At 42.9% G+C, this 67,808-nt stretch overlaps 1 long non-coding RNA gene across 4 annotated transcripts; it reads left to right on the forward strand.

Annotated features, from left to right (window-relative positions):
* The first annotated feature begins 31,683 nt into the window (after positions 1-31,683).
* On the forward strand, positions 31,684-53,218 carry LOC115346234. Of its 4 annotated transcripts, none has more exons than XR_003925061.1 (4): positions 31,684-31,908; positions 46,726-46,891; positions 50,315-51,843; positions 52,433-53,218. It is a non-coding gene; the product is annotated as an uncharacterized LOC115346234 (long non-coding RNA). The 4 variants fall into 4 exon arrangements; XR_003925063.1 differs by lacking the exon at positions 31,684-31,908 and having other exon boundaries at positions 45,086-46,891; positions 50,315-51,308; positions 51,715-51,843; XR_003925062.1 differs by lacking the exon at positions 31,684-31,908 and having other exon boundaries at positions 45,086-46,891; positions 50,315-50,433; positions 51,715-51,843; positions 52,433-53,212.
* The last annotated feature ends 14,590 nt before the right edge of the window (positions 53,219-67,808 follow it).

Below are 67,808 nucleotides of genomic sequence, written 5' to 3' on the forward strand. Positions count from 1 at the left end.
TCTCCCACCATTGATCAGTATTTCCCTCCCACGAAAGTCAAGAGTTATTTTGGCTTTACTTCAATTTTTTTGGAAGGACTCCTCTCTCAGAAAGATGAGTAGATGATAAAATATGTGAGGGGATGACTAAAGCATTGGATGAAAAAATAGATTGTGGGCACAGGGTGTAATACCTGGTAATGCTGGACAGTATGGATGCCTAGGAAAGAAAAAGACAGGCTGGCCATTTTACTCAAGAGCAAAGAGAAGGATGGAAATCTGGATGCTGTAAGTGAGGCTTGGTCCAGGAATCAAAATCCATAAAACACATTAGTTCTAGGGTGAATGTAGTAAAGAGTCTAGTCCAGGTTAGCCAAATATCTGTGGCTTCAATAGAAGCCTTTAGGAAAATATGCAGCCACTAAACCATTTTTATTCAGTGTCCTCCAAACATAAAATACTCTTTTAGCTGTTTAAGGCTAGTTTTTTACTCCCACTCCTCCTGACCTGCCTTACAGGGCTGAGTCAGGAGCAAAATAGAGAGTAATGAAAATCGCCATCTGCTTTTGTAGCCCCCGTGACCCTGGTACCAGTTGTTACTCACTGGCCACATTTCTTCCAGCTTGTCCATATAGGTTAGAAAACCTGTAACACTGAATTTACTCTGTGCTAAAAAAAAGAAGAAGAAGAAGAAGAAAAAAAAAAAGAGTGGTTTGCATGGAGCTTTTTGCATGGAGAATCCTAGAGTGAAGTGTTTGTTGTCTCTTTGAAGGAAGATACTTCACTAAGTCACTGTAACTAATAATCGTGTGATATTGAAAGAGCGCAGAATTTACTGGTGCAGTGGGATTACTTTTGTTAAAGCAATAATGCCTCATTTGTTCTTATGACAGAGCTTTACAACAGTTACACAGGCAAGTCTTTAACATCCATCAACATTACTGTCTGGATTGTATTATCTAGGAAATCCCAGAGTCACTAGCCTACAGGTTGAATTAGCTGCAAATTCATTTCAGATTAGAATGCCTTTTGTAAATGCTGCAGTCACTCAGGCAATACCTCGGAGAAAGCAGGGGGATGTTATTGAATTTTGTGTTAATAATTCTTTCCCAGCTTTTTTTTTTTTTTTGGCTAACCACTGCTTCTTGAAAGGCATTAAGGCATTAAGCTGACTTTAAAATAACAGCAGCAAACACTTTTCCAAAAAAACCTTCCTTTGTGTCCTCCCTGCAGGAATGAAAACCTTTCAAATACAGTTTAGAGCGTATCTGTCCCTCATTTCAGATGTTTCAAAAATATATCAGCATATAGACCCAGAGCAAATCACCTAAAGACTCCTTTCCATTTTTTGGCCATGCTTCTGCACTGGGTTTCTCAAGCAAGCTTTGCCCGGGTACCTTCTCTAAACCTGCCCTTACCCAGTACACCTTGGCTAGATCTCATCTTGCCGTGCATGGAGCAACTCAACTCTTCTTTCCTCTGCAGGGTGGAAAGATCTCAGGAGGGATGAGATGGTCTTTTGCCTTCTGACATGGTTCTTTGCACTGTGAAAGCCTGCTTTTGGGGGACCTGGTTTTTTTTTTAGACATTGCTGCAGTGCACATGAGAATTAAATGAAGAATACAGGTCTTTTTTGCAGATTTTCTTGTGTAAATGTAGAACAGTATTGCTGATCAGATCTGGATTTCGCCTGGGTTGCATTTGGGTCTCTCTTGATTTTGCTTGCAAGTGGTATTCCAGCAAAGAAGCCTGCAGGCAGGAAAGAGTGTATTTGACTCAAGCGTTAGAGAATGTTTGAAGAAAATGAAGTTTGAACTCCAAACCACAAATATTCACAACAGAATCCTGATTTGGAGGATTACACCGAGCCAACCGCAGGGCAGAGCCACCACCACATGACTGCTCAAATGTCACCTACAACATTTGGATTTTGAATCGTCGCTGCCGAACTCCTCCCAGGCAATCCTCAGGCCGACGTATTTTTGGCTAATAATTCCAAACAAAGGCTGTATCTGAAAATTCACTTGTTGTCCACGTTACTCATGCGAATCTTTTCTTATTATAGAAAGAACGGAGAAATCCAAATTAAGGAGCAGGTCACTACCTTTGAGGTTCTTCTCAAAGGACCCCTTCTGTGCAAGAGAGCTAGAGCTTGGTTTAAATGCTCCACTGAAGTCTAGGTGGATAAACCCCAGGATATTGCCATTTCGATTCTTTAAATTTCTAACCTGCTATGTTAACATTTTTTATGTAACATATACTGCTGCCCTCAGAGCAAAAAAAGGAAAAAACCTCCTCTCTGCCCTTTTTATAAATTAGTTTAAAGCTTTAACAAGACAATTTTATGTTCCAATTGAAGAAATAGGTGTTATTGTGCAATAAACTATTGAAGCACATGTTTAACTTGAAACCTGTGCTGAAGCTCCAGTCTGTTCTCTCCAGGGTTGTAGACATCATGAATATCTACAGGCAAATGTGGGTCTCATCACCATTTTTCCTACCAAAAATTAATTAATTCTATCAATCCTCAGAGCAGGTTTTAGCCTGTAATTGAAGACAAAGCTGGAGATCTCCTTCCCCAAAGAGCAAGTGTTCCCTGATTCGGTAAACGCATGTTTTAGGTGAAGCACCCTGTTTTCTGGGGACCGTAAATCCCCAATTCCTACCCAAGACGGAGGTCTCTGCAACTGCCACCCCCTCCTGAGACACACACACTTGCAGACACAGAAATAATGGCTATTTTAGCCTGTCATTCTCTGCAGCCAAAACCTCACCTCTGTTCACTGGGGTCTTTACATAACCTGACCTCCAGAAGCCAATTACATCTGTTTTCTTTGTGCTCATGTGTTTCTAGTATTGACACCAACTTCGCTTTCAACAAAGGGTGGGTTCCCATGAACTCCGTCCTTTATTACCAGCTGGTTCTTATTAGAGATTAACCAATAAAAAATGAGTAATACAGTCAGCAGTGTGTTCCTACATGTAGCACTTTTCCATGTGTTTCAATTTACCAATCAACCAATAAAGCCCTGCCCTCCAATGAACTGCATTCCATACCTCACATTTTTTGCTTATTTTGATAAATGTAGCTTTTCATAGATAAAAAGGGCAAGAATCTGGCTAACACTGTCTACTGTTAGCTGGAACATTGATGTTGGTTAGATGAATTAGAGAATGCTACTTGATCTTTTCTCTGACAGCTTATTATGCCTTGGTTCCTGGGCTTCTAAAATTTCTCTTGCAAAGCTCCCTGTCACTGTGCTTAGTTAAAACTTGTCAAAAAATTAACGAACCCAATTTCAGGCTTGTTTTTCTTATTTCCTTCAGCACCGAGCAGGCAAGGGAGATTTTGAAAGGATACACTCTCCTTGCTGCTGTTGCAGAGGTTTCTGCAAGCTAAAATTCCTTATCCAGCATTATGTGTGGTATTAAAGGGTTCAAACCTGAAAACGGCAGTTCATAAAATGGGTCATTTCTAGTACAAACTTTTGGAAGGGAAAGTACAAAAAGCAAATGGCAACTTAATGGATTCCTCAATGAGAGAATCTGGGAACACGCTTGTAAAGTTATTCTTTGCCACCGTATCTTCTCTCCCGAAAACCCTTACACACATACTTTATGTCAAGCATTTAAGCAGTTGCACTCAAGCCAGTAAATAGCTCACGTGCTTAAAAATAAGCACATGCATAACTGCTCATTAATTTTCATCATTTAACAGGAGGAGCTGAAGCCCTGGTTGAGTCTCTGGTGTCAGCAGAGAAAGATCATGATCCTCACTGGGACCAGGCATGCAAGCACTATTGGCAGGACTGTGTTGCCCTTCCCAGGCAGGAGAAGAGCCTTTGATATAGCGATGCTGAAGTGCTAAGCTTACAAAGTTTTATCTAGCCTCCTTTGGTATGTTATGAAATATTAATTTTAGCAAGTTATTTTTGTCATTGGCACAATTTTAATAAAAATGTGCCCTACTTGTACAAAACTGTGGTCCATGAAGGACTACCCATGTCTCCCACCCCTAAAGCAATCCAGGTGACATGAATATTAGTAGACCCTTTAATTCTCCTAAATAGACCTTCCCTTTGACACTGAATTCTGAACTTGGCTTCATTATCACTTTTCAGCAGGAGAATGAAAATACAGTAAATCTTTCCATTAAACCAAGCTGCTGAAAAGGGAACTTTATTGTTTTAAGGTAGTTCAAAGTAGGCTGAAAAACTCCCTGTAAAAACAGGCATGAACTCCTTAAACCCCCCTAAGGTATAAATGTGTTAACTCAATGCCTTGGTGCCTCTGACTCCTTCGCTACCATTTTCCCATTCCAGGCGGGGAAGGTTCAGCCCATAGGGGCACACGATCCAGAAAGGCACTGAAAGTTCACCACGTAAGATATGGAAACCTGACCTTGATACCACCCAGCTATCAGCAAACCTGGGATTTCCCCGGGTGTCTCAAAGACATCTTAATTCTGTTAGACCTTCATCATTCAAGGCACTAAAAAGAACCCGACATCTACTTTAAGGTGACAATCAAACTAACAGCTACAAACCCTCACCAAGTCCTAAAGATGTGAGGGCTTTGCACCTGAATATACTCTAGAACAGTTACTACAACTTCGGAAAGCAGTCATCGTAAAATACCAACTAGGAATAAATGAAAATACATTCAATGATGCCTTGCGCTTTTCCTTTGGGTATTTTCAGGAGAAACTCCAGTCCTGTTCGAGTTAAGGACAAAACTTTTACTTCCAAGGAAGCCCCAGCAAACCAGGGAAAGGTGTGGGTTTATGTCCCTACAGTTATCCTGTATAAATCACTGCGTAGACACTCCTTCCAGAGTTTTGGCTCTGCCTAAAGCACTCCCCTGAACTATCAGCCTTGAAGATGAGATTCCCTTGTTGGTTCCTCTTCCGTTGCCTTCTCCTAATGCACAAAATGCTCTATCTAGGTGTTTTTCTCAAGGAAGCACAGCCTGTTTCCCAGCTGTTGGTATGACAAATAACCGAGGCCAAGATCCTAGAAGGATATAGCAGATGACAAACCAGTGAGTTCCCCTGCTGCTGATGGGGTCAAGCAAGCGAGACTGGTCCATCTCCCGGTGCTTTTCAGAGGGAGGTGATATGTTCGTGGAACCAAATTCTTCATTTCTAGTTGCAATGAAGGGAAAAGGTCAGGAACGAGCTATTTCTCATCCGATACTCCTTCCAATGCAATCCTCGACGGTGAATTTGCATCCTGTGCCCAAGATCCCGGAGTGTTGCTGCAGCTTTCCATGAACCACGTGCTTCCAGCTCCCCAGCAAGCGTGCTGAAGCCCTCTGCCATGGCTTCCTCCAACACACAAGAGTAGTTTCACTTAAGCGCAACAGTTATGTGGCAAATACATTCCATTTAATAATTGATTAAGTCTTATGTGAAAAATAGAGAGTACTGCAGAAGATTCATTTCCAGAAAGGGATTTTTTTTTAATAATTGGAATTAGATTCTGGGCTGGAGAGAAAGCTGGGGATGGCTGATAACATTTTGACAATGATGAGTGAGGTTTTAGGAAATAAATACAGCCAGGATTATTGAAGTCTTTTCAGCAGCAGAGCCTCCAATTCAGTGGAAGCATATGAAAAAATATTTGCCTTTTTCAAGTCACCTAATCACTCTAGAAAGCTGGCAGCAATTCAAGTGATGTACACTTAAAATGTCAGGCTAAATTATAGATTTCAACCTTCAGAATGTGCTGTTAAGAATAATTCATTTGTGTTTTTCCATTGAAAAAATTTTGAACCTTAAGTTTCTTTCTGTGTTAGTTGTGGTGTTTTGTTTTTTACATCAAGGAAATACTGAAATAAATAAATAAATAAGTGAAAACCAGGCAAAACGGAGGAGAACATGAAGTGACCAGTACATTTTCTGGAGATCAGCAAATATGAAGGAAGGAGAAGGAAATTATGAGGAAAGAAGGGCCAAGTTCTGCCCACAGCATTAAAGACGTGAAATAAGTCCCACATAAAGCCACAGCACAGCAAAGTACTTGAGAATACCCTCAACTTTCAGCAAAAATCTTTTCCATTTCAGTCCATGAGACTTAAGTATCTTGCTGAACTGGACTGGGAGAGGGCAGTCAGTTTAATAAACTCTTATCACTGTGCACAGAATAACATTATTATTACAACGGGATGATTCATGTCCTAAGGGATGTTAGCACCATCTCTTTGATCAGAACTGAACATTTAAAATCACTGTTTAAATCACTAGGCAATTCTGAATTGGTGTGAGCTGTTACTCGGGAGTGGTGCGGGAAGATATTGATAATACACCATCACATGTATGCTCAGAGCTGCACAGAGACTTTGTTTTTGGTACCATTTTTCGATACCTCCTGTGAGTGGAGATTGGTACCTCCCTTCTTTTGCTGATCACTTCGCTCACTCCAGCCCTTGTTCCGATTTCTTCCAGTTGCTGCCACCAGGAATACGCACCCCTCTTCTTGTCCTGCAGCACCCAGCACAGCTGAGGCACACGCATCTCTATCTGAGGTCCCCTCCATGTGGCACCCTCTTCTTCCTCCCCTGCTACAGTCCAATCTGTATCACTACCTGAATTAAAAATAAATCAAAGTCCCATCCTACAGTGACCAGGAAGGTCTGCCAAATACCAGTTTGCTGTTTAACAAACACAAGGCCACTACCAAGAAGGGCTTTGTTCCAATATACAACTTATTAATTATTGCTGATTCTGCAAAGGCACGATGATGTACTCCCTCTGCCGGCTTCACATCTGCAGCTGGTTAGGAAACAACCACGGGTCTCTGCACTGATCGTGAGTCGGGGAAAGATGTGTTAGGCTGTGACACACAACAGCTCTGATTGATTAAAATGTATTTGCTAGGATTATTCCTCCTGAAGAGAAGGAGAGGGCAGAGTCTGACCACAGTCAGATGTTTTCGGTGCAGAATTGAATGTGGGGCTTGAAAAGGGGCAAAACCCAGGCAAGCCCTGCTTGTGTGCTTGGCAGCATTGGCTGAAGTCGTGTGTCTTCCACAGAAAGAGTCTAAACTGTAGTCTTCTAACAACATAATTCCCCCAACACTGTTGATGGTCCTCTCCACCTTAGCCTAATGTCTGTGAGGATAACTGTCCTCACAGGAGAGAAGAGTTGGTCTAGTTGTTGGCTTCTGCAGAGATACCTAATGACAGGGCCGCTCCATTCCTGTCTCTGCTTGGTTTGCATAAATCCAGCTCTGTGTTTTATATGCCCAGAATTCCCATTTCTGCTCTACAGACCTAATTGCTACAGACTGAACTTGTACCTGGCAGAAGAAACTCCCCTCACTGTGGCAGTGACCTAAAGGTCTTTGCAGTGAAGTGCAGAAGAGAGCGAAGAGGGTCTTGCAAAACACCTCTATATCAGAGGGAAGGGTCATATGCCTGGGATATTGAATAAATCGTGCCAGGCCTGGGGGGGAATTGCAGGTGGAGGGAGCTGGGTGTGATACCTGGTCCTGGGAGGTGACCATCTCAGACCCCCTTGTTTCTTGGCCATGGGGTTGGCTGAGGCTCGTCCCCGTCAAGCTACAGTGCCACCAGTTGAGGTGGGCTCTGGTATCAGTGCTACCTCGCTTTTTTTGGCTTCCTGCTCCAGTTGTTGCTTCACATCCACTCTTTGTATTTTCCCCACAATCCCTGGCCCTGATGAGCCACGTCACCCAGAAAGGCCTTCGTTCCCGATCACTTCCATTACACACCCTTGGTTGTGGTAATTGTTTGTTGTCATTGTTATCCAACCTTGTTCTTCCCCACAAAGGGAACAGAATTAAATGAAATGCTTCATTTCCAATTTCAATTTCTTTGGCTTTTTCTTCCAGCCGTTGGAATTCAGCTGTCCTCTCTCAGCTAGATTAAAGAAACCTTTAATATATGTTATTTTTCCTCGGTGAAAATACTTACGTGCTGTAATCAAGCCTCTGTTTGATCTTTTTAATAGGCTAAACAGACCAATTTCGTTAAGTTTATTCCTATCAGACCCCTCCTACATTTTAAACAAATGCTTTTGCAAAGGAAAACGTTTTTTTGCAAAGCAGCCTGCTCTACTTTCAACACCCATTCAAGACTCTCAATACATTCTCTCCCAAATAATACCCCAAAGAGGCATTTTGAGGCTTGACTGCCTCAACTGCTCTCCAACCCTTCTGCCTTCAGGCTGAAGAGATGCCATCAGGCAACGGAGTTTTGGGCAACGAAGTAACGTAGTTTTGCACGTCCTTTTGGAAGTCGTTTGTGAGATGGGATTGACTGTAGTTGTTGGGTGCACGCTTTGAGTTTGCATCCGCCCCGATGCCCGTGGTGGCCACGGCTTCCCCAGCTGCCCCGCTGGATCTCAACACCCTGTGCATCCCCATCCTGGGGGCCACCAGCATCCACGGTCCACGGTCCCATAAGGAAGGAAGACCCCCCCCCTGCGGACAAAACTGACACAACGAGGACCCCGTGGCCCTGAAAACGGTGTTGCTCCATTGCACTGGTCAACAGCAGAGCACCGAGACAGCTGTAAAAAAAGAGAGAAGGAAAAGCCCCGGTGCCGCCGGGGTTTGTGCAGGGTCACCCCACAGCTGTGTGCCCGAGGTGCTGGTGGTGTCCCCCGTCCCAGGTCCGGGGGTGGGAGGGCTGTGGGGGCCGCGGGGGCAGGCTGGGGAAGAAGCGCGGGGGAAGTGGTGGGCTAGCAGAAAATAAATCACAGCGCCTTGGTGCTGTCACTCTCTGCCCCAACTGGTTTCGACAAACAAAACTTCACTGTCCACTGACAAGAACAAATAAACCGAGTCGGGAGAGACTGAAATTCACAGGGGATCTGAAATATTTACCTTGATACCTTATAAGGCTAATAACCACTTTGCTGCTTTGCAGCCACTGACAGAATAAAAAACCCCCCAAAACAAACAAAAAACCTACCTAAAATGTTTGGAGCTTTTGACTAGTCCAACCTGTCCTGGCAAAAGCATCAAAGCAGGATTAGAACAAGGTTTTAATTATACATGCTTTCCTCCACCCCCCTTCCCGTTCTCCCCTCCACATCTCTTGCGTTTGATTATGGAGATCAGTGGAGTCAGCCAGATATTGCAGCTAATATAAATGATTTCATTCAAGCTCCTCCACCAAAGACACAACGAGCATTTAAAAGGCTGTAGGTAAACCTTTTGCTCTCGGCTGTGCGTGTTCACCAAGCTATGCTGCTTGCTTTCATATTCTTGCAAACCACGTTTTTCAAAATTACCTGTAAGAGTCAGAAACCCGTGCATGCCAACAGCTCCAGACAAATAAATAACCCACCCTGGGAGGAAATATTCATCATCTGCTGGACATCAAATGAATCTTGCTCCCCAGCATTTAGCTGGGTTCTGTACTGGTTTTGGCCAATGCTCCTCAGCAATAAAGTAGTGGTAAATAAAAATACGGGTACATTGACTTATTTAGTAAGTATAAAACACGGCAAATGCTATGGTAGGGAATAACTTCATTTCTCTGTAATTTTTCCTTGACTGCACAATTGCATCAAGGCTTTAAGTAGACAGTTGAAATAGCTTGAATTAAAGTTCCTGAAGCAGCGCTGTGATAGATTTGCGTCATCTGGAATTGGACACAGTGGTTTAATTGTAGCACTGACACACCGGGGATTACTTACTTGTGTTGATCAAAGGAAACTCATCCAAATTGGGTGAGGCTGGAAAGGATTTAAATCGTGGATGGGTCTGACAGTTCAGACTGATCTCAGCGGAAGAAGTTGGGTGTTTCACTGTTCTGTGCATTAGGAAAACATTCAAATATGGAGCCTTATGCTGAACTCCTGATCTTTACAGTTGGGGACATATTCTCCATTGAAAGGAGGTCAAAAATTTTGATTTACTGGGGCTTTAGATTGGATTACAAACTTGAAACTAGCTTTCCCCAAATGCCATTTTTTAAACACAATCTCCCTCCACTTCTGAACCAAACTAGTTTGGTATCACGTTCCTAAGGATGAGGAAAGGGAAAAATCCTGTCTGAATACTTCTGTCAGTGTCAGGGTGACCCTGTTTTCTACAGCCACAAAATGATGTGCCTGATTAATAAAGGGTGAGAAATTTGACTGCTTGAAACACAAGAACCAAATCAGAATTAAATACATTTTCTGGTTTGCTGCTTGTCATACCCCTCATGTTTTTTTTAAAATAAATTTCTTCCTCATATAGCCTCTCCCATTATTTTAAACTGTGCATGACTCATAGTTGTGCCGGACTACCTTTACCCTGAGCGTGAAATTGTGGATTATAGGGCTACTGTACATGGATTTATTACTAGAAGTACCAGCTCTGCGTATGTATCCTGTTTTCATTAGCAGTTAAAAAGAAGCAATTGCATGTGTGTGTGTAAACATATTTAAGAAAACCCACTTATTTTCCTTCTTTATTTTTATTTTCTTTTTTAATCAGAGATTAAAGTTTTGGTTGGCTTCCCATCCTCAAGTCTCTATAGATGCACTATAAAACGCTGCCAGCACACTGGAGGTTTGTTACTGCCGTTTGTCATTACCAGTCATCCCAGATTAGAACTCCCTCCCACGTGTCTTCAAGGCGCCTAGCCCAAGGGTCGTAATTAACACCACAGTAATGGACTGGGCAACCATACTTTTTTTCCACTTCATGATTTTCAAATGCTTGACTTTTCAGCCAAATGACATGACTACAGTGCATCTAATGTGGTTTTTTGTTGTGGGAACATAGCTTTTTTACATGGAATTCACCTTCATAAATGATGATGCTGTTCCTGCTGCTCCTGCCTTGTCCCTTCCAGCCACTCATGTGTCTGTCTTGGTGCCATTGATTGCACCCCTCAACCCTAATTCTCCAGTTCTTTGTGGGTAGGTGGGATGGCTTTCAAATTTCTACCATTTGGGAATTCCTCAGATTTTCCTTAAAGAGTGTAGGTCCCTGTATTCATAATTAAGAGTCCCTAATTACAAATACAGTGAACAGCTAAATATTAAAGATGATAATAATTCAATGATACATTAATGGTGAAGGCAGAAAGGATCATGAGACCAATTATATTTTTAGGGTAGTAGAAGGCAAATAACTTATAATTTTTTGTTTAACTAAGACGGCAGAGTCGCTGACTGTTATACATCTGGAGTACACAGAAATACTGGAGTAGGTAGTGAAGCCAAGAACTGACCAAGAAGAGTAGCTGCATAACAGCTTATTTGAGGCATGAGGTTTTACTGTTCTTGGTACAGCAGACTCACCTACAGGGTGCATGGGAAGAAGTCATGCAAAAAAAACCCAGGATGCCTAGATTTAAAAAGGACGGAAAATATTTTTCTGAATAATTTTATTTTGGAAAATAATTTTTTAATGAGAGCTACTTTGGGAGGAAACTCCTCTGGGGAAATTTCAAGAACAATTATTTTGTTCTCTTTTTCTTTGGTCTGCATCTCCAGTGGAAAACACTGTCACTGGAAGATGGCATCTGTGCTAGCCCCAAATGCCCAGCTGAAGGCTAAAGAATGTGCCTCAAAATCCAGCAAAAGACCTCAGTGAAAAGGAGATTCTTTCATTTCCCCTGAAGTTTATAGGGCATATTTTCTCCCCAGCCCACAAGCCATTCGGGGTCATTCCACAAGCCCATTCTTTAAATTTACGATCATTATTTGGTATTTGTGTTGCATGAGGGCTGAGAGCCAGCTTTCTCGCTCCAGGGGCTTGCGGTGTGAACGTCTCCCAAGGAAAGGAACACCAGCGGCCCCAGGAGCACCCATCTGCCTTTAGCATTTCCTTTTTCCCCACTAATTTGTTTCTTTCCAGCCCCGGTGGGAAGGCTGTAACATTTTTTTACTGAGGAGGTTGGGAAGGCAAAGGGGACAAAATGTCCTGGGACAAGCTGGAGAAGGAGAAAGTGGGGACAGAGCAGCCCCAACCATTGCACTAAAGAAATAAGACCAAAAAAAGATTTGCAGGCCTTCATCAAGAGCCGTCAGGAAGAATTGCAGTAGATCATGGTCAGTGCTATATATCACATCCAGCACGGAGGAAAGACAGTTTGTGTTGTAGAAATCTTACAGGTTACTTTAGGAAGCCTTATTTATTAAAGTGACAGGATGTTTAATAACGACAGCTTATCTTATGCCGAATATAAATGAATTGCTGGAGTAAGAACTGCATGCACAGAAAACACACAATGTGATGGGCAGACTCCCACTGACACCACGTTGCTGCATTTCGTGTGTCTGCAGAGCGATATTGCCTAGGAGCAGCTTTTGGGTCATGTAAATTTACCTTATTGTGGACCATCAGGAGAGAAATCCAGGATCCCCTTATATGTGATATTGGGGTGTTTGCTGCTCATGCCAGACGGTCCCACCAGTTGCTCAGAGGCAAACAGGGCCACTTGGCCACATGGAGATCTGGATGAAATTTAAACTACAAAGGGGTTAAATTGAAAACCAAGTCCATGTCTCCTTTGAAGCCTGCCCGACCCTTTCCTTTGCATCCTTTCGGTCTTCCACTGACAGGGCCCCTGGGACCGCGGGGGTTAGGGCTCTGCCAGGTCCATGGCCCAGTGCTGGAGGCTGGGGCCAACTGATTATTTGCATGGTCCAACTGGGAGCTGTCTTTCAGTTTTCCCTGACAAGCATCCAAGCATCCTTCTGCAGTCGCAAGGAGGCAAACAGTCCAGAGGTGCAATTTGTCCATCAGTGCAACCTGTTATTAAGCCATCCATTGCGCACCGCTCCTCCTCCCTTGCTGTCACATCCCTGCTTGTTTTCATGCCTCTAATTTGTCATTCCCAAGCAGGCTGAGAATGTTAGAGAGTGGGGACTTTTTGATTTGGCCCATCTATTTTCACCCGAAAGCGTTTCCGCCATCATTGTTTCCTCTGAAAAATCCCACCTCACTCTTTTCCATGTGGCAAACGAAGCCGGATCTGGCTGCCCTGGCTCATGCTGCTCTGATCAACCAGCTGTGAGAAAGCATCATCTAGAAGGAAACTACTTTGCTGTAACAGAGACAGCTGGAGATAGTCAAGAGGAAAAAGTCTGGCTGCCTTTGCTGCCCCAGAGTTTGCTTCCATGATGTACAGCATCAGGTCACTGGTCTGGGAAAGGGCCCAAGTCCCAGCAGAATGATATTTCTGCTACCAAGATTAAAAGATAAAAAAATCATTCCTTGAATTATTTTTTCTTTTGTCTACCTAATTCTCTTTTACTCTTTTTAGTCTATTAATATACCCCATCTAGATACAGACTGTTCCCATCTTACTAGATTCCCTGATTTCCTTTTCCCACAGTTTGGGATGGGAGGTAAATAATTTGACTTTACAACACATGCTTGTGCTGTTACAGACCTTCATCCTACAAACACTCATGGGAACTTGAGTTTAAGTAAGTATTTGAGGCAAGAATTGAAGCAGAAATCAATATAGTCTTAATGACAGTCTTTATCCCTCATACTTAGCCTAAAACAAGCAAGGAGGTTAAAGTGACTCTAACTGTAACATGCATTTTCTACTAGCTTTGCAACATGTAATCTCACAGGTTTCCTGAATAAATTAAAAAAGTTGAGTGACATTTTATAGGGGATTCTTTGGTAAAAATACATGGATGCTCCTTTGAAAATGTGACACTTGATACGCCTCCTTCTGTGATTCTAAGGAACAGCAAATGCCTTAGGTCCTAGGATATGAATAAACTATTTCCATAAATTAAAAACAAACAGACAATTAAATAGCTGGATCAAATCCTGAATAGATTTCTGAGGCTGAAATCAGTGCTTGAGAAATGGTCCAAAATTCCACGATCATTCACCAAATGGCTGGAGCTTCAAACATCTGGAATTTAAAACTTTTAACGTCTCTTCTCCATAAATTTTAGCCACCTCAAGGTCTTTCCGCCACAACTACAACTTTCCTGACATGTTTTAGTGCTTGAGGTTAAAAATCACACTTTACCTCAGCTCTGTCAGGGTCAGATTTGTGGAGGGTAATTCTGTTGGACAAGATATCTTTGAGATTGCTTAAAAATCTGTCACTTGGGGGAAGAAATAAGACTTTTCCACAGTCCCTTTGAAGAAGAAGCTATTCAAGTGAACAAAAAGGGCTGGCTCAGCTTGCAACAGGGGAAAGAAAAAGTGAAGCTAAATTACCTAAACAGCATCTCAGCTCTTTGCAATATGGCATTGTTTTGCAGCCAGATTAAGTGAGTAGATTAGAGTCCTTGCCAGGGTTAAGACCAGTCACATCAAGACTTTAGCAAAAATTAGCGGGTAAGCCAATTTTCCCAGAAATCTCCAAAGACTAGCTTTAGGAATGATGGTTTTTCCATTCTACTTAGCACTCCACGGCACAGTTTCACAAAGCTTTTCAGTCATTCCAACATCCAGCTTTAATGGGTGGTATTTCCTATTTTGACTGGTACAGAGCTCATCTATACATTTATTAATGTGTGCAGAAGGTCTTTTGCCAAAGCCTTCTTTTCCCTCACTCTCCCTTCACGAGGTTTAACGGATAGAAGAAATGTCCTTGCTCCCATGTCATGGTCCATATGCCATCTTTGCTTTTATTCTGCATTTTGTGTGTTTCTCTCGTGAAGCTGCAGCCTGCTTAAATTAAAGCAAGAAGGTGAACCGTTGGCATCTTAGTTCACGGTTCAAACACCTGAGTTCTTAGTAGGAAAAAAAAAAAAAAAAAAAAAAAGCCCAGCCCCTAAGGAACAGGATTGCTCTTAATGTAGCTGAGTTCCAAGAAAAACTTGAGGTGTGGTCTTTCGGAGAGAAACATTCCAAAATTATTGCCTCTGAGTCTGGTAGGGTCATATTAAGAGCTGCCATAAAATCCGTTTGTGTTGGTGGAGAGATACCCAGTAACTTGTGCTTCCAGCATGTCTTGCAGATGGGACAAGCCCAGAGATGTCCCTTATGCTTCTTGAAATCAACTTTTTTAGAAAAGAAAAATCTTGGTTATCGCTTGGCTGCGTGGAGTTTCTTTAAACTCTCCCTTCTCTTTGCCGTGGTGTGGGATGCTCGCGGGCTGCAGCTGTTTGTGTCTCTGCACTCTTGTGGCCCTCTTACGCTTTCTCATCTCAGAAGGTGGACTATCCCAAGCAGATGCACGCTGTCGAGAAGAATGACAACTCTGTGGCAGAAGACCAACAGCCCTGGGCTGAAGAGCAACAGCCTTGCTGTTTGTTTATTTGGTTCTGGCATGTCAATGAAGACGTATCAGATCTTGCTCCTACCCATTGTGTTCCTCCCTGGCCTTGGCCCGGGCGAGAGCTTGCATGCATTGTACACGATGGCCCAAGCCAGGAGGTTTCAGGGAAGTTCCCTGCGTGTCTTCTCAACTCGGAGAGATCCTCAGCTGCTTCTGAAGTCCTTGTGAAGTTGTGATGTTAACCTCGATGTCCTGGCCAAATTCCAATGTAAGTAATTACAAACTGCCTATCTTATTTCAGCCTCCTATGTCAACTACATGGAGTATACTTTGGCTCTGACATTTTTTTCTCCATTTTTCTGTCCTAAACAGTTGCATAGCACTGCTTTGTGGAACTACCCTTCTTCTGCCTATGGCGGTTGTCCAGTGATGCAAAATTTGCCCCACAAAGAAACAAAGAACAAACGTCTCCCCAAATTCTCACTGTATATAATGCTCTTCAGACAGTGGAGACATGACTTCTCCACTAGTTCTCTGCCTCCTGACAGAGGATGGATGGGACAGGGAAGTTGGCTGCCCTGTTCCAACTATTTTCAGTTGATGGATGGCTCTGTAATGCTGTTAGCAACAGAGATCATTCAGAGCCCTCCCAAGAGTACATTACAGCATATAGCTGCCTCCAAATCAGGGACCTGCAATCAGCCTTCTGCCACCAGATAACGGACACAAGATAAAATCTCTCCCCTACCCGATGGTGAATCACAACGTTTGTGATGCTCACCAAGTCCCTGGGAGAAAGGGTGCAAGAGGATATCGCAGATATAGGTTACGTTTTATTTCCAGCTGCCGTTCAGCTCATGTCCACAGTGGTGCACAGCAATGCGGCAAAGGAGGTAAGCTGTCTTCCGAATAGCCAAAAAATTGGAATAAATACCCCTTCTTGTTAAAAAAGAAACTTTCCACAACCCTTTCTGCTCTGCCAAGCCAACTCTGCCTTCCCTGCCACAAACCAGCCTGTCAATCTGCCTTATCACACCCTGATCGTGAAGTGCTCTCCGCTCCAGATTTCCCCCAGGTTTTAACATCTCTGACCCTTGGCCAGACAGTACAGGAAACACGTAATAAAAAAGTTACTAGAACCACTCAGCACAGTAAATGTGGGGACATTTGTGCACCCTGAGAAAAACCACAGGCTCAGCTGCCTAAAGCCAAGACATTTACTCACCTTCAGATATTTATTATTCCTTTCTTCCAACCTGCTTCCTCGCTGCCATCTGTCTCCGAAGCAGGAGGAATGCATTCCAGATTATCCCTGATGCTTAAAATGTGGTAAGACAATGACACAAATGGCAAACTGTCTGCTCGGAGGTCATGGGCTTTTCTGCACATGTCTGCTGGCCACCTAACCTCTCTGCCTCCCACCCACTCCCAATTTTGTAGCATTTCCATAAGGTTTCTTTAAAAATAAGGGGATGCTACCTCAAACCCATCTCTAGTAAAAAAAAAACAAAACATCTTTATGTTATTATAGCAGGAGGGCTAGAGGTGGGTGATGTGGCAGGATTCAGTGATGCTTGGGGATTTGTGCCTGCAAATGTGATGCAGGGGATCTGCCCTGTTATGACAACCTGTATCGAAGTACATCAACATCCTTGAGAGGTTTCTGCGACTGTAGATCTTGTTTCTACTTCATTCACTTCCGCTCAGCTCTTTTTTTCTGATTGATGTGAATCAGATAGCCTGATACAGGCTTAGGCATGAGAGCTGGTTGCAGAAAGGGTGAATTTCTACTTCCAGTTTAGTCTCATTTTGAAAACTCAGCCTGAGCGATTGCGGCTGCAGAGTTGAACATACCTAATTCAGGTGTGAAAATAAGGCAAATACACATGCACAAATACATAAATGACGAGTAAATGGTTTTCCAGCTAGGAGAGGCAGTTGTAGTCTTTTGGGGAAGAAAAGTTTTCCTCTGATCCACCTTGCCTTATTTTGACCCGCTGTACCTTGACAGCATGCCGTCAGTGGGAGATCCTAGAGCCAGAGCAGGCTGCAATATTAATGTCTCTATAGCTTCAGCACTGGAGGGACAAATCTTCCAACCACGGCCTTTAATGCAATTACATGTTATTGTCATGTAAGGCAATATTTGAAGTAGTAAGTGACTGACTGTGTTTTGTTACGGAGGAAATAAGGAGTCCGAATCTTTCCTCTCCCACACGCAGGCACTCCCACCCTGTCTCCCCATTACGCTGTAGAGGCACTAAAGGCCATACAAGTGAAATCCTACACTGAACCTGCTTCCTTTTTCCACCGCCATGTAATTTGCCACATCAATGCAGCTCCCACCCTAGGATCTGGAAATTCTGTATCCCTTTTCAGAGATGGCCCTTTGATTTTTCTTGGACCCGGCTGTGTTTTTAAGCCTTTCTAAGATAGCTGCACAGGAGCAGGAAATTCTGTAGACCCCACTCTGTCTCAGGAAGAGGAGATGGAGCCAAACTCCTATTAGCTCTTCCTTTTCATTTGTGACCGTTTGGAAGGAAAAAAAAATCATCAGACACAAAAGAGTGCCAGGCACAGGCATTTTCATTTAACTTCTTTATTGCTTTTCCCTTTCTTATACTGTTCAGCACAAAATGTTTCCACGCATGGTCCGTGCCCAGGTCAATAGCTGCTGATAGGCAGGCAGAGGGTATCTCTCTGCAGAGCAATCTGTGGGAAAGCAGAGCAATTGTTAGTTCTAGACAAGTTTTCAGCTTCAATGCATGAATCAAATACCTGAAGCAAATTATTATGTGCAGCTGTGAAAATTGTGATCCTGAAACCTGATTACAATTCCCCCCCCCTCCCTCTAAAGGTCAGTGACAATATACAAAAGACCTTCCCTTCTCCAATGTAAATATTTCATGAAACAAAGATGACTTTCTCTATAAGCTTTGCGTTTCTCAGGGAAGGAGGCTGGACAGTGCCAGCAGAGTTCAGAGCTCACGGGAGGTCAGGATGGAGACGCGCTGTTCTCTTGGCGATTGGTCACTGATTTCTGGAAACATTTTTTTCCCTTGGCTGCTTGTCTCCCTCACCTCACTAACCATTTCAAGACAACTGGTGCTAATCCCTAAAGGACTGAGTTTTGTTTTGTTTTCTAACAAACAAACTTTTAATTTGACCGTGACCCTCTCCACATCCATTTTCCGTGCAGTGAAAGCCACATAACCCTCTACCTTCAGAGATTTTCACTTGCCTGTAAACAAGCACTGTTTTTTTCCCTGCACAAGGTATGTTGCAATGACATACATACAGAACACAGAGACCTCCTGCTCATTGTTTAACAACAGTGCATACTTCAGCAGCGTAGTGCTAGTTAAACTTTCATGCTCCAGCCAACAAGCCGTTACAGAGGATGCGATCTGAACCAGATGGGCCCAGGTCATAATACTTAAGGTCCCTCACAGTGAGATCCAACCTTAGGTTGCGTCTGAAGTCTTACTTATCCATTTGCTGGAGTGAATGGATCTACTTGTTGGAGTAGAAGCGATTCACACAAGTAAAGTATTACAGAATTAGCTTTTAAAACATGTGTGGAGCTATAAACTGCACTAGATGCAAATGCTTTCCGTATGCAGGACACCTGCTGCTGCTGGGCTTTCCAGGCGGTCTTTGCTGATAAAATGTCAGCTTGGTCTTCTGGGCAGGCTGCTCCACCGGCAGGCTGGAGACCTGGGTTCAACCTTTTGCATGGCACAGACCTCTCGGGCGCCTTAGAGAACAGCGGTCTGTAAAGACAGGAGTGGCAGATGAAAACACGAGAAGTATGGTAGAGGGGGACCTACTGGGGAATACACAGCGATGTTTTGTGTGTTGTCCCTGATCGGAGGGAGCACGGCCTTCCTTTGACCCATCTGCCCCATGGCTCCCACCAGCCGTGGGAGTGGGAGCTGGTGAAAGCGGTGGGACACAACGGGAATGTAGGGAGAGACAAGGCCAGCGTGGGATAGCCTGGGTGGACATCTGCAGGACCTTAATTTGAGGAGTCTGACAGTGCGCAGAGATCAGCCGTCGAACACGTAGGTAGTAAAGCAGCATGATTAAACAGGGAGGCGCGGTACCACCTCCACTGCCCTCAGGGTTTTCTTGTTACAGGATGAAAGCCCCAAAGCTGCTTGTGAACTTGGGCCTTTGGATTGGCAATTTGCTGGGCTCTCTGCCAAGCCACGAGGCCAGATGTTCCTGACGTCGTTTGAAAACCACTGTCTCAGTCAGTAAACATCACATCAGTCCAAGCTCAAACCTGATTAAAGGAAACTTTGGATTTTCCACTTAATGAAGAAGGGGTGAAAGGTAGGAATGTAAAAGAGATTGCTCTTAGCCAAGAATGAATCAAGAAAGTCAGTGTCTTTATTTGACTGACTACAACTACTGTGTAACTTCAGACTTGGTGCAACTTCAGTGTAACGCAGTCACTGGCGAGTCTAAAAAATGTTGGGTTTCAGTCAGAGGATCTTCCCAGAGTTCTTCTGGTTCTTGAGGCTTATAAATACTCACATTTCTTAAGTTAAGAAACCTGGGCTGGAAAATTGCACCAGAACAAGCTGTCTGTGGGAAATTCCTACTCCTTATTGCTTCCATTCCTGATGCTACAAAGATATCTGCCTTCTTCATTGTGGTGCGACGTCTACTTGAGTCCAAAGACGTGCCAAAGAAAGGCATCCAAGTATTTTAGAAGGACAGAAAGATTAACTGCTGCTTCTCTTTTGAAAACCTAAATAAACCTACAGGCAGCTCTTGTTGGGTTTTTCCCCCTCCAACTCTTCACCCTCTGCCTGTATCAGAATGACAGGGGCTGGACATCATTTCATGACAGCATGGCTTTGAGATGATGCTGTTGAGGCAGGCTCCAATTTGTGGCTTTACTCCCCTTATTACACAAAATCTTCTGAAGATGCTGCCTGAGAGGACATACGTGTATGCATATTCATGAAACACTCCCAGCAGCAGTAAATGAGTGTTTGCAAATAGTATAGAGTCAAGCTGATCTGAGCCACTTTCTGCAATGATATTTCAAGTTCTAAGTTCCTAAAGGGCATTTTTTGTGTCGTTTTAAAGTGTATTTACAGATATATGCTACACTTGGCAATCTCTATTCCTGAAAGACCATCAGGAGAGCTTTCCAGCTTTTTACTGGGATGACAGCAAGTGGAGGGGAATCGGATTGTTAATGTAATATCACACCAACTGTCTGGATGGACTTGCTGTGTGATAAAACATAGGGCTTGGATGCAGATTTATGGTAACTGATCCCAGAGCTTGAATTGGGTCCAGCATGTCCAGCAAATTTAATACATCTCACCCCAAGAGGTCTGCAAAAATGGCTAGGAGAAGGCAAGCTTACATGTCAGCCCAATATCGCTGCACTGCCTACCCTCCTGGCAATGCCTTGCCTTTTTGGTTTTGTTAAAAGTTAAACTTAAAAACCTAAATGTTTTTGTTCAGTGCAAATTGCCATGAGCATAACATAAAAACAGAATATCTGAATTTTCATGTGTGCTTAGCCCAGCTTGCACACTCAGATGAGATTTCAGTCAGTGCATGCTTGGTTACACACTGGACAACAATTGTTTGATGACAGCTTGGACCGTATTGAAAGAGCGGCAGTATTTGATCGGCAAAGCAAGGAGCGAGTAGCTGGGAAGGACACTGCTTCCATTTGCTCTGCTCAGCTGAAATATCAACCCCTCTCTCCTGGTTTTCCCTTAGCCATGAGCAATAAGACATGACACGATGATTAACTGGCTTTTAATGCACGCCTCAGGTGCAAAGGGGAATGACTTCAACCACCTGAGAAGTGCATTAATGTCTGGTAATAAACTGAGAGGGGTGGGGAAAAGGAGAAGTATCATTGCTGAGTGCTGCAGGGGCTCAGGAGTCACGCAGGAGCTGAGGAGCCCTATACAAAGTACTCAGCATTTTCCACCAAGCTGCTGTGGGTCAGGAGAGGCTGCTGGGATGTGAAAGCAAGGCAGACCATGGGGTCCTGCCCACCTCACTGTACAAAACCAAAGGGGATATGAAGCCTTGAAGCCCTTGGTGCAGAGCCCCAGCGCTCTACCTCGGGTTGTGACAGCTGAGAACGTGGTTCTCAGCTGAAAGGCTATCTGCTGAGATAACTGGGCGAGCGGTGGCTGCTGCTGTAGCACCTCCACCTTGCACAGATCAGGCTGTGGAGCATCTCCTGGGGTGGTGAAACTGATTTGAGAAGTTCCCACCCGAATCTTTATTTACACGGCTCTAAGGGGGCTGTGCTGCAAAGGGAGCTCTGGAATCATCCAGGCCAAAACCAAAGCTCAGAAGAATCTTTTTTAAACCCAGATCTCCTCACTGATGCTTCTATGCAAGTGGTACCACTGAGGACAACGTGTGTGGTACCTCACTTGTAGGCAGGTACCAAATTCATTTGGTAATAGCTCCACTGAAAAGTGTAGGAGCTGGGAAGAGAGAGGCTGGGGATTACAGCTATTTAGGTTTTATTTCTTTATAGAGGCAGGTCGTTGTATAGATTTGTGCTAGAAATGGAACTTCAAAGAGTTGACTTGGCAGGAGGCAGGGAACGGGGAGCAGGAGTGGGACGGACAGCGTGGCAAGGGCTCGGAAAGAGCAGGCAGCCGGACTCGTCCTCGCCACCGGGGAAATCCCAATGCCTGATTGCAGTTTGCCTGCGAAAGAGCAGCCAAAATCACATCTGAAGATGGTCTTAAAGTATTAAAAAATGTAAGCAATTTCCAACTGTTTTCAAGGTTGGAGTGATGGCCAAGCGCACATGACTGTGTGTTTGCACAACTGCGCAGGCTGGGTTAGTTATTGTTATGGGGAAAAATCCATTATCTTGTTATTTTTACTTTTTAAAATTTTCTTCCCTTGGAGGGAAACTCCTCCGATACAAGAAACCCAGAAATGGAGATATTAGGTAAATTACTGAGTATAAAAGCGAGGTGTTGGTAACTTTATCAAATCTCATGGAAGCCGTAGGCAATTCCAGGGTGAGAATTCACATCCCTAATGTCAGATAGCCCAATGCCATATGTGAGCCCGTGCCGCTATGTATTAACTGCTTTAACAGTAGAGCATGGATATAATTTATCTCACTTTCATTTTACTGCATGCAAGGGGAAAAACGTTCTGGGCCCTAAGCGAAGTAGTAAAGCAGATGAAATCGGATCAACTACTTGGTGAGAGTTAAAACCGACTGTAGGAACATTCAGAGGCATTCAACAAACCATTAAATGCTTTTGTTCCTGGCAGCCCGTAATGGCCAACCCCATAGTAGAGAAGTAATTTATTGAACTACTTTGTCCTCCACATGCACATGTGTGATGTAAACAGAGAGATAATAAACAGCAGCTGGGGATCCCTTTTTCATGCAAAAGGGAACTTGTTTGAAATTTTTCTTGCTCCCAACTGTAAAAATGTTTACTTTTTTCAGGCTAGGACAATAGCCTTCGTATCGCAAAACAACGTTAATCATCCTGAGTGACGGCACTGAGAGAGAGAGAGATGAAAAAAGGGTGGAAGCTTGAGCCATTTGTGATGGTTTAAACCAATCACTTGAAATCAGACAATGTCAGTTCAGTTTACTACACATTTTTATGTAAGTAGTCAACGCTGCTATTAACAGCTGGACTTCAAAGTTCAGAAGGAGCAGGAGTCTTGAGGTCTGTGCAATGTTACTTTTTTCCCCCTCCCCGTCCGTGTAGTCATTAACAAGAGTTGGTTTACATGAACATCAAGTGCTGATAAGGATGTCTGAGTATTGACACAGAAATTGCTCAGTAAAGAGAGCAATTTATAGGAAAGCCAAGTGTAAGACATTAGTCATGCACTATTAGGGGACAGCTAAGTTTTGCAGAAGGATCTTTTGAACTCGATTGGACTTGAACTTAATAAAAGCAAATTCCAAAGGAGAGGTTTGCTTTATGTTGGCCAAACATATTAAACCAATATTGCTCTGAAGGTAATAATAGCAATTCAATTAACCTAATTCTGCCTTCATTGGAAATACAATTATTCTGAACAATCAGAACTTAATTGCAAGCTTATAACTATTGAAGAAGGTTGAAGGTTGAAAGAGGGTTATTCTCTAATATTTTACTGCTGATAAATGAAAAATTGCAAAAGATTGCTGCTATTGCAGCAAAATAATTGAAGTGTAACCGTATGCATAACAGAATTTAATAGAAATAATAATATAAAAATAGAAATCATGTAATAATAAAAAAATTTTTTACTTTAATTGGCATCTTAAGGCAGAGAAGCCAATCCCAGGAACTGTGTCTGATTGATACTACCTGATTTCCATGGTGTTGGAAATCCCATGGAAAATGTATTTTAAAATTATCTTCTACTGAGAAAAAAACAACATAGAATTAAAGTCACATTTAATACTGAGATTTAAAACAAGCTTAAATACTTTTCACAGAACACGCTATTAACTTGTAGAACTCATTGCCACAGGATTTTATGGAGACCAGAATTAAAAATTAATTTGAAACTAAGAAAAAACATCCATCAATGACTATTAAAGTCCAGATACAGACTCCAGAGCAGGAAACCCCATACCTGCTGACTGCCAGAAGTTGAGAAAGTCCAGAAGGGAAAGATCATTTAATATATCCTGCCCATTGCAATTTTGGTGCCTGGTAGAACTGGGGGGGCAGGACAGACAGACATTTCTTCTGGCCCGGAAAACCAGGTTACAATTTTTTATCACTTGATGAGCCTTTTCCAGGCGGTGAATAACAAGTGTGGAGTTTGTACATTAAATAGATGCAAGGAGGCTTCCCAGCATCCTGCGCTGCAGGCTGGACCAGTTTCTGCGATGACATTTATTCATGCAAAGAGCAAAATCAGCAGTGAGTGGTTTAAAAAGAAAAAATCTCCCTGGGTCCAAGCATGGACATGGGAACAGGGGTGACTTTTGGAATGTGAGGGACCTCAGGCCGGGTACCACGGCGCTGGGATGCGGCTCGCCTGATGCTGCGCTGTGCGGATGGTACCCAGGGATTGCTGCTGGTGGTGCTCCGCATCGCTGAGGTGCATCCGCACATGCAGGCTTGGATTTTCAGTGTGACAGCACCTGTTAATTGTCCAGTTAGGTATTACCTATTAAACATTTACTGCCTATTTCCTGTACATGTCTGGTGAGGCTAGCAGGAAATTTAGAACAAATTAAGCGGCAGCTGTAATCCCTCACACTTCCAACAGCCCCCGATATTATAAAATATTAGAAATTGATGTCACGAGCGACAGACACTTTTAAGGCAGCAAACTTCCACCGCGTCCCCAGCCTGGCCAGCCGGGGAGGTTAAATTACTCAGCTGGTATCTCTCCGCTTACGCTCCCTGTCTCTCCACCCACACTTTTGGTATGTTTGATGGGGCTCTTTCATCCCCCCCCCACTGTTCCCACACAATTTCACATGTGGTCTGAGTGGGGCACTTCCTGCCGTTAAAAAAAGCAAAACCAAGACCCCTGCAGAAACAGCCTGCATGCAGAACACCCAAGTTGACAGAGTGTGAGAGAGAAGGACTAATCCATACCAGATGAGCAACAGCAATAGCCCTACTGAGCCAGGCCAAACACAGAGCAGAAGACAGAACAATCCTTTTCTTCCCCCTCCTCCCTGCTCCCTCTTCAAGTGGACACTTCAAAACACTAGGAAAATATTCCAAGGAGCATGCCCCTAACTTTAAACCGATATTGTTTGGGTTAAGTTGCCTACCATGCAATGTTCTTTCTTCACTTTCAAAATAAACCGTAGGAAGCATTAATGCAAATACTATATAAACACACATTCATTCCTACATTTTAAAATCTGCCCCAGCGCTCAGGCTTGAGTTGCTGTTTAATTTGATGCGAGAACCAGATGTATCTTGAAATTGCAGATCTTCACAACCTTCTTACATGTAAACAGGAGGAAATCTGATCCGTATCTGAGACAGAGACCGCCAGAAAGCAGGCTATCGAACCCTACTGCCTGTCCCTGGCTTTTGGATGTGCTTATCATTGGTTTTATTTCATTCTAACTTTGAGTTATCAGACCAAAGAAAGGAAGTGCACCAGAGTCATATTTTTTGGACAAAGCTCAGTAAGAGCTTTTGGAATTTTTTTCTGACAGCAGTTAATTAGTTGCGACCTGTTAAATACTTAATTTTTTTAGTATCAGAAAAGGAGAATTATAAGTTAACCCATGTTTTCAGTAAAAGAAAGGAAAAGGAGCAATCTGAAATTTAAAACTACTTGTGATGTGTTCTTTAATAATATTAAACAAGCTTTGAATAAATACAAATGCATAAAATGAATATATTTATTCACTGATATAATTATAATTATTCTAATATCAAATTAATCTTTCAACTGTCTTTCTAAAGAACGTTGTTCAGCCCAAAGTAATTTTTAGTTCATTGAAAACAAATCTGGTTTTGTCAAAACATTCTGGTTTTTAAAAATTAACTTTTTACCTATAATCTTCAAACTTGGACATTTTTTACAGCCCCAAAGTGTCATATTTTGGATATAAGACTTTATGATAAAAAAATTCACATACGCAGTGGAAAGCCATCATCGGAAATTTTTTTGGAAAAGGCATCTTTTAATTGAGAGAAACCTCTTGAAAAAATTCCACCACCTTCCCATAATATGTTATAAATCAAATGCTTAGTGGGCATTTGAAAATTCAGTTATTGACTTGCAGATTGAGGTGTAGTTTCAAACCTGTTCCTCCCCACAGGTCCAATGGATGAGCTGTTGCATCCCTCCTGGGTGCTGGTGCCCTGGGCCCTCGGGCACCCGGAGCTCCCCAGGACCTCAGAGGAGCATCTCAATGTCTCATCCCGACATCGCTGTAGTTATTAAGGAGCTGCTAATTAGCAATGTGGGCCTCCACAGGATCTTTCCCTTTTTGAAGCCTCCATGTAAAGCAAATTCCAGTCTCTCCATACTAACCCACAGTGTAGAGAGAGTTTTGAAGGATGCACCACCCCACCATTTTGCTACATTGAGCGTTGAAGGAAAAACCTGTTCCGCTTTGAAGAAAACGAGCCTCTATTTTTTGTAGTGGCTCAGGATTTCATCTCCCTCTTGGGTAAAATCCCAGCCTCCAGATGAGGCACTTATCTCTACATCCCTCATAGGTCCTTACTTCTACAGGGCTGAATATACTCTGATTACTCTTGGATATGCCAAAAATGATGCATTCCCGCAGTCGCCAGAAGGAGCTAAATAAAGCCTATTGGGTCACATATCCACTTCCATAAGAAGTGCCTGAATATATATTTACACAATACTACACCCGATGACAGCTCCAGAGCTATTACACTCTAACAAGCAAACAGTTCACATTAAAGCTCGGCTTCGCTACACGTTCGTCACAACAGACACAGTAACGATCCAAATCCGCTTTCCCTTTCTCATCCCTTTTGTGCTTATGGCCAAAAGGAGTATGAAAATTCCCCAAAGGAAGAACAGAAGCAGAGGGAAACAGCATTAATCATGTGTAACGACGCCTGGGAGATGATGTCAGCATGCTCCCTCCTCCCTGCTCCCCACCACTTGACGAGGACGGGGATACACAAATCAAGCTCTTCGGCGCTGTTGTAGCAACGTTCATGGCAGAGCAGCGATTTATTTCCTATTCTTGCTGTCTCGGTGTTGGCATCTCGTGACTTCTCAGAGTAACACTACGTCATCTCTCCTTTCCTCCATATGGACCTTTCCTCCCTGCTTTGGACCCTCCTTTGGATGGGGGATGTCACGTCCAGCCACGGGGACCGCAGCAACCGGAATGCACTCGTTCAACCTGCCCATCAAAGTCACGTCTATTGAACGGCAGGGGTTAATGAGGTCTGTCCAAAACAGGTGGCCTCTTTGGGTGACTCGGTCATCCAATTCTGGCTCATCCAGGGTTTGGAGGTGAGGGGAACAGCTGGGACGGGGAGATTAAACACAGGAATTGGAGAAGACGGGACTGGCCCCCGTATGAAGGAAAGCAATAGATCTTCATTGATTTCAATTTTATACCCACAGAGAAACAGCGTGATTCATTTTTTTTCCCATCACCACGATGGAATAGAAGTCATCCTCTTGATGCTGAAGCACTGCTTCCAGAAATGCTGTATTAAAAAGTATAGAAATGCAGACTGTTGCCTAATATTACTTCCCTGCATAAATGTTCACTGTGGTTGCCCCAGAGAAAGTGCCTGGGTTTGAGAGGAAGGGGAAACAGTCCTGTACCTACTCTCGTTACAGAATTGATCTACATGGGGGAAAAGCTAGAAAATCTCAGTGGTTCCTCATCCTAGGAATAATGTCCCACAGTAACGATGGCCACAAGACTGAAATTTCCAGACAGGCATTATCATTGAAATTTTTCCACTTGTTATGAAGATGACTTGTTTCTAGATCATCTCTTTCTCATCTCCTTTTTTTCCCCAAATGTGGGCATGCTTTTGCTCCTGAAAGCCCTGAAGACACAACTGTGGTCTCTGGCGTGCTTCAGTATGTGATTCACCAAAACATGAGACATACGTATGGCCAGATCTTTCACCATAGATTTTGATGTATGAAGGTGCAAGTTTTGAGATTATTAAAGTATATAATCGCTCACACAAAGGGGAGCAGGTTTGTACCCTGAAACTGGGGCACTAAAAAACTAGCCAGCTAAATATTACATATGTGCATACATACCTTGGGTCCCACTTCTCTTACCATTGTTTATTGTGCTATCCTACTTTTATGTAAAGAAGGAAAAAGTTCACTGGCAGTTGCTCTCTCCTATGAACAAAACCCCTATTCTACATTTTTAAAGCCTGCAGCTGAATAAACGAGAGAACCTGGCCTTTCTTTACAGGCAGGGGCTGTCAATATTATATGATGCTGGAGAAACACAGGGAGAAGTGAGGCAAGGAATGAAACACCAAGATTTTCTGTTTCAAATACCAAATGTCTGAAGCCAGTGTTAGGCTGTGCCAACACACTGAGGAATGAGTGAAATGTGAAACATGATCTCCCTAAGACGCTGGAAGACACAGAGGCTGGATTCTCAGAGTGTTGCTATTAAAAGCCCATTTGAAACTCTGGGTTCTCCTTTGGGAGGATAACAAGCAGAAAGAGTTTGCTGGTAAAGATTATATTTAATTCCATGTTTAGGATGCCTGGGCAGAATATCAGGAACAACAATATATTCTTGGTGTTTCTCCCTTGTTGGGCTTTCTGCAAGATTTTGTTGTTGTTGTTATTGGTTCCTGGGGCAGGGGGTTGCCTTTCTCCCTTGGGTGCATGAATGGCCGAAACGTCATTAGTTGCAATAATTAATCTTTGCTTCTGTGCAGTTTCGAGAAGCAGTGGCTTTATTGAATAGCCTTCTATTTAAATGTAAGCCAGATGCCGTTCTCGTAGCCATCACAAACACAAACTATTAGTTTTAGTTCAGGTCATGGCCAGTTTAGTTATTTGAACTTCTCTCAATAGTGGTGCCTCCCAGCTCTCTTGCTCTGCAAAGCTGGGGCACTGAGTCTAAATAAGGCAGAAGATGCTCATTTTTAAAACTGAACTGTAAAGCCAGTGGAGAACCATGTTATTAAGACCAAGCAAAAGAGTTAAAATTTTCAATTCAATCGTACCAAGATACTAGCCTTTTTTTAACGTCTCACGTTTTCTCTCAGCACCAGTGTTTGCAGCACATTTGCATCCACGGTCAGGTGGAGCCAGTCTTTGTTATGGATATTCCCTCTGAAGGCAGGAGAACATTTTTGGGAGCTGACTTACCCTACATGAGCGAAGCCCACTCAGCTGAGGACCCGGCAGATACTTAGCTGTATTTACACTCACATATCACATAGACACTGTTTATAATCCTTCTTGCGGCTCCGTGCCTGACATGCACACCTGACTCTAATTAATAAAAACACTTTTGCTGGTCAAAGACCTGCCCCAGCAGCTCTGGGTGGAGCTTGGTTTGTGGGGTGAAGACACCCAGTCTCTGCCATTCCTCTGAGACCTTAAATGAGAAGAAAACTTGGTCTTCAAAGAGCGACAGCTCCAGCCAGGTCCAGACAAGTGGTGGGTGATGTTTGCAGGACAATTGCCGTGCAGTTGAGATCTACTCTCTGATGGTGGTATCCACAAAAAGTTCAGGGTCTGCTGGGCTGGAGCTGAGCACAACGACCCAGATTGAATGAAGCAGATGCCTTGTGTCCAGAACTCTATCCACAAGCCTTTCTTCATGTATCTGGATATTGTCATGTAAGGAATGACATGAAGGAACTTCTTCCTTGCATTTTGCCAATACAGGCTTGCAGCGAAGCAGCATGCACGGAGGATCTGGCTCTGGAATCGGTAGAGCTCGAAGCATGTACAATATTTTCCAATTTCCTGATGGGTTCCATGTAACGCAAACAGAATTTAACTTTTTAACTAGATCATTAAAAGTTTTGGCAAGAAGGTGTCGGTCATGTCACTGAGCTGGTTGCTGCATCACTGTAATTGCTATTAATCAATAGCATCTTGGAGCTGTTTTGCTCAGCTAACAGGTTCCAAATGGCTTGATGCTGAAGTGAAAACAAAGAGACTTTTTTTTCCCTCGTCGTCTTTTCGCACTTTATACTGCACATTAAAAGTCTACTTTCTGGATCCTGATATCAGATAATCCGGGTATAATTAATGCCTGAGAACATTTGTCCCCTGCCTTACTTTTACAAGAGGGAAGTGTGATATCCAGATTCTTTCTGTTATTAGAATAAAAAAGAAAATATATTAAATTTTAAAGTCAATAATTGGTGTAGTAGTAGCTATATGGGTGTCAAATTCTATGAAGGATGGGAAGAAAAGGAAGCCCAGAGACTTTATCCCAAAAGCAGATCAAAATCCAAGTGTTCAAACAGTAACTTAATTACTGTAACCCATTATTGAGATGAAGTGATTTCATCCTTGCTGTCCCATGAAACAAGACTCCCAGCTACTGCATGGTGAGGAACAGATGGAGGGGTGTCAAGAATGATAAAAAGTTCCTGAGTATAAATGTAACAAATAGGTTAACCGAAAGGAATGGCGCCATGCATATCATAAAACCCTGCTAGGCTTCTCATGTTCAGATAAATCTTGATTTTGTAATGGGATAACATCAGAGCCCCCTGCTTTGGGTTTCACAAGTGATTAGATCCCTGATGTATGGGGCAGGGGATGGGAGAAGAGAGGAAGGGACATTACCGGGAGGCCTTAAATGACCCCTGCTAGCTGCTCTTTGACACGGTGAGAAAAGCCCAGCTAGGTGGTGCAAGATTGTTATTATTTCGTTGTTAATTTTCTGGTGGCCTCGTTCCAAAATGAGTTTAACTGGAAACAAAGTTAGTGAAGCCTGTGCAAGGAGACCTGATGGAGGGCCTGGAGGGGTGAAGAGCCCATCAGGAGAGTGGAGCAGCAGCTCTCCTCTGTCGATTTTCCCCAAAATCATGCTGTCCACCTCCAGGCATGGCAGGGTGAGGGAAGGACTTTGGCAGACCCTGGGGGTGGTCTGCGGAAAGCTCAGGAGAGATGTTAAAGGTCCTCCAGTGGTGTGGTTGAACCCCAAAAAGATTTCCCCATTGTTCCCGAGTGGGACAAACGGCAGCTTCCCACTTCCCTGGGATGGGGAGCACCATCCCGAGTTCAGCATTTGTAATACCATTCATTCATTTTTACATCCAGCTTTCATCCCCATTTTTTTTCCCTTGCATTGCAAGAGCGAAGCCTTTTCTCAAACAAAAAAATCTCTTGAGATGGCAATGTATAAACAAGTGAGGCCTCCCTTTAACAAGCGAGAAAAACATTCAGCTTCATTTTGGGCAAGGCACCCACCTATTCATCTTTCTTCGCACTGTTCCTTTTAACACTGAAAATACCCCTGAGCTCTTGAAATCCTCAAGGTATATTGGCAACGCAGAGGTCAGTAACTTGATCTCAGCGCTAAAAAGACACTAACAGTTCTTGAGGGTAAAGGAAAGCTCGTTAATGATTTTAGCAGATGAACCAGAGGAGGGGGGGAGGGTCAGCTGGTAAATCCCATACTACCCTACAAAAGATAACCTTTGACTTCTCCTGACTCTCTGAACTGCACTGCCAGCAGAACCCCGAGTCCTTGTGGGACCAATAAATCCTTGGGTGTTCATATCAGAGATCCTATATCCCGGCTGTAAAACATGAGAATCCCAACACAGCCCAGTAGTTAAAAGTCATTGCCGATAAACCCGCTGGGCTTCGTTTACCAGCAGGCTGGGATGTGGCACTGAACTCCTTTTCTTCAGAGAGGAAAAAATCCATTTCTGCACTGGAATTGCAAAATAACCAAAACAACACATCCGTAGGCCAAGTGCTGCCCTCAGATATGCGCCGGCAGCTTGTGGAGAAGTCAATGAGCATCGGGAGTGTTTATCTGAGGGCAGGGTTTGGCACCGAGCCCCCTTGCTCCATTTATTCAGGCACGGAGCACGCTGCTGAAGGCAACCGGCCCCAGCCATTGCCTGAGCGTCCCTCAGAAAATGAATCCTATCGAAAGGAAAATAAAGACTTGAAGCAAGTGGTGTTTGGGTTAGGAAAATCAAAAGATACTACTATTTTTATTCTGAGGAGCAGGCAGCATCCGCAGGGAGCATGGGATGTTGCTATTTGGAAATTTGTGTTTAAAATGTGTTTTCCTTCCCAGAACGAAGCCGTGATGTGATGCAACTGTTCCGACTGGTGAGTGCTTTCGCGCCAATAGCACAACCTTCGTTTTTACAGAATGGTGAAAGTGATTCTTCAGTCTCTGGTTGGTTTTGCTGGGAGCTGAAAAGCCAGTCTGAGACAGAGACCTACCGCTTAGTCCTGGTTGCTCTCCTCCCAGTCTGCCCATGACTCTGAGGGCTGAATTGCTCTGCCTTAGCTGGCCTCTCCTTAAAACAAACCTAATAATCACTTCCTTTTCTAAACTGCAAACATCCATTCTCTGGGGTTTGGTGGACAATATGCAAAAAAATGCAAGGGCATTTCCACATTCATGTCTGTGGTGAACATCCTGTCCATGACCGCTGTCCAGATGTGCCCAGAGGAGCAGGGAATGTAGAATCAAACCCTAACTGGTTTCAAGATGGAGCTCAACGAGACTGATGTGGTGAGCTTTGATAGCAGGCAGTTAGATTTAGCAATGAGGACATCTCTTCAGCCTCGTGTCTTCTGCTCACATTTGGGGTTTTACACTCGTTTAATTGGATTGAAAACACACACACTCACAAACCTAGTTATGTACATGGAAAAGAGATAGTGTGATGGGTCTTTCAGGTAATAGTGCATGCATTACCTAAGAATTCCTCTCCTTCCTTATTTAAATACATTAATATAACAGTGAAATAATTACCGCTGCGGAGAACAGTCCTATTCACTTCGTAGCTCTTTTATTTCACCTTTGCCAAAGAATGATATACCTACTCTATTCAAACTATTTTTTTTAAATCCAAGAGAAGCTTAACAGTACAAAATAAAATATGTTTGGCAAAGGAAAATAAGAGATAATCAGCAGTAATTTCAAAGGTCTTAGTTGTTTTATATCATAATGTCTTTTCCTAGTCACTTCTGACCTGGTAAAACAGCCCAGTTCCACCAAATTAACATTACCAGATCACCAGTGGCACTGCTTGTGGAACAGGGAAAATAAAAATTTTATTCAATATTACGCTGTTCAGTAATGATGGTAATGAAGAATCCTGTTTTATATCATATAAACGTGCCAGATTCTTGTCCAACTAATATTTTCCAATCATTTTTCTTTCCATTTTCCTGATGGTCATCAACTTATGAACTAAAATGAAATGAAGACGTTCTAGAATAAAGTAAGTATTAAGATCAAGGGTCATGAGTATTTGCTCTTGCACTGAACCTGAAAGGAAATCTTCCATAAAGAAGTTTTTCCTGAAAGGCCAGTGGGAAGCTAACAGGAGCATTAAGATGGAAGATAGGATACCTATAAAAAATTATGTTTCAAAAGAAGGATGTGGGAAGAAAAGGAAGTAGGGAAGGAAATGATATTTTAAACCATATTAAAGTAAGAAGCAGTTTTCCTAATTCTGAAAGCCTTAATTAGTCCCCTTTTAAAAGTTAAGCGAAATGGATTAATCCCAAAACATTGCATTAAATTTGCCACAGTTCCTGCCCTTCTATTTGTGTGGGTAGGAGTTTCACAAAAGACCTCAGTAATAATAATCATAAAACAAGGACAGCAGCCCAACACACAGCGAACAACCCATCAGTAATAAACTGGAGTGTGTAGCTTAGAGCAACACTCCAATAACAAATTAGTTAGTGTGCGCGGCCCAGCGCCGAAGGACAACCCAACAATAACAAACCAGTGTGTGCAACCCAGAGCACTCAAGAGCAACCCAACAATAACAAACCAGTTTGCATGCCTGATGGGAGAAAAGAAATTCAGCAAGGAAACGGATTTCAGTCTGAATTTTCCAAGGGGTTATTATTATTAACAACAGAGAGTTAAACTATTAATGTTTAAATTAAGAATAATACCTTCTGGAGCCCAATCCTGCTCCCATTGACTTTAATGGGACTAGGAATGGACCCAAAGTACCCTTAAGGGATTTAGCCAGCAAGGAGAACAAACTTTTACCTGTAACTAATGAGCCCACCATGGCAAATGGAAATTTTGTTCATCTCCGCTGGATAATGTGAGCTGGTCTTTATGGGGAAATGGAAACTGTTTAAGTTCTGGCACCAGGACTGTGCTTGTGGTAACCTGCTCTCAGATGCTACTGAGCTGGATCGGGGTTAGATCACCTAAAGCGAGGATGCCTTTCCACCTCGCTGTTTTCCTACGATGATGAAATTCCCAGACGATTCTTCAGATGGGATAAAAGGAGGCTAGATCCTCTACGCAGCCAACATAAATCATGCCTTATTGCACGAACCCCCTTCCAGCGTTCCTTCACAAACATCCCCCCCCCCCCCCCCCCATTATATACATTATGGTGTAAATATATTATGGTTACATTTTCAAGTCCAAATCCATCATCTGGGTCTCCGTGTGCAGAAACCCTCTGTGTCAAAGCTAGCTCCCCTACACCCCGCTGAGCAGCATCTGACTCCTGAGGTCCTGAGCACAGCCCTGAAAGCTCAGACCCAGCCAGCCTCTTCGAACTTCACAGCTTGAGCTCATCTCTGATACAGTTTATACCTCCCAGATGCAAGCCTACTGAAAGAGCAGACATCTATCAGAACCGATCCTTAGGAGAGGGAGTGGTTAATTGGAAATAGGGTGATATCCAGCCTGAAATACGTACTTTAATAAGTGAGGATGTTAGTTATTCTCTTGCTGTCTGTCTTTTCTCGGTGAGAATAAGACGACCAGCTCCACCCTTTCCCCCAGAAGCATGTCTCAAAAACAGCCTCTGTTGTCAGTCTGGCATTCATGGGTAAGAGGCTGGACGGAGTCACTCAGGGATGCAGGAGCAGACCCAGCACCCCATGACCGTGCTCCATCCAACACAGCCATTCTCCTGTCTTGGCATCTACTGACCAAGGGAGCTGGGAAAGCACCTTCATAAAGAGGCCATTCTGCTGATGAGGAAGACGGGGAGAGATCTGGATTAGTAAGGCAAGGCAAATACTGTAGAGCTTATCTGAGAGCTGTCTTTTTGCCCTTGAAAGACATAATCCCTAATGTTATAAACTGTGGTTTGGCTCCCACGACAATTTTGCCCAGTGATTAGTGCAGAGTGCGTCTTGATCCGGACCAGTTTAACTGGAACCAGAACACAGCTGAAGGTGTTTGGAAATTACTTTCAATCTTCAACGCTCCAGAGACCTGGCTGGGAATGTAGCAAATAGATCAAGGAAATTAAAAGGAACATTGGGGTCACTACTAGAGGTCAGACGAGAAAAAGAAGAGTTGACCCTGATTAATCAGAAACACGATGCTGTTGAGAAGAGAAAATATTTTGGGGTTTAAGACTCCTGGCAAACAACAGCAAAATACCAACAACTGCCATTGGCTGGATTTTTTCCTTCCAACCAAACCAGAGGAAATTCCTGAACTGACAATGAACAGGAACAATGAGTGAGTCAGTACCCTCAATGCCAGAAATTCTCTGGATTTCCTAGCCAGACTGATGTCTTTGGAAGGTCATAGTGATACAGAGATACATTTCTCTAAAACTTGGGGGTTGGAGATAAGCCAAGCCAAGATGCAGATAATGAATGCAGAAATATTCCAACTACCCATAAAACATCACATCTTCGGAGAGAAGGAAGACACACTTTCTCCTTCATTCTTTCCTTAATTGTTTGCTCATTTATGGCATTATGTTGCTATTAGTTTTATATGAAAGGTGCTCAGATGCTGTCTCTGATGATAGCCCTGTAAACCACCTAAAAAGAGCTGTGGGAGGATAAAGCTAAGAAATCCTGACTATTAGTACTTTTAACCTGTCTAATCTGATTCCAAGAAGATTTTTTTCATTTTGTAAAATGGGATCCTGGCAATACCTGTCACCAAAGATGTGTAAGAGCCAGAGGTGATGTTAATATTGCTTTTTTCAAGAGTGCTTATGCCTTGCTGTGCAACGTCCTGAGTGTATTCATGCTTACTTCTAATACTCATCAACATAATTGTGGATACAGTGTCGGGGTGTAGGGCTATTCTCAAAACCAGACAATAAGTACAATCACATATAAAAATAAGTCCAATCAGTATAATTGGCATCAGGGTTCAAAATTCAGCCTGCTAGTGGCTTGTGTCGAGTTCGGGCGGACCAGTTTGCCTTCTGCACCTAAGGATGGCACAGATACACGTTGACATACTGACACCAGCTCATTAAGTGCTCCCTAAGTGATGTAAGCCCAGGAAGCGAGGCAGAAGTGGGCAGCCAGTGAAGAACGTGATCCTTAAATCCTAATGGGAGTCTATCCTCTGGGCAAAACATTTTTTTTTTACCATACGTTACTCATCTGTTTACTTGCTATTAATTTAAATAGAAAACTGTGAACATTATCTATGGGACATTTTTTTCCCCTGGTAGCCATAAAGTCCCTAAAATCCCAGTTCCCAGTCCTGATCTCACACTGTTAATACCATTACTAAACACACACACACGACAGATAGAGGCTCTGAAGATATCCAGACACACAAAGCCGATACACAATGTGATATTATTACTGGCACGCTACGAATCTCATTACTTTCAGCAAGTATCAATGGAGAAGTGACCTCCTTGCAATGCGAACACAACCAGAAACCACAGCCCTCAGGCCCTTTTTCAAACTGAAATTTCCTAATCTCACACTACTGTACCAAACACACAAATATGCAACAATGGATGGAAAGAAAATAAGTCTTCTCTGTATGAGCATTGGATTAGAAAGGAATGGCTGGAAAACCTAAATTGTAGTAGAAGAACATTCCAGCTTGGGGATCTGATGACACTGGAGCTGAGCTCTGCTCCTGTGGTTTACAGTACCACCAGACTGGATAACCTTGCACTGAAACGGCTTCATCTGCATTATCCGTGTGTTATTTCCCTCCACCATAATCAGAGCAGCTACTGTTATCGTTAGATAAAGATGAAAAGTTAACCTGGGAAAAACAAGGCCGTTTTATTATTATTATTTGTTTATATCTAAAATTTCAAAGGGTACAGTGCGAGCAGAAGATATCCTCTGGAACACATTGTCAGGAACTGCAAGTTGATACAGATGTATTGATTTAATCAGCCTGTATGACACCATTTATTTATGCAAAACATCTGTGACAAAAATGTGGTACTTTGAAGGCACAGTGATACGCGCCTGGTCTTGTCTTGCACATGGAAATGTGTGATAAGAGCATCCACGTAGCTTGGAAGGGTCTGTTTTAGGGCATATTTGCTATATGTACCACCTATATTCATGTTATGCAGGGTAGCTCAAAGCCCAGGGAGGCTATAAAATCCTTTTCAAGGACTGCAGTAAATTTTAGATATGAATTCAAAATCGCAATCCAGCACCCCAGATTGAAATGGGCAAAGAAACCGGAAAGTCTAAATGTTAAAAAAATGGAAAAAATTAAAGAGTGTATTTTTCTGGTATATATTAGATACAAATTAAAGAGTTTTTTAATCCATGGGAAGGCAAAACTTGTCTGCAAATTTAAGAGATCGCATGATTGAAGAGAATATGGGATTGCCATCTCTTAAACAACAGTATGAGAAAATATTTGGAGTTCATACGTACACCAGCAAAAGTTTACATGATAAATCAGTAGCTTGAGTGCTTCCAGAATACTAGTACATATGAATGTGTTGAAACTATTGTTTCTGTTGTCTTTTTAATGCTACTGGGAAGCTTTTTGTGGTAAAGCAATAGAGTTATTGCCAGCTACATTATTACAGTCTCAGTCTAACATCTGCAATTACTATGGAGTAAACGGTTCGCATCCCATATGAAATATAAAAAAAATGAGGAACAGATTTCACTATTATTCTCTCTCTCTGCGAATTCTGTGACATTTTTTACTGTTTAATCGTGCCTGGGCAGTTTAAAGGTCTGGGAGAAAAGGAAGCCAAAGTGCTCATTTACAATTAGTGATGGCTAAACATCAAAAAAAAAAAAAAAAAAATTGGTGGTTCAGAAAAATGTTAGAAGAGTTCAGATGATTATCAGAAATCTATGGAGACTCTCTCTAGAAATCAGACTTTATTGGATTCCCCTTCTCTGTCTTGTTAAGCCCAAGGTGCTGGTTCTCCCTTTCCGTGCAGTTCACAGCCTGGCACTCTCGTGTCTCCCTCTCCCGTGACCAAGCACCTACCCCTACAGCCACCTACTCTTAACAGCACCATCCATCACCCCACTTCTTACATTTTCTTTCTCACACCCTGTTCCTCAGAGCTGGGAAGAGATCCTACCATAAATATCCATCCAGCCAGCTTATTTCCTTGCTTCAAAGCTCTCCTTTAACATTTTCTTCTGCCACAGTGCCTACAAAGAACAATAAAATCCATAAAAAGTTGGGCTTCCTGGAGTGAGGATATAATTTTGCCAATATTTCTGACCAATACCGACTTGCCTCTTTCTCTGTGCTGGCTGTCTTTGAAGGAAGGCCTTCGGTGTGGTTGCTCAGAGCGCAAAGGGTACTAAGTATGCCAAAAATTCATCCTTTGCCCCATTCCAGGTGCCTTTAGGTGCCTCTCTGTTGCGCAAGGTGTCTGAGAAGCTGGAGCTCGTGATGAAGACCTCATCCATGCTGGGATGGTTGGGGCCATTCAGTGGCAGACATGGTGCTTGCGCTTACTTCTTCTGGCACATCATGGCCTTGAGGCAAGGTTTTATTTGTGGGAAAGCCCTAGCCAACTAGGGTGGATTCCAGCCTTTAAAAAAATATATGAAAAAAATGCTTTTATGGAGCTGCCAAGATGCGTGTTTCTTCTGCGTTGCCATCGCAACCCCGGATAGGCATTAGACAGCAAGCCCTCGACGCAATGCAGTAAGCCCTGATTCCATACTGGATATTTCTAATGCCAAAAACTACTCCAGAAGTAGCCAGTGCAGGCCTTAATATGCACAGGATTTCCAAAATGCTTTCACATCTTCAAAGCGCTATGCAAACAGGAGCTAATTAAACTTTAATTAATGTCTTGACAGGTAAAAGGTTTTTCATTTTGCTTTTAGCTAATGCTCATTCATCGCCAATAGAAATCACCTAAGACCCCAACCAAAACACTCTCAGGATAAACAGACTCTGATTTGCTGCATACATTTAGCTAAGAGCTGAGTGAACACTTTTTTGTGAATGTATTTACTTATACTTTTTTTTTTAAATATTATTTCCCTTTTTTTCCATGCACAAAGATAAATAAATAGCAAGTTGGAATGAAATGACAGAATATATGTAAAACAGAGGGGAAAGGTTAAATACCAAAGTGAAATTGGGCATTAAAACAAAAGTCCATTCTCAGGGTGTAAACGAAGTGTCCGATCTTTTCATCAAAAGTGTTTACTGCTTATTTTTGTAATATGAGTCTAAGTGGATAATGTAGCACACAGCATGGGTCTGTGCATAAATACGTTCCTGTTTGTGATTTTAAAAATCATAACATTCTTTGAAATATGAAAATCCTGAGTCTTGATACAATCCATATTATTGAACCGACGCCAGCTACCTATATGCATTTGATTAGCTTGCAGCAATCCAGAGATTTGATAAAGACCTGTCTTAAGAGCATAGCCTTCATAAGGTGGCAATGAAATGACACAAACTGTGCACTGATTCAAAAAGGTGCTGAGTGCTTCCTCCTTCCCTGCTTAAGCTTCAGTGGAAATGCTCAGTCTTCAGGTTCTTTGGAAAATCAGGTCATTTAAGCCCAAAGAGATGATTTTCGGAAGCAAACAGTGACTTAGAAACTCAAGGATCTCAAAGTAAAATCTTGATCTTTCTGACATTAGTAAGAAAAGGTCCCGGTGCCCAGAGGACCTCCAAAATCTCATCTGCCCATCTGCTTTTTTTTATCCAACATCTTCCATTTGTTCATGGCCAAAATCAAATCACAGCGCAACAGGTTTGTTGAAGGCCTCTCCTGTTGGAAGAGAAACCCCAAGGACACCTCAGTTAGACGGTCTTACACCCTGCAAGAAAGACAGCACACCATGGCCCATGACGTAGCGTAGACGTACTTGCTCTCTGACTCCTGTAGTGGAAGCGGTTTTGTGGCAGGAACACGGGCCCCAGTGCCAGGTAGGAACTCCATGTTATGTGGCCTCCTGCCAGCTCCTAACGGCTTCCAGTAAGAGAGCTAGGCCATATGGTCGTGTAGACATACCCCAGTACATATGGACTCCACCTCTTGTTTGGGTGTACTACAAAGACAACATGGGAATTGGTGCCCACATTTGGGCACCTCGTTGGGAATTCTGGTCAAATACCACTTCAAGAAAACTGGACCTGGACCAGCTTGTCCTTGTGCTGGGAATGTAAATGATGCTCCTTCCCTCTTTTATCACACTTCTTGTGTTCTCCCAACTACAGCACATCGGCAGTGTGTTCTGGCAGGATTTGCTGAGAAATATTTTGAAACCCTGGAAGGAGGGAGGACGCAGCCATAAGCTCTCAGAAACCCATGTTCGTTTGTGACTGAGAGCTTTTTGGATACACTCACTACATTTTTAATAACGAGACCATTGGCAGAACTTTCTAAAATCGTTGGTCTCCTGCACCAGAAAACAAAGAGAGCCAAACCCTTTCCATTGAGTGTGTTGTCGATTGTTCTTGTTTCTTGCTTTGCTACGGGAAGCATTAGAAGCCAGTATCTTTTATAACTGGGAACCAAGCAGCTTTCTCACATCTCCTCGATGTTTTGTTCAGACCAATTTATACAAAAAGTTTTGCAAATTCTGATCAAGTTTACCATTAGGAACAATTCTTGTTACTTATTCAACATTTTCCTATGTTTAATGAAATCTGATTTCTCCTAAATTTCTTGTAGGCCAGTCAAACAATTTCTTTTCTTTCCTAGTGGTTTGCAGCCCTCATATACATGCAGACAGTTATCATATCCTCTCTTAGTCATAATTTGGCCAATTTACACATATTTAGATCTTTAAATCTTTTCTCATAAGCCAGTCCCCTTTGGCTCTTCATATTTTTTATTACTTTTTTTTTCCTTTTTCCTTTTTTTCCCCTGCTCTGTGCTCTCTCTGTGTTGTTGATATGTTGCTGAGGTTCCCTGAATGGAATAGCATTCAAGAAATTAGGCAATCACCATTACCACACTTTAGAAAACTGTTCCTCTCTTGTTGATTAAGCTTCAGCTCTCTTGATGGAGTCCCCACAGTGACAAGTTTTCCACTGCCATATCATACAGCCAGCAGAGATCCAATGTGCTGCCCTGTTGGTGGTCACATAGTTACTCCTGCATGCGTGTAGGCTTTTTCTGCTGGAGATGACTTAGCTGGAGTTATTGAGGGCTTGCCTGTAGTTCAGCTCCAGCATTTTTCACAAGTGTTTCCCAACCATCTGCAAAAGCAATGAGCATTTTGTTTGCTGTGTCTTCCAGTTTATTAATGAAGAAATTAAATAAAGTTAGGCTGAACTCATTTTCCTCTCCAAACAGAACCTCCTTCAGCTCCTCAAACCTGACATGTCGAAATTTATCTTAGTTTATGGTATTTCAGCCAATGCAGAGACCACAGACAAGTACTTATGTCCAGGCCAGATTGAGTCAATCTTTCAAATAAGATTTTATGAGACTATCAAACGCTTCACTAAAATACAGATGTAGTTGCCCAGAACCCAAAGTAGCTATTTTAAACTTCCTGGCCAGGCAATTAAATTTGGAGTAGCTGGTCACAAGAGTGTCAATACCTCTTATGGAGGTCCTCTGCTCGTTTAGACCCAAAAGTAACGTTTTTAAACTAGCTTTCCTCCCTGCTAAAATGTTCTGAGCTCCAACTGCTGTATGAGCACATCAGAGTTGTTTAGTAGTAGGAGAAAATCTGGGCAGACCTTCTTGACCGGAGAGATCCAACCATTGCTCCCATGATATTGAGATGCAAAGCCAAAGTGAGCCTAGACACCACATCAACCTTGTTAGTGTTCTGCTGTGCATTAGCTAAATCACCTTGTCTCTTGGTTGCTCTGCCACAGGTACGTGGTGTCAAGACTGGCAGAGGGAGTTGATGTCCACCCGCCTGTGGGTTGCTCTGGGTCATCTTAGCCCAGTGCAGAGGAAACTAGGAAGTGAGAAAGGAGAAGTCCAAGACCTGAGGCCACTACGCGTTGCCTTGTCATCACCTGACTTAATAGTTAACATTATTATTAGATTTAAGAGAGAACATAAGGAATGCATTTGTCTGGAATTACTTATCACTTCAAAGTCTAGGCTCACAAGAAGAAGATAGGAACAGCTTTAGCAGGTCAGACTGGGAGTCCATGCCAAATAACCTCCTATCAGCAACAGTAGTGAGAGCCCAGGAAAGAGTACAAATGTAGGTCAGTTCTACAGTGATACTTCCCCCAAAATACTTGCCCAACCTACAGTGGTTTCTGGCTCAGGCACTTTCTGAACCAGACGTGGCGTCTTTCTGTTTAATACAAAACCCAGATGGATTTTAAAAACCTCCGATGAGTTTTTCTTTTCGTGAATGTATCCAGTAAACTTTTAGCACTCCCAGTATCCTGTGGCAAGGAGTTCCACAAGATGACTAAGCATGGTGTCAAGAAGGATTGCTCCTTCTCGGTTTAAACTGCCAGCTACCAGCTTCATTTCATGCTTCTGAGTTTTTGTGTTAGAAGAAAAAACAGCGAACAGCTGCTTGCTATTCTCTCCTTGTCATTCATAATTCCTGAAAACTCCATCATATCCTCTCAGTCATCTTTTCTCTGGCTGAAGAAACCTCGTCCATTTAATCGTTCTCACACTGAAGCCTTTCTAAGTCTTTAATTATCCTTGGCGCCCTCCTCTAAGCCTGTTCCAGTTTGACTGCTTCCTTTAGGAGCTGGAAGATTTCAGGTATTTCAGGTGGACATGCACCAAAGATTTATAAAATAACACCACTTTTTAAATTATTATTTTTATATATTCTTCATTTCTTTCTTAATAATTTCTAACATGCACTTTGCTTTCCGACAGCTACAAATAGAATCTATTTCACAGGATAATCACTATTATAGAATTCTCCATTATAGCTCTAACTCTTCTCAATGATTGGAGTTAGTTTAGAATATAACAGAGTTAGAGTTAGTTTAGAGGATTTCCAGGACCCTCCTCTCCCATGTACATCACTTGACATTTATCTACCCTGAATTTTACCTGATGTTTTATCACTCAGCAATGCACTTCCAGATGGATTTTTGGCACCTCATCACAGCCAGCCTTCATCTTTAGCCCTTGAATAATTTAGTACTATCAGCAGCGTGTTCTCATCAGTCTGTCTCCTTTCTCATATTATGACTTCTCTTCAATTTTTCCTAGGAATGATGCTAGATCCCAATCAATCTGTCGAGTGGAATGACCCATACAGATCTGTAGCATTAGCGACTGCTGAAATGCCTTGGAAAGCATCTTTCCCTGCTAGGATGAGTGATGTGGGAAGAGAAGTAGAAAGAAATTTCCTCTTATTCCTGGAAATAAATTACAATTGTTCTTAAAGTCTGCAGACGTCTGGCTATTACATCATCTGAGGCTCTGGTGTTTCTAGCTAACAATCGCTAACAAAGGATATGTATTTCCTTCAAGGAATTTCACCATTTACACATCTGATGTTAATTCTTGTTGGGCCAAAACAAGAATAGGAATAAGTGACTTTTTCAGTTTATGTTTACTTTTTCCCAGGCCACAAAACATCCATTGACTATGAAACTTAAATTTACTGCATAACAAATGCCTGCTTTCGTAATAAGTTAATAAAGCTGTTTCATAAATAACAGCACGAGAAGCTACAGATGCCGACCTAAGTAAAAAAAAATAAATACAAGAAACACTCAGTTTTAATCTGATTCTTTATTGAATATTTATCACAGTATCTGAGAACTGAAGAAATTTGGTTCTCCCCAGTTGGTCATTCTCAGATGTTGAAGTCGGCAAAGAGACGGCAAGAGGGACATCTCGTGCCTCCTGGGAGTTATAAATCACACTTTGAGACTGCAATTGGGTTGTTTGCTCCTATTTCCCCATCCCTGAGGCAGGGAGGATGTTTCTTTGCTCGCTTACATGGGAGAAAGCATTAATTTAGAAAGTGTCGTGGAAAACACAGAAACCTGGATCAACAGTAGCCCTGCCCAAGCTTGGTGGTTATAAATAAAATGAGCCAGGAGCAAATCCCCGGCCCTGGGGTGGCAGGGCTTGCAGCCCCGGAGCATGCGAGCCATTGGGACGGTCCCTGGGATCCAGGCATTGCCTGGGAGCGCTGCTCAGACCCACGCGTCCGCTCGCCCCACCTTGCACATCAGTCGCGGCAGATTTTTCTTGATGGGCAGAAAGCGTGGCTGAGCAAATATGCACATTGGGCCAGGAAGGGGAATAAAACGCGATGTTGATTACTAACTAAATATTGCCCCCTTTGAAGTGAGCAGGTCTGTGTTTGGGGAGGATCAAATACTCTTTTCTCACAGTTTGAGGCTCATCATGAGTTATTTTGTGTTCTTGCTATTGGGAACGTTATTTCATTACAGCCTCTTGCAAAGGGCTAAATAAGGTAAAGGGCAGGGGAAGGCGTTAGGATACAGACGCCCTATGGTCGGTAGCCTGCTGTCTGGCCGAAAAATGCCTACAGGATAGCACAACACAGCCATCAGCTGTCTTCCAGGGCAACTGCTGGGTGGGGAGGGCAGGAGGGTCAGGCTGCCTTCGGTGTCCTCTTCTGCACTGCCCCTGCTCAGGCAGCACCAAGAAGGGGTCCAGCTGGCAGCGAAAGAATATGGGTGGGATCACTGTCCCGGGAAAATCTCTGCAGTGCACCATCCCTCCTTGCTCCTTTATTGAGTTAAAAAAGCTGAGATTTGAGCCTTGTTCCTGCCCAGGAAGGCTTTATTCTTTTCCTTTCTCCTTACTATCCGTCGGGCAAACAGTAGGGTAATAAAGTCAGGACAAGTGGACTTGCGCACATGAGGAATCTGGTCAATGTTGCATTCAATCCCTGCCACACATGCACAGTGCCCTGTATTTAAAGGGTGTATTTTGGAAATAAGCCTCCTTTTTTCTACCGTTTATTCAAATTCTCTTCTTTTTCCTTAAGCATCTGTTACAGGGAAAAGTCAGTGGGTGTCAGTGTCATTCAGGATCAGGCCGGGACAAGCAGGGCTCTCCTACGTCAGTGCTTTTCAGGGTTTTACCACATTTGGATGCAGCATGGAGTCAGAGATCTGGGATGAATTGTTCTTCCGAATCTTCTTTTTGTGCCACTGAGATATAAAACAGAAAGCATCAGCTTGCAATAAATTCACAGATGTGTTAAGTAACACACAATGGAGGTCCTTTCAGCAAACTGTCAAAAGGAAAAGACTGCACTGGGAGTAGGAAAGGGCAGGCTGCCCCTCTGCCGAATTTGGCAGATTGGATTTTACATCTGCTCCCCGACCTATTACAACCTCATTTATCTGCTTCGTCCCCATCCCCTGTCCTGCCTCAGCTGCACACAGTGGCTCTGCTAAGGCACACGTAAGGAGAAGGGGCTTCAACCTCTCCAGGGGTGCTGGAGCTGCAATAACAACGCCAGTGCTGAGGAAAGTTTCTGCGAGTTTAAGGGTTTTGGCAGGTATTGTAACAAAAAGGAGGGAAGCTTTCTGCTCATGCAGGGACCGTTTTCTTAACCACAAATAAATCAGATATTTGGCATTTTCTGAGTTGCCGCCCTCCAGAAAGAACAACGTATTGCTGGCTGTGTCGGAATCAAGTGTAATGGACAGAGGGAAGAAAAAGGAGACATCTATGGCTCCAAGCCTGCAGTAAACATTTCCATGCCATGCTGAAGACCTGGGCTGGTATGCCCTCAGCAGAGCTATTGAAAGATATGTTTTTTATGGCCAGAGATCATTTTCTTCTGAATATGAAAACCCAGAGATAAAAAGGTCTTTATTTACAAGTGTTGGAGCAGAGAGGTTGCAAACTGCATCCCTGAGCCAGCAAAGATTTCTGTGCTGGGGTGGGAGCTGAGTGGGAAGTCGGTGGTGCTGGGTATGCTATTGGGAATGGTCCACCACACTTTGCCCCTGGCACTTCTGGCCTCTTTTGCACTCTTTGCCACTGGGAGACTGTGAATTATGCCCACATAAAGCCATAGAAAGAACAGTAATTAAGTAGAATCCAACTTTTCACTTATGCCATGCAAGCCTGATCCTCAACCATCTCTTCAAATGACTTTTTAGGGTGGTCCACCTGACTTGAAAAGTTATGGGGCACAGATCAGGCGCTCAGGGAGCGGAGTGCTGCGGTGCCCTCTCCCCTTGCCCAAGCAGTGATCAGAGCCTCCGTGTAGCCCCGGTTGTCCAAGCTGGCAAAGCCCAGAATCTTTCTGGGCTCATAAATAGCGTTATTTATGTAGCATGGGCAAACAAGTGCACCCACAGATTCTGTTTGGGGGCATTTAAACAGGAGGCACGTTTTTAAAGCTTTCTGTCTGAAAAATGATCTGAAGGAGGTTCCTTATACGAGTGAAACTCCATGACAGGAGCCTTCCTCCAATTATTCCTACATACTGGGACAACAAATATGTCTAGCTGGGAGCCTTGCCACTTCGCTTCCTTCCATGTAGAAATAAGGGAAAGGTTGAGAACCGAGGCTGTGAATCCCTGCTGTACCCCTGTAAAGTAATAATAGCAGCATCAGTAATAGCTCTTAAATCAGGAGGACTTGCTGCAGCTCGCTCCCACGAGGCTTGCATGACAGCATTTAACGTTCACGGGAATGACATGTTCCCAGCAAGAACATTCTCATTTGCATTATGGCAGGACATGGAGACCCAAGTTAGATTTTAAGTGTTGAGCAAACCTGATGTGACAACATAGTCCTTGTTTCCATACTATGTTTAGTCTAAGCTAACCTTTTTCAGACCCTCCTCCCTGCTCCGAATGAAAGCTTTGTGGAAAGGCACGCGCAACGCAACAGCAAGGAATAAAAGTATAGAAGCAGGAGAGAAAAGGAGGTAAAAAGCACTTGAACCTTCATTGACTCCAGAATTCCTGTAAGCCCTCAGCCTTCTCCGTTTTCTAATAAAGGTAATGAGATTTCAGGCTACTCTATTAATTACCAGAATGTGGAATGAACTTTTGTATGAGTAACATCATTGTCTATTTTCAAAAAATAATACAATCTAAGTCGGGTTAAAAATTCATTATGTTTTTCTATGCAAACACTATGCCAAAGCACAGTGTTTTATTATTACATGGGTGAGAAATAAGCTGACGTGTGTTGTGTTAGCCACAAAGCCAGTGATAAGTCCAAAGTACATGGAGGAAGATATCATTATCAGACCAAACTACACTCTCCAACTACAGTCTAAACTATTCCATGGGTAACTATTCCTGATTTTGCAAAATGATAAAATTCATGTTCTTATGAAAGTACAGTCTCCAGTTTGTAAGGAGTCCAGTGTTCAGTTCCAAATCCCTTTACAGCAGATCGAAATGACTCATTAACTTCAACATGGCTTGGATCAGTCTCCTATCTGGGAAACTCCTTAAAACAACGATGAGATTTTACATATGTACAATCTACAGAATTAATCTTAGTGTTTTATTTGTATACTCATGTAGGTAAAAGTTGAAAAGTAAGGAAGCTGATCTGTTCCCAGGAGGCAGAAAAATAAGGAGAAAACTGTATCCTAATAGAAAACAATTAATTCTCCTTGTGGGATGAACATTTCAAAGCAGAGGACCAACCTAAGGCACTTAATGGTTTTAGGAGCACAAATCCCACAAAGGATAATAGGACTTCACTTTTAATTTAGCTATATACCTTTAAAAATGCTTCCATTAATTATAAAGCAGTTCTTATGGGCATGAAGTGTGCATAGTAGGTATACACAGAGGAAGGATAATGTGTTATACTCATTAAAACAACCAGAAAATATTATGCATTTTAAAGAAATAATTCAGTATGTTTTCTTTATGTTCAGCTTGCAGGTTACCTAGCAATCATTTTAACTACAGGAAATTATAAGATTTTTTTTCCTAGGGTTATTTTTTTGTTGTTTTTTGTAAAACAAAATAGAAAATTAAAATATATATCTTTTACTGCAAGAAATATGCCATTAAATATAGTAATGTTGTACAAATTACAGATGACTAAAAGTAGGATCATAATAAAAAATAATGAATAAGTTTCTGCTTTTCATAAATAAGTATGATGTAACATAGAAAAAGGTTTTCACTATTAATGATTTTTTAAAGTACTATACTGTGATTTTAAAATGGAACCGGTATCTGCAACCTCCGCAGTAATATAATACCTTTACTAGTGTTTGTATCACTATAACGCAGTGGCTGTTAATGTTATTTTGTACTGAGAAGAATATTTTATAATGTTCAATTTCTATATTGTGGCTGTTAATATAGTCTATGATTTATGACCAATTTTGTTTTTCAGGTCAGGAGTGCTGTGTTTCAGAGAAATATTTTGCCAACGTTGTTACTCAGTTTTTAAATTCCATCTCAATGTTAATGTATTTTTAAGAAGTGAAGCTAAAGAACAGAAATAGCACATATTTTTTGAAAACTATACAGCCTTGTATAGTTTTCATATACAGCCTAACATTCATCATCATCTCCCTGCTGCTTTATAACCACTAATGTTATTATTCCCTTCTTTTTTTTGCTAGGTAGAAATATTAATGAGATATCATTTCCCTGCTTTTGTAAAAACCTCTCTCATGTTGCTTGTTCAGTGGATAAAAACTCAAAAGTCAATAAGTAGCGAGACCACCACTGAAATCCCATACACTGGCTTTCAGCTCCGTAAACTCACAAAACAAGCTTCACGTTTCACCCTTGTTCCCTGGTTTTGCTTTAAGCTGCACTGAATTTCAGAAGCAAAAATTCTTCCCATCCCGCACTTTCACCATCAAAGGATCCAATACGTTACGACTGAGGCAGATCGCAAAAAAACACAAACAAACAACCGGGCAAACTGATTAAACACCAGCGAAAAAAAGTTCTTAGACATCAGATTTCCTGAGCTTTTTCCCCTCTCTCGCTGCACTACTTACTTGTAATTACGTCTGGGGCCATTCCTTCCTATTCCACAGGATAAACTGGAATATACTGCTCGGCAGTTTTGTCTCTAGCTCTTTAAACACTAGAGACCTTATAAGCAAACAACCTTTTTTTCTGCCTGTTATGAAATTTTAATGATCTTCCAAGGCTCTCAAAATCAAACCAACTTTCTTCCCTCCCCCTGCCCCAACAACTTGGCTTCTTTATACCTTTTGTTTCAGAACTGTGCCCAAACTAAATATACTAAACCAGGAGGGAAGTATAGCTTTAAAAGAAGGGTTAAAGTGGCCCTTGTTTTCCTGCGTCTCTTCCCGTTCCTGGTAAACTGCAGGATTACGCTTGGGGAGCGTTGGAAAAAGCAGGTTGGGGAGTGGAAACTGGAGCAGAGATGCGGTCTCTGGACAGAGAGTCCTCAAAAGGGGTTTCAGAGAGGGGATGAGAGTGCCAGCGCCGGCGTACGCCAAACAGCTTTGTGATGGATGTGTTTATCCTTAAAACTAAGCTCCCATTCAACGCTGCAATAGCTGGCCTTGGGCAGGCGGATGGCAGGAGAAGTGCGCTGGGCGAAGACGGGGTGTATGTTAAGGCGCCTTGTTTAAGCACTCCCTGATGCGTCAGCGCAACCGTTTATATTAAAGGTGATCTGTAGACCTTAAGGATCACCGCAAGGGATCCCAAAAGGGCTTTATTTTGCTGGGAGAGAGGACAACCTCCCTTCGCAGCCTTCCCCACCTCTGGGCATGGTTGGACTCAAAGGACCGCAATGTACTAACAGGGAAGCTACGAGGTGATGATAAATGCCGTAAAATAAGTAAAATGCCTGGTTAGTCCCTGTTGCCGGAATGTATTTTCTCAACTCAGTACTTGCCTGGAGATCGTGGGTAGTGCCCTAAACTCTGCCAAAGGTATATTTGCAGTTTTTGCCGATCCCCTTCACCTCAATACCTCCAATCTCATAGTATTCTACTCCTCTAAAACACCTCCTGCTCCCAATCCTGTGTGGCTCAGATGTAGATGGAAATTACAGACCATCTGAGCGTTCCCTAATTTATGCCAAGTGCTTTTAGCCAGAGGAGCCATTTGGAGAGCTGGCTGGGAATCCTTAAAATGCTGTTTTGGACCCCTGAGATACAGCAACTCAGTCATTACAAGAGGAGTTAGCAGGTTGCAGCCCAAACTGCTTCACTTCAAAATGTGATGTCTGAAGAGCACCAGCACAAAGCGTGACCTGACTGGAGGCTGGTAGGAGCTAAATGTCACCGCAACAACCCGTGGAGCCCTCTCTGCTTCCAAAGGCAGGTTTTGGAGAAGGGTGATGTGCAACACTTGGTCTGATTAATAGAGACGTGGGAAGCGTGGTAGGATTTTCAAGAGTGTTATGTTGTCTCAAGATGAGGAGATCTGAATTAACTGCGCTTGGTTCCAGAGGAGGAAGATGTTTGGTGGCTGTCCTATCCCCTTTTTATTGTCCTCATCAGTCCATCAGTGTATGGATGGGAGAGAAGAGAAGAAAAAGGTATAAGAAAAGTCAAGAGAAAGCATTTGGGGTAAGAAGGAGAGGGAGAATTAGAGGTGGTCATGGGTTGGAGACTGGGGCTTGGGGGGTGTTCAAGAAGCCCCGGAGCATCCCCGTTGACAACAGCTTAGGGAGAGCAAGTGCCACGTCCCCATAAAGGGTGGAAGGGATTTCCAAATTTCCCCCAGCCCCCCTCATTTAGAATTTAACCCTCTGTAAGGGGACGGCGCACAGCTGAGCGCTGCCGAGGGCTGGCCTGGGAACGGGGTCCGGGTTAGGGTTCGTACACATCAGTAACTCACTCCCACGGCCCTGGGCAGCATTGTTCTCTAAAAGCAGACATGTTTCCTTCCAAGTAGCAGACATGGAAAGAAAAACACACACAAAAACAAATCATCTCGTCCTTCCTTCTCCGGATGGCGAGCAGCCCGCTCCAGCTTGTCACTGAGGCTCGAGGTGGACGCAATCCCAGTCTGACAGAGGAGATGGGAGGATGAAGAAGTCTCCGAAGCCCCTTTTCCCTGGAAAATCCACTGAGGAAGGCTGACCCTACCGAGCTTTCTCCTTGACCTCTCCTATGTACATCTCCCTGTTACCAGCGCATCTCAGCACATCTCAAAGGCAGGCATGGGATACTTGGGGTTTTTCCACGTGTCAAACTCTTTCAGCTCTGTTGGGAAGGATCTCAGTTAGCTCACGGCTCTGTCAGGCTTCCCTAATACTCACCCAGTGCAGCTCCCTGCCTCTCGGTAAGGTCTGCAGGTTTCCTAATGTCTTTCAGGGTTTGGGGGCTGCAAGGCTGTGGCTGGAAAGAAATCACTGCAGAAAGAAGCAGAAACAGCGACGATTGCACCCTCCTCTTGGGCTGCATCCAGTCCTCATGCCCTGAAGACGTTGATGCGCTGGGTAAAGCTCTGAAGATAAAAGGTCCTGGGTGTTTTGAAGGGGATAAACCCATCCTTTGCGATAGGATCTCCACCACTTGTTGCCCCGGCTCTGTTATCTGTCCCTCATTGGCTATTTTTTTAAGCTTTCCCTCCTCACAAAATAATCAGTAAATCATAACAGGCTAAAAACACAGTTGGGCATCTGTCCTGCCGCTGGGGCTTTTGGCTGCTTTTAGATCATTAAATGGGCCTGGCTCTACACAACCTGACAAATACGAGGTGAACTTTACCCCCGGGTCTGCCACCTTCACACAACAAGGGCACATATTCCACAGCTGGGGAGCTGTTATTCGACTCGGACTGTACCACAGGTCAGAATTTATGACTTTGTTATTATTATGTTTGTGAGTTTTATGGCCACACAGGTCCCGCGGGAACCCGCAGCACTTTTGCTTGGCCATGTCAGTCAGACATTCATAACGCACCAGAGAGGAAGCATTGAAAATGCTGGGAATATCCTGTCTAACACTGTCTCTCATCTCTCTGACCCTCAGGTAAGGGCCAGACTTTGTTTGCACCCAACATCGGAGGAAGCTGATAAAGGGCATAAGAGGAACACGGAGGGGGAGTAAATGGCAGTGAACACTCAGCAGTGTTACTGCCAGACACCTCTGCTGCCCTGTTTGTTCCCTCTAATGACACATGTCCCAAATTTCCTGATCATAACAGTCATCATGTTGCGCTTGGTGTTTTATTGCCCTCTGATGTTGAGCCAGGAGCTTCACAATGGGAGTTAACCTGATGCTAACGAGTTTAACCACTCCAGTTCATCTGCTGAATCCTCAGAGCGTTAATGGCTTCGGGGGGCACAGAGAGGTAGTTTTACTCACATCCAGTGTGTAAACACACCACACTCTGCCCAGATTTCACTGTGAGCCACCGACAGCAACGACGACAACTCAAAAGCCTTGCTTTTTGTCTCATGGATGCCCATGGTTTGTCAGGGACGGTTATCACTAGTGGGGTAAAGTATCTGGGCTGGGAGGCTTTCCCTCGTACGTGTGATGGATGGATGCTGGTGAGCATCTGTGAGGCTTCCTTGTGGGGACTGCAAAGCGAGTAAACTTCTCTATTGCAATGTAGATTGTAGGGCCACTGACATGGTGGCATCTCCTACTGGTACCCAAGATGAAAAATCCACTGAGCAGGACCAAGTCAGTGTGGTTAGCTGTCAGAAAATACTCCTGTCTGGCCATCTTACCCCCCTGCAGCAGCATGGTCCTTCCCCACCAAGCTCCCCCACCTCTCAAGGGATCTTCACTCTTCAGAAAAGTCAAAGTCTTCCCAAGCAGCAAATGCACTCACCCCCAAGGAGCCCTGGCATCTGCCACCATCCACAGCCAAGAGCTGATAGCATCTGTTTCATCGCCTGCCTTGCTGGGGACATCTGGGCCAGGGACCAGGGTATCTGATGGAGATGTAGTGGGCCATGTTTGAAATCTTTGCCGGAGCCACTGGCCTCTGAAGCCATAAAACGCCAAGGTCAAAATATCCTGAGAATTTTTCCCTTTTTCCCTCCTTCCCTGCTCCCTCTTTCACCCTCTCCCAGCCCTCCAGGAACCACCTCTCACAGGCATCATGTTAAAGGCAAGAGTGGCATTGCATTTTACAAGACCTGGGGTTTGACATTCCTCACATTTGGATGCAGAAAATATTCAAGCAATGTCATCCTTTCATTGCCTGTCCATCCTGGAAGAACAAGGGGGTACAGATATGTGTAATTACCACTGGGAGCCACAAACCTCTGATTTGCGAACACACCGTGCAAGCTAACCTTGTAATTATATATTAAACTTAGAGATCATATGTAATAATAAATGTATAATTCCCTGGTATCCAATGATATTGTTATTCTGTAGCATAAGATAAATTTTCTAACCACTTTTTTTTTTTTTTTTTTTTTTGCCTCCTGTCTGAAGAAATGATTCCCTTCTCCACCTGTCCACAGAATATATCATCTTAATTCAGCATACCTCAGCGCCTGCTGGGCAAGGGGGAACGGGATACCCACAAGCAAAGGCCAAACCGGGAGTCCTTTAACCTAATAAGGCAGGCAACGCTACAAAGGCATCTACAATTCTCCTCGATTTTTCTCTGGGGAGGCAGGTGCTATCTATCCTTGAGGAGCACAGACATCTGACATAGCCATGACTCGGTGTCGTGCCTTTCCTTCACCGCTGTGCGATTCTGCCCTATGGCAATCGCTGGCTTTCCCCCAGAGATGCTGAGATCTTTGGCAGCAATTACTCAGAGCACCTACCGTGGTTGGGTTAGCGTAACCACCACCTGCCTCTTGTCTGCAAATCCCTGTCTCGGCCGCTTGTGCCGAGGATGACCCTAAAAGCCATGTGCTTGATGATAGGCTGGGCTGCATGCACCCAAAATTAGGTATAGCCATAGGAAGCCCGGACTGACCCTCTTGTCTTGTGTCACCACCAGCACGTGGGATCACGAGAGACAGAGAAGCACCCAAATTGGGAACGATGCTGCTGCCAAAAAGGCGACGGGGAGGATTTGCTGAGGACTTGGGGTGGTGGTGGTGGGAGAACAGAAGAGTTTCAACGTCCCATGAGTCTGCGAGGTTTCCCACATGCGCCGGCAATTCACACACGGGCTTTTACGAGGTGAGAAGAGCTGCTGGAAGGCATTTCCCCAGCTTGTCGGGGAGGCTCATGAGAAGCCCCCCTGGCAAGGGCAGGCTCTGTAGCCCTCAGACAGTGGTCAGCAGAGTTCCTGGAATGTCCGTGTGCCAGTCTGGAGAATGGGCACGGGAAAAAAGTCAGCATTGCTTCCATAAGAAATGTAACATCTGCTTTATAAAAAAAAAAAAAAAAAGCCCTCTGCTCCAGTACATAAATGCTTCTCTGCACTAGGAGAATTTCTCTCTTTCAGGAGCTTCTGAATAAGAGAGCCAAGAATTTCAAAAGAAAAAAAATAGAAGGAAGATGCAGATAAACTTCAGCGCCGATGCTGCGGGCAGCAGTGGCGTGAATGTAATCTGCTTTTCTGACACTCCGCAGAAAGAAAGGCAGAACAGAGCAGGAAGAAAGGAGGATCTGATTTCACGCGTTTCATCTTAATGAGCCCAATATCACACGTGCCTTTTACAACAAGAAAACGCTCCGTAGGCACTCAAATGCCTGCATATGGATTTGTGCATACGTGTGATATACTGAAGCACTTCAGGGTCGAGCCTCATTGTTTAAGCACAGCTCCCCGCTTGGGCACGTAAATTAATCCTTGTGGGCGCTTGGATTTGCACTTCACACTCTCAGCGAAATGTTATACATTTGTGTGCTGCGTGAGAGGGAGAAAAGGCAGCGTGTTCCCTGGCAGTTCGGGGTGACCTGGCGTTATTTTGGTCCTGGCACCCCCCAGACCCACTCACATTTTTTTATTCCTCATTACATCCTGCACAAATTCCTTCTGGTCTGAGAGTTTCCATTCTTGATTTCTGTCCAGAGGTGAGCATTTGCTGTTGAAAGTTTGTTCTAAATTGATTTAACTATTTTTAAAAGTTACTCATTGCTGAATAAATATACCTTTCCCCCTGCAAATGTATTTCCCTGATTTCCTCCTCCGAAGGGAGCAGCAGGGATATAGTAAAACATTTTAGAAAGAATAGTCTGGTTGATACCAAGGGAGCTAAATGAAAGAGAAACAAAGAAAGCAAACAGGATATTTATGGCAACTCTAGAGAGCTCTCTGTATGTAGCCATTAAAAATAGCCCTCAAATGAACAATATTGGCTTTCTGCTGTATCCTCAAATACAGAGGACAACCTTTGAAAGACTCGTACGCACATCCAAGACTTGTGTGGGTAACTGTGGATTGGCAGGTGAAAAGAAATAATTCTGAGCACGTTCTTAACCCACGTAAAAAGCAGTTTGACTTGTGCACACACTGGATAACACACGCTGTTTTGTTTTTATATGTAGCTTAATCATTCACTACGCATTTCCTTGGAGAAAACTTAAGGTTCTTTAGGGGAAAGAAAAATGTAGCAAAATTAGGCAGCTCCTGTGCCTTTTCCTGCTTCAAATTTTGAGTTGTTATCCTTCCTTATGAAAAAGTGAGTAAATAAAATAGTCCCACAAGAAAAAATTACTGTAGTTTAAATTTTCTAAATAAATACAAGATAAAAACCATATAAGATTTACATAGTTTGCAAGTGCCTCTTAAGAAAAAAAAATCACAATATTTTGCCAGTTTAGGCATCACTAATTTACAGTGAATAGATCTTGCTGCATTAGCAATTTTCATCTCCAGTAAATGTCTCCAAAAAGGTCCCACACTGCCCAAATGTTCATTTTTCTGCCAAAAAAATAAACTGCTGTTTCCCTTTTTGTGCACAAGCATTTGTCACTGATACACCTAAGGTCTTCCACTGTTGGTCAGAAACATGCTGAAGGAAAGTATTGCCTGAGATACATCTTCCTTAGACAGCTTTGTCCTTTCTGCTCTTTTCTCCAGCAAACATATCAAATACTGCTTTAGAAAGCTGGTTTGAACAAGTAAGCCAGTGTTTCAGCATTCATTCTATTTTTCCAGCTGAATTTAAATTTTTTTTTAAACATAAATGGCTTCATTAATGTCAATTTGAGGATCTGTTAAGATGTAGGTGGTCTGATGCTTTAAATATGACTGTACATTTGTTCCACTCCACCACTCTGAAAAATGTTTCAGTGGGATACGACGTAAGAGATTACCATCCAACTTTTTTTTTTTTTCTTTCTGTTTTCAAAAACAGCTGTGTCACAGATAGCCCTCCCCTCCCTTTGCTCCTCTGACCTCTTATTCTGCAATCCTCTTGGATTCCCTCCAGGGAGGGCAAATATTCCCTCCACCTTCCCCCAGAATTGTATGTTCCTTTAACCTTGGAACAATCTTTAGCCACTAAAAATAGACTCCCAACTCCAAACTTCGCCGACTCTTCTCGTGCCACAACTGCATTTTGACATTCTGTTCTCCTCAGTGGATCACATGCACTGTCCCTGCCTCCTTGCCAAGGTTGACAAAAGCTCGACGTGTCACCAAAATTTTAAACAGGAATTCCAATGAACAGACGTTTCTGAAAAAAAAAAAACCAAACCCAAAACACCCAAACTGGCATGTGGACAAGCTTTTTCATACGAAGAGGAACAGCGAAAAAAATTCACAGAATTACAGACTCATGGAAACTAGAAATGGAAAATTGATTAAGTCATCCAGGCTATTTCTTTGCCAATTCAGGATAATCCTCTACGGCACTGGCTGGTTTAAAAGCCCAAAACGAGAGACCTCTTCCCAGTATCTGAGAAGACTATTCACAACCCAAGATACCTCCCAGTATTTCTGACATTTAGACTGAATTCCCAGATTCAGAACAGCATCCTGTCCCTTCACATCATGGACCTCATCACCACCAGTCTTTCCATCCCATCTGCATGAAAGGACTTGAGGCATTGAGCCTTTCTCCATAAGAAATGTTGGGGTTTTTTTCATGAATATTTGTAGGCTAATATCCCTGCCTGGTGTTTTATCAAAAATGAGGTAATTAGGATAGGTCAGTTTTCAGCTTTTCAATTTTCCTTTGGTTTTGACTGTTCTTTATCCTGGTGCCTCCTTCGAATATCACAAAATCAGTCAACATTTTCCTGGTAATGAGGGGCAGCGGGTAGTGTGGTGTGAACTGACCACAGAAAAGCAGTTATCTCCTGGATGTCATCCCCCATATGCATCCCAATAGTTCCTTTTCCCAATATTAATTTACACTTGCAAAAAAATGACTGATTTGCTGTTTGTCAGCAATATCTCAGATTTTTGTCAGTGTTATTCTTTTTAGGTTTTTTTTCCCCTTTCATTGAATATTTGTCCTTTTGACTACCCTTTTCTAAAGGATTTTCTGATATTTTTGTGTGGTTGGTTTTGTTATGTTCATTTTTGTGAATGATATTTGTTCTTTTCTGGCAACTTTTCTAATCCCTTAGAGCAATAGAGGGAGATAATAGGAATATCAGGTCTGACGTGGGACCTCAGTTCTAGCACTGAGACATGGGAGAGTGTAGGTGACCTCTCTGTCCTCCAGCGACTCATCTGTGATAGCACAGCTGAGAATTTGTCACATCTTTCCAACACCATTTGAGATGTGTAGGGGAAAAATGCTCTAAGTGTAACATTTTTGCAGTAAGTCTATTATTTGAGCATTTCTTTGCTATTTCTTCCAGAAGTAGCTCCCAACCATGCAGTGGCACCCTTGAACTTCCTTGCCTCCTGTTCACTCCCTGCTCTGCTTCAACGCCGTGTTTTGCAGAGACACCGTCCTGGTCCCCATCACCCACCGTTAGGTTTCTTCATCCAAGAACCTGCCAAAGGGTCTCTGAAGACTCTGCTTAACTTTGTGTACATGACAGTCCCATTTCATCGTGTTGCTCCAAGGGCCATCCCATGGACCACCTGTGAGCATCAGTTTTTGCAGGATTCACAAATTATCCTTCAACCAAGACACACAGGAGCAAAGATGCCTACCTGTCTGTCTGAGGAGAAACTGATTTAATTGTTGCACAGCCATAAGGTATCTATGATGAGTACACATACACAGAGATAACCACAGAGAAAATGATGTCAATGCAGGGATGAGCCCCTGCATTTTCCAGATTTGAGGCACAGACAGAAGGTGAAACCGAGTTTCCAAGGTGTTCGCTTTGGCATCAATATTATTGTACTCTATGTCACCCCATCCCTGCTTGAATTCTGACCCCATCAGCTGCTTGTGTTTTGGAGATATAAAATGCTTGTGTTATTCAAGAGCACCACAGTGAAAAAGGGGGTGAAGAAAAGCAAATCTGAAAACTTAACGCATGGAGAGCTCTGGCAGGTTGGTGGTCTGGTGTGGTTATATGTTCTCTTTCTGGGTTTCCTTGCTGCTGGGAGAAAATCCTTGGGGCTGACGGCCCTCGGCTCCAAGTGAAATTGTTTGTATCAGCATCCTGGTAGCACCATATATCACTTTCATTTGAGAACTGTTCTCACAATCCCTACTTGTTCCTGATCAATACTTCACTACGAATAAAAGTGAACAGAACAAATGGAAAAGATTTATTAACCTTGCTGATATGTTAAAAGCATTCTGTCAAAGAATTTGAAAAATGCTTCTCATATTTAGTGTTCAGAGACAGAAAATCCCTCTTGAGAAAGGAAAGGTATGTAAAATACATCAGTACCTCAGTGTGGAAATCCAGACCTGGCTCACTATATACATTACTGATGAATAGGTATTATTGAAAACTGCTTGTGGTTCTTAGCAGGGAGAGCAGCTCCACATAAGAATGAGAAAGCAATTGTCAGCACTCAGGGAGAAACACTGGTCACATCTTTAAGGGAGTTGAGAGAATGGGAGGCTTTAAGATGGTAAAACACAAGATTAATGGAATTGGGAGAAGCTGTTGACAGAATTTCTTGAGGGGAATGAAATTGGAAAGTGATACTTGTTGGGACGCGGCCCTTGGAAATTTGCAGCAGTCTAAAGCTATATACAGATCTACTCACTGTAATAAAAGTATGGTCTGAAAAGAAATGAGTATTTGAACCGCATGTCAGAAAGTCACTGCTGGAGTGTGATTCCAAAAAGCACGTTGCAATGCAGCGAATGAATCACAGACCACAGGGTACATAACATACGCTAAATGAATCCAACATGATGCACTGCACTACGGGGCAATCATCACCTTCAGCATTGTCATCAGAAAGCAATAACCAACTCCAGTATGCCACCTTCTTCCAAAGCATTTTTCAAAGGTTAGGCTAACATGCAGTGCAATTAGGGATGTCCGCAGAGGAAAGAATAACACCTCTAGCCAAATCCCTTTCCAGTTTGTGCCTTTGGAGTTTAATGGACTAGCATAAAAGAAGAGGAGTAGCCTGCAGCCCAGATCAGACTAATGTGCCGCTACTGGGATAGGGGAAGGAACAAGAAAATATGTCAAAGAACATACTGGTTTTGGATGCAGATGATATTCTGGTAATTTCTTAGCAAAGTTTGCAGTGTGAACGAAAGGAGAATGGCAACGCTAAAACATGAAGCAAGTTCAAGGCCAGGAGTTTGAAGGCAAGTCTTTTTTCTTCTGTGCCTGGCAAGGAGGCAGGGAGTTTTATTGGAAGCAGACATAGTTTCCATGCCTTTGTCAGCTCCAAATTAGACTGTTCTTCTGGAGAACACCTTTAATCAACTGGAAGCTGGTCAACCCACTTCATGGGCTGGGTTTGTCACTGGAACAATATAGTAACACCAGAGGCCTGTGAGCTGTGCTCCAGTTGGAGTTCTGACATTTAAAGCTCTAGATGGCTTAAGCAATGCACTTTTTTTAAAAAAAAAAATAGAATTTCTGAATAAAGGGAAATGAGTAAGGCTTTCTCCATAAAGGACCTTCAGCTTTGCAAATAACTGTTCCTACTCTGGATGGAAACACCCTCAGATGTTGACAGGATATTGGAGTGAACAGGCACAATGCTCACATAAAGCCATTTGGTGAAAGAGTGGTCAAGACCTTGAGAGCGCTCAAGGAAAGCAGACCCTTCCAAGAGCAGATCCCTCTCCTGGGACACTGATGCAATACCTACTCGAAGCTAAGAAGCTATTTTCTAACTGAAGGGACAGCATTCAGCACTGATTGTAGGAGGTCTTCCCTGTGAGGTCTTCCAAACCCCTCGTGGCCATGTTGAACCTACCCAGACTGTGAAAGCCAAAACCATTTCAGGCAAAGTGAGTACAGCAGTAGGAAAGTCAGCTGGAAACATACTTTTTAAAAATTTCACAACATAAAGTGAATAAATTTTGATCATTTCTTCCACAACACTAGCCTGGAATTATCAGGGATTATAGCTAGATGCAACATGAAAAGCATCTTACTGTATTTTGCATATTTTTGTCCTCTTTGGACAATTGGGGAGGAGCATTATGGAGAACACAGAAAAGATGTAAGTGTAAAATAGTCATCTTTCTTACAATGACCTGCTTGGTTTCCTAAACAAAGTGACATTGGAACACTTCACACTAAATGGCATTTTCTGCCTCGATGTTGATGTCAAACCCACAGGTATGTCTTTCCTCTCTGTTGCATTATAATCCAGCATCTAGGAATACTCAGCCAGCTGGATCATTCGTTGGGCAGACTATTCGAGTAAGTCCTTCAGAAAACAGATGTCGGGTCAGGCATTGGAAAGGTTAGTGAAGATGGCCCCATCACCACAGTTAGAAGAAGTGGTTGTTTAGAACAAAACAGAACAAAGCAAAGGGGTTTGTGTGTGTGTGTGTATGTGGTTTTTTGCTTGGTTTTAAACTTAGAGGTAAAATAGGGGCCACAAAAGGCAGGGGCTGGGGAAGCGTCTGATGATTTGGACAAGTGGGTCCGAATCTTGGAACAGATAATACATGAAAAGTGCTGTGGAAGAAGCCTCTGTATCCTTTGAAGAGCACAGTCGTATTTTCTTGAAGGAGCTCGAGCTTGATTTTTATGAGGGAAATAACAGGTGAAGGAGTAAAACGGTTAAGAGACAGAAATTCTCAATGGAGTATCAGATTTTCAAGTGACTCTTCAGCCTCCCATCACAAGTCCTCATCACTAAGACAAAATAAATTACTATCAAGCTTTCACGATCTTTTCTAAGAGAAGGGTGGGCTAATTTCACACAATAAGTTGTCAAAGTGGGGTTGTGAACCCTCTTCCATCTGCTCTCCCCAGTTGCTAGGGGTTGCTGTGGTTCCACACAAGGAAATGTTAATTACATGATCACACCGTGTTTTTCCCATACAACCCCCTACTTCATTCAAAGCCTGGGATGGAAAGTACAGTGGGAATGAATCCAGGCTGTGCCTCAAAATGGACTAGTTTTTGCAGGTCTGGCCTTTTTTTTTTTTCACAGTAGTTTTAAGGGGCATGAACTTGTAGCAATCGGATATTTAAAGGCTTTATAGAATGGGGCCAATTTAAGGTTGCTTGGGTATTCTGGATCCAAGCACTTCCTAATCTTCTCAGAGCTTGACTTTACAACTTAAACATTCCTTAAATGCTGATTTTAGATGTGCTGCAGAGTTAAAACAAGGCTGGCACTGCGGGAGATGGTAATTTGGTATTGTATTAAAAATGACAAAGAAAAAGAGCAATTATTTAGGATAATCTACAGGGATTATATTGAGCAGTGGAAGTTAGGACTGGCTGTTATCCTAAGACCTACAATGGAGTATTTATATAAAGTAGATGGGACAAAGGACTTGAAAAACTTCATTGTATAAAACAGTCCTACAATGGTCCCATTAAATGGCAGGAAGAAGATGTGCCATATCTTCATTTTCCTCCTCGGATAAATGAGCGTATGTAGTGCTTTGATCCCCATGCTCCTTGTGACTTCCACGTAAGAAGTGCCTTTCGTATCCTGGGCACTGAAAGTCCTAGCCCATTCAGAGTGTGAAAAGACATCAGGATCCGGCTCTGTAAGATTTACGGGAGCAATTAATCAATCACCTCTACACTCTCAGTGAGCTGGGCTTGCACCAGCATCGCCTGCCAGGTTCAGCCAAACAAGTATTTGATCTGAATATGCTGCAGCAAAACCCAACATTTGTGTATGATTACCCAAATTACAAAGCCATTTTGTAATATGCCCATAACGAATTAAATGAAAAAATATGTACAATAATGAGGTCTTTATTTTCCAACTTCTATTTTCTATAGCAAATGAATAAATTGAATGATTTGGGCACCAAAACCTCCAGTCCACCTTGCCCTAAACAAACTATGGAGTGATTGCAGAAATGAAGAGGTAATTAACTGGGAGTTAGCTCAACCAGCTGCTCTCCGTATTACTGAGGCAGACTAAGCCTTTGGCAACTTGGTTTGGTAACACCCCTCAGCAATTTTCAGCATGTCTTTTCTCAGAGTCTTTACCGTAGCCAAAACCCCAGGAATCCACAGGTTTTTAAATGATCAAATCCACAATTTTGCCTGCCTGTCATGTTCATGCTGCAGACTTAGCGGATCTCTTAGAATAAGGTTTACAGCACGTCTTCTGGATTTGATTAGAAGAAAATCTGTACTTCATCTTAACTCCTCCACTTTTTCTGCCCTAGACCTGAGGAATGCAATATTGGCTTCTCCCTCAGCAACTCCCACGTTTGTAGCAAACATTATTGAGCTGGGTTTCTATCTAGAGTATACTATTTTAAAATGTTCTTATTCCCACCTGAACATCGTGGCATCTGTAGCATTAAAAACTTGTATTAATTCATATATATTACTATTAATGATGTATATACTTCATAGTTTGCCTTAAGCTTGGGAACGTATCATGCTCAAAACTGCACTGTCTTCCAGGCTGCATTTATCAAATCAATTTTGCACACTGAATAAAGAAGCACTGATGGCAAATTCCCTCCCTCCACAGAGAATATAAAATATAGGCAATTAAGTAAAAAAGCTTTACTTATTTCAATTTATTTCTAGAGATTACCCAAGAGCTTTCCAATTTGTTTAGACATGCGATACAACAGAACACACTCACTTTTTTTTACGGCACACATATAACATAATAAAAAAAAAATAAAAAACAAATTGATTTGGAACTTAAAATCAATAGCCTGTGGCAAGTTAGTCTCTCCCTCTTGATTTTTCGTTTTTACTGTAATACATGCAGACTGTTTAGCAATGAACATCAATGTTCCAACAAGTACTAGCATGAAGCTTTCAACTAAAGATAAACCTCCTCTCAGCAAGTCAAAGGAATGTTTTTCTCAGTTTCTCTAGCAATATATTTTGGTGACTCTCATGCAATCAGAGTTTTGAGAAGTTGTGTCATCCTCCATCCTAATATTTTACCTGTTACACGATTGATCTTAATTAAACTTCCATAATCCATCCCCGTATCACCACTCACGTAAATCACGTCTTGTGTGCACAGAGAGCATGGGTGAGAAAATTTCCCACACAAAAGTTGCAGACATGTTGCTTGGGAAAGATTTCTTTGCTGTCTGCTGATAATAGCCACTGGAAGTTAGCGGAAGGGGTTGAGAGGTGATATTAGCAAAATGCAAACAGATAAGGAAAGAAAAATGGGATATGTTTATCATTCCTGGCAGGGATTCAGTGTTCTCTGCTGTATGAGATGGTTCAGATTCCAGGAAAACTACTGCATAGGTGTAGATTGCCCTGAAAAAACAGACTTGGTGTCTTTGATTTTGGTTTGCAGCGTATCCAGAGTATCAACTACTTTTTCTTGCCGCAGGTGAACTATCCAACGGGGGGTCCTGAAGTCGATCGAGGCTTTGGTAGCTCCCTACTCAAGTTATAATTGCAAGCCTATGGACACTGAAAGAAGACCTGCACACATCTGCAACTGAATTGGGACTGAAAATGGTTTTCATTCTATTATACAGCTATTTTTGTGTACCTAATTCATCTTGCTTAATGCTTATGAGTCCTACTCACAGATCAGGAATTAACCACTAGAGACAGTGTTAACATGGAGCAGAAAAAGATGACCTCCGAGGAGTTTTCTGAAGCTACTAGTATGAAAAGAAAGGGTAGACATACCCATTTCTTCATCTTCTAAACTTGAAAGAAGCTTAACTATGTTGGCTTTCAACAAAGAACTACTATTCACTGAGATATATTGGTCAGCTTTTCCTCAGTTGGAAGATTTAGAAGAATTAAAAATGGGACAATTGCTTTAGAAAATAGCCAGCACCGTTTATTTACAAATATCGTGTCAGGAGTCAGGTTGATTTGATGGTGAATGTTCAGGGTAAGATCCAATTCCCAATCATGTCAATGACAAAACTAATTGCTTCAATGCAACCACAATTCCATTTCTGTGCAATTTGATTTTTTGGTATCAATTAGCCAGGAAAGTTTTTTGCGTAAATCTCAGTTTGCTTTTGGTACAAATGCCACAAAGTGCTGGATTTCAGGTTTGTCTGCAAAAATGAAAGTGAAACTCAGCTGAGTCCACATGATTTCCTATGATTGTGTTATCCAGGTTCAGTCTCCAGCAAGCCTAGGACAGTTAGTTGGAAACTCAAAAACTATTCTGATGAACCTTGGTTGACTTTTCAGTTTCAAAAAAAGCCCAGATCAGGGCAATTTTTACCTGGTTTCCAGTTTCATAGGTACAGCTGGTTGAAATTTTTCAAATAAAACAAATCATGAACACTTGGCTTTTCTCCAAACATTCATATTTTTTAACACAAAAAAAAAAAATCATTTTTTTGACCTCGCTACTTTCTTTGGAAAAAATTCAAAAAATTTCTTCAAGATCAAAAGGGGAAAAAAATAAAGACCTTTTCAGTGGCCTACAAAATACATCTTTTGTTTACTTCTAGGCATTTTTTGGTTTTGTTTGGACAGCCACAGCCAGTGTTTTGACTGGTTACCTCAGATTGTTGTGTGCTTTAAATTTCCTTCCATTCATAGCTGAAACACTTTGGGTCTGATTTTCCAATGACAAAGCCAAAAATACTCTACTTCTGGTCATCATCTCCCAGGTTTTCTGGGGCAATAAAAAATGATTTAGCATAAAACAAAACAGGCTGAAAAATGTTATCACACTTGTAAATGTCCCAGTAAATCTTTAAACCCTGCTTTTCACCCTCTGCTTTTAATGAAAGCTTTTCTAAGTATCAGTCAGGAAGGTCACAGCATATCATCGTACGTAGCTTAGGCAAAGATTAGCTTCCATTTCTTGAAGAGTTCATTTTAGATTATGTAACAGATGCTGTTGAAAATCCAAAAGGTGCAATAAATCCCCCGGTCCAACCCCGAGAGAAAAGAAGTTGAGTGACCGCAGACGGTGGAGTGAAAGGTCCCTGTGTTGCACAGCTCCCCGACTTGAGCCTCGCGGTGACTGCACATTGTCAGGAACAACGACTCCTCCCATGAAACTATTCCTCCTCTTCCTCCTTCTACAAAGACCGCAATCTGCACATCTTACTTCTGAGTGCCTGGACCCCCCAACATGGGACTTGATCTGTTCTTCAGGGTCCGGTTGGAATATTTTTCAATTAATGGGTACTTCTTAGATGGTTGACACCTCGGTGAGCATATTCTCCGGAGCTGCTTTTAGCCAGAGACACACAGCTTAAGCTTTTCAACAGCTGCTTTATCTCTGCTTCTCACCCCTACCCCCACCCCAATTTAGGTTTAAGATGAACCTCCACCCCTGAAGCCCATGATATCTCACTCCAAAGTCCTGTCAGAGCCACAACCAAGGCCATAAATTTCCCAGCTGGGTCACAGTACTCCCTATTCATTTACTGAAACATTATAAATGTGTCCAGGCTCCGAGTGAAACCTAATCCCGACATTCCCCGCATGGCGATTCCTGCAACTGATGGCAGGGTCATCTGGAATTACCATCGCCTTATCTGATTGGAAACTCATCACCTGCACTTCAACACCGAGGCCTCCGTAATGCATCGTAAAATCGAGCCCTCTGCTATTTCAGGTCTGCTGCTTTGGTACAGAGCAGGCATCGGCCATTCGAAGTTACACGGGGTGGTTGGTCCTTGCCCGGCCAGGGAGCAGCAGAGACGAGCTGGCAGAGAGTGATGCTCTCAAACACATCCAAGGATGGCTCATAACAGGGGAAAGGATGGGAAATGTCACCCCGAGACAAAGAATGGTTGCAATTCGAAGGCTGGCAAAGCCAGAGCTCTTGAGGAAGGGGGCAATGTGTAGCTGTTGTGAAGCAGCATCGTTTCACTGAGACTAATAATTTATGTTTTATTTAAGATCATATGGGACCCTCACCATGTCGTATCTGAACATCTTCTGGTAGTGGTTACATGACATCTCAACATATGTCTTTCCTTTCTCTCATCCGGACCTTGAGGGAAATTGAATCTGAAGTGCAGTGGGGTTTTTTGGATTGGCAAAAGAAAGGTTCAGGTATGGGTTTTTTTTAGGGTTTTACTTCCATTTCACCCAGGGAAAATGAAAAAGCCATAAGGAATCACACCTCGGACTTCACTGTCTGAGTACAAAGACCCGGAGGGCAGCCACGTTCTGAACTATTTGACACAAACCCACAGTTAAACACTTTAAATGTTTTAAACACCATCCAAAGCCCTGTGCAGGTGCAGAAATTAGCTCCAGGTAACAGCAGATTGAGCTGCAACCCTTCCATCTTCCAGTGCAATGCAATCTCTGTTACTTCCATTCCTAGATATGAAACAGCAAGTGCCTCTGAGCTATATGCTAAATAAACACAACCCAGGAAAAGCTCAAACCAAAAAGCTTCACTTCCAGCCAACATTCCTTCCCCCGTGCCAGCCATTCATTCCTGTAATATTTAGTGGATTGCAAAGAGATTTTGGATTTCCTGTCAGGTTTCTGTCCTTCAGGGAGTTAATTATGAGTTGGGACTCAAGGAATGGTCTCTGCTGTGGTGCCACACTCGTGCTTGTGTTGCTGCTCTGATTTATCATTGTGCCCTCGCTTCTCTAAAAGGTCCTGTTCAAGTCTCTGAAGAAAAGCAGTGAATTCACTGAGCTTGACTGATTGATTGCGAGACAGGAGAAGACAGGAGGTTTGATCACTTGGTCCGGACTGGTGGATGTTTTTTACGCAGCTACAGGTAAAAAACAGGAGACAATGCAAACCCCAGAGATTTTAGTGCCCTTTAGTGCCTCCACCTCGCACCCAGCTCCCATCGCATAATTCAATGTTCTTGGCTGGCGAGCATCTGCCCACCGAGCAGGGAGCAGGCAGGAGCAGGCGTCAGCCCCCGCCGGCCTCGGGGACACAGATCAGCTCCCGGGATTGCCCCGGCCTCCCTGCATCCCCTTGTGTGAGTCATTCAAACCATTCCTACCCTGCAGGGAGTTCAAGTAGATGCACTTAAGCCTGTTTTCAATGAATTAGCGTGGGTACTCCTGGCATTGACCGCTGAGCTACTTGCCCAAGTATTTACCCAGCTTCTCAGGTGGGTTTTCCAACCATGCTGAATTCCGTTCTACTCAGTGACTGCCGTGAATACATACACTTAAGTCTCTCTGTGAGTAACTTCCCCAGCTGTAAAATAGGGACAGTGTATCTCTACATTGCAGGGGTGAAAGGAAAATAAATACACTAAAGCTTCTAAGCAGCTTAGGTATTAAGAAAATGAGATACATCTGTGGCTAAAATTTATAGATAGACCATTTGGATACAATCTGATTAGATTTATCCCCTAGTAAAGTATTGTAATTTCTTTAAGTTCAAGAATGTTACTTCTGTCCCAGTGAAGCCAAAATCCCTGCCAGTTCCTAGGCTTAGGCTATGTCAGCTCCCGGGGCAACATCTGAACGAAGCAGCTGATCTAGGGAGCCTCACGCACTTGTTTTCCACCCACGCTCGTGCCCATCCTCAGCCACGGGAGCGATTTCCCACGCGCCGGGGTGGCAGCTCACTGATGGCTCGCCGTGGGTCTGCACGCCACAGATACCTTCAAG

The sequence above is a fragment of the Aquila chrysaetos genome, chromosome 9 (assembly GCF_900496995.4).
Source record: "Aquila chrysaetos chrysaetos chromosome 9, bAquChr1.4, whole genome shotgun sequence".
Lineage (NCBI taxonomy): Eukaryota > Metazoa > Chordata > Aves > Accipitriformes > Accipitridae > Aquila > Aquila chrysaetos.